At 35.6% G+C, this 60,948-nt stretch overlaps 4 protein-coding genes across 12 annotated transcripts; 2 read left to right on the top strand and 2 right to left on the bottom strand.

Annotated features, from left to right (window-relative positions):
- The first annotated feature begins 975 nt into the window (after positions 1 to 975).
- Positions 976 to 9,474, top strand: tox4a (TOX high mobility group box family member 4 a). Of its 4 annotated transcripts, none has more exons than XM_051096566.1 (10): positions 976 to 1,372; positions 1,637 to 1,785; positions 1,923 to 1,985; positions 3,345 to 3,650; positions 3,798 to 4,052; positions 4,126 to 4,464; positions 6,168 to 6,248; positions 6,338 to 7,072; positions 7,778 to 7,929; positions 8,763 to 9,474. In XM_051096566.1, the coding sequence occupies exons 2-10, from the start codon at positions 1,681 to 1,683 to the stop codon at positions 8,818 to 8,820; spliced, it is 2,094 nt and encodes a 697-aa protein (XP_050952523.1). In that variant the 5' UTR covers positions 976 to 1,372; positions 1,637 to 1,680; the 3' UTR covers positions 8,821 to 9,474. The 4 variants fall into 4 exon arrangements, with proteins under 4 accessions (XP_050952523.1, XP_050952513.1, XP_050952504.1 ...); XM_051096556.1 differs by having other exon boundaries at positions 1,632 to 1,785; XM_051096547.1 differs by having other exon boundaries at positions 977 to 1,372; positions 1,580 to 1,785.
- A 3,002-nt stretch (positions 9,475 to 12,476) lies between these two features.
- On the bottom strand, positions 12,477 to 19,103 carry si:rp71-1g18.1 (uncharacterized protein LOC559922 homolog). Its single transcript, XM_051124637.1, has 4 exons — positions 18,728 to 19,103; positions 17,356 to 17,507; positions 16,741 to 16,822; positions 12,477 to 13,755 (listed from the first exon to the last, which is right to left on the bottom strand). Exons 1-4 carry the CDS (start codon positions 18,999 to 19,001, stop codon positions 12,893 to 12,895), a joined length of 1,371 nt encoding a protein of 456 aa, XP_050980594.1. The 5' UTR covers positions 19,002 to 19,103; the 3' UTR covers positions 12,477 to 12,892.
- Positions 19,104 to 21,024: 1,921 nt separating this feature from the next.
- casq1a (calsequestrin 1a) lies at positions 21,025 to 31,580 on the bottom strand. Its single transcript, XM_051093865.1, is given in 12 exon segments — positions 21,025 to 22,075; positions 22,078 to 22,225; positions 22,299 to 22,373; positions 22,489 to 22,589; positions 22,681 to 22,735; positions 24,702 to 24,747; positions 24,828 to 24,958; positions 25,258 to 25,331; positions 25,424 to 25,535; positions 25,719 to 25,819; positions 26,365 to 26,458; positions 31,162 to 31,580. Coding segments are annotated over 12 exon segments (1,440 nt in total). The 5' UTR covers positions 31,399 to 31,580; the 3' UTR covers positions 21,025 to 21,809.
- An 11,964-nt stretch (positions 31,581 to 43,544) lies between these two features.
- LOC127182841 (cerebellin-1) lies at positions 43,545 to 54,816 on the top strand. Of its 6 annotated transcripts, none has more exons than XM_051138487.1 (7): positions 43,545 to 43,675; positions 43,952 to 44,164; positions 53,013 to 53,075; positions 53,285 to 53,347; positions 53,562 to 53,624; positions 53,727 to 53,858; positions 53,959 to 54,816. In XM_051138487.1, the coding sequence occupies exons 2-7, from the start codon at positions 43,996 to 43,998 to the stop codon at positions 54,234 to 54,236; spliced, it is 768 nt and encodes a 255-aa protein (XP_050994444.1). In that variant the 5' UTR covers positions 43,545 to 43,675; positions 43,952 to 43,995; the 3' UTR covers positions 54,237 to 54,816. The 6 variants fall into 6 exon arrangements, with proteins under 6 accessions (XP_050994444.1, XP_050994462.1, XP_050994470.1 ...); XM_051138496.1 differs by having other exon boundaries at positions 43,579 to 43,639; XM_051138505.1 differs by lacking the exon at positions 53,013 to 53,075.
- The last annotated feature ends 6,132 nt before the right edge of the window (positions 54,817 to 60,948 follow it).

Below are 60,948 nucleotides of genomic sequence, written 5' to 3'. Positions count from 1 at the left end.
TAACAAGTGAAAATTACAACATAGGGGAGACTTGAAATGACTCTTTATTAAAAACCTTTATTTAAAAATGTATCTAAAACCTTAACGGGAAAAAAAGCATAGAAAAATAATGCATAGCACAAAGGAACATGACAATTCCAAACAGTTTAAAGGAGTGTAGTAAAATTATATAGCATATTCGCTTTAAAAAGTAAAAGATACTATAATGATGCAAGTATGTCACCGTGGACCACAAAACCAGTCATAAGTAGCACTGGTATATTTGTAGCAATAGCCAACAATACATTGTAATATTCAAAATGATCGGTTTTTCTTCTATGCTGAAAATAATTAGGATAAATAAAGATGATGCTCCATTAAGATATCTTGTAAGTATCCTCATGTAAATATGTCAAAACTTCATTTTTGATTAGTAATATGCATTGCTAAGAACTTAATTTGGACATCTTCAAGGCGATTTTTTTGCACCCTCAGAATCCAGATTTTCAAATAGTTGTATCTTTGTCAAATATTGTCATATCCTAACAAAACACACAATGTAAAGCTTATTCAGCTTTCACGTGATGTATAGATCTAAAATGAAAAAAAAACTTACCCTTATGACTGATTTTGTGGTCCAGGGTCACATAGGCCATAAAACTGATTTTCCTCTAGGGGGCACATGGGACCACAGATAACCGAAATCTTATTAAAATCAATTGACCATTTTTGTCGTATTGTAAACATTAATACATTTGTGAGTATTGTCTCTTTATGTAAAAAAGAAACAACATTGCTTCAATTTTTTAAAAAATGATTAAATAAAATCCCTTCTCCTATAATCATAAACGATTGTGATTGGTGCACATTGACGGTGGCTGAGAAAAGTAACGCCTGCCATGTGACATTTTAGCAGCGGTGTAGAAAATAATTTGTTGTGCCTATTTAATTGTGATTACAAAGTGAAGAATTAAACCAGAAAACTGTTATTTAAACGTACGGTGTATTAACAGCTACAAACAACGTTTGAGCTACGTTGAATATTTTCAGAGTAAATCTATGATCGGAGTGCGATTAATCGGACTTTAGAATGTAAACAGACAAACGTAGCAGAGTACCGATCAAATCGGTCCATTTTTAGCACTTGCAGCAACTGTCTGCTAGTGCAACTATAAAGAAAACTTTGTTCATCCCATTTGAATATGTATTGAGAATACACAGTTAATAGTGTTATTTAATGAGACGTTGGATGTTACACGTAGGAAACACCAGAAAGTCTCTCTCTCGAGGCCTGGGGTATGAATGAAACCTCATGTTGGCTTTAACAGCATCACATCTGTGAACTAGCACCATTTAGCCAGTTAACGTTAGCTGCTGCCGGCTGGCTGAATTGGTAAGCCTACATCTACCACTCTTAATTAACGTTTCTTATATTTATAAACAAATCTGGTTATACTTGCGCCGCGTTGGATCGTCTGATGAGGTTTATTGGCATTATTCAATCGAGCAACACATACCATATGCTGGACAATACCGAGAACATGGTGCTGTGTTTCTAGATTCTTTTCTTTTCGTGAATAGCGTTTTTTTTCTTTCTTAGATGACTTGGCCTGTTGATTTTTTGTTATTTGTTGCTCTTGACTTGTTACAAGCTCAGCCGCTCCTTTGATATCAGGAGATCCGAGTCTTCATTTTGTCCTCATGGATTTGAATTTTTACTCGGATCTCTCTGACGGGACTGGTCAACATGTTGATTCCGAGTTCATGGATAACTCGTCTTACAATGGATATGATTCAGTGAACAAGGTAAATCTGACACCTTTGTGTAGTAAAATATATTCAGTTTAATGAAGTATATATTGTTTTGTATTGCAGTCATTTAGTGCACCTTTGATCTGTACTTGTGCATGCAATTAATACACATTTTAAACTTTGTCTATTAGTTCCCAGGTGGCAGTGATTCATACCTGACCATCAGTGGACCTGGTCATCACTGGTCATCTGAGGTAGTGCTACACAAAACTCGTTTAACTCTTCTGTGTCCTAAATTGTAGAATTCTAAGTTTATATTCTAAACTCTCGCTGTCTCTCTCTCTATATATGTGACCCTGGACCACTACACCAGTCATAATTTTTTGTTTATGCTGTACATCATCTGAAAGCTGAATGAATACGCTGTCCATTGATGTATGGTTTGTTAGGATAGGACAATATTTGGCTGAGGCATCATTATTTGAAAATCTGAAATCTGAGGGTGCAAATAATTTTTTTTTTTTTTTTTTGTTGTTGAGAAAATCACCTTTAAAGTTGTCCAGATGTTCTTAGCAATGCATATTACTAATCAAATTAAGTTTTAATATATTTACAGTAGGAAATTTACAAAATATTTTCATGAAACATGATCTTTATTTAATATCCTAATGATTTTTGGCATAAAAGAAAAATTGATAATTTTGGCCCATACAATGTATTGTTGGCTACTGCTACAAATATACCCATGATGGTTTTGTGGTCCAGGGTCCCATATAAAAATAATATTGATGAAATATATATATATTTTTGTAATTATCACTGCTGTTTTTTAATGTTTTTTTAAAGAAATATCTTGTGCTCAAGGCTGCATTTATTTGATGAAAAATATTCCTAGTTTTATTTTCCTATTTTAATACTCTTTAAAATATAGTTTGTTCATTTCATGCAAAGTTCTTCAGTTTCACACAATCCTTCAGAAATTGTTCTAATATGCTGATTTGATACTCCGTTATCATCAATGTGGGAAACTGTTGTGCTTTTTTAATATTTTTTTGGAAACTGTCATACTTTGTTTAGGATTCTTTGATAAATAAAAGGTTAAAAAGAACATCATATATTAAAAGTTTTTTTTTTTTTTCTAACAGTATAAATCTTTACAATCACTTTTAATTTTTTTTTAAATAAGTGTTATTTTATTTTTATTTTTTTAAATGACTTTAAACTTTTGAATGGTCATGCATATTGTTACAAAGGGTTTCTATTTTAAATAAATGCTGTTCTTTTTGACTTTTTATTTATCAAAGTATCCTGAAAAAAACTTGAAAAAAAAAATTAAGCAGCAAAAACTTTTCAACATTAATAATAAATCAGCATATTAGAATGATTTCTAAAGGATCATGTGAGACTGAATATTTATATATTATATTTATTGTAATAATATTTCACAATATTACTTTTTTTTGTATTTTTGATCAAATAAATGCAGCTTTTTTTTTTAAGAGACTTCTTAAAAAAAAACATTAAAAATCTTACTGGTCCCAAACCTTTGAGTGGCAGTGTATACCATTTTATACTGAATTATTTGTTTTATTTATTTATTTTTTTAATTGTAGAAAACATTCCATACACCCTGTCTGGGTGATGAAGAGTTTGAAATCCCACCGATATCCTTGGATCCAGATTCTGCGCTCACCATAGAGGATGTGGAGGCCCATTTTGGAGAGCTGGCTGAACAGGCTGAGAGCTCAAGTGCTTCTGGAGTTGGAAGTAGTCTTGCCAGTAATCCTGTGGTAGGCGGAAATGATCCCTCTTTTGCCTCTGCTTTCATCAATCCATCATCTCAGAGCATGGAGCACCTGAGTATGGGTGTGATTAACCAGTCGGGGGGAAGTACACTACTGAGCTCAGCTCTGGGTGTGGTAAGCTTTTCAGTTTTTTTATCAGTGGTCATTTATGTTCTTGCTTTTAGGGTATAAGAATGTGTGTTTGAATTGCTGGTGATCTGGAGTAAAATGTAGACTGGCACACTAGATAATGAGTTTCTTTTCCTGTCCTGTCTTTTAAAGGATCTTGGGCATTCTGTTGGCTCCCATTTCAATAGTTCTACTTCCATGACTATTGACGTTCCTATAAACGACATGAACCACAGTCTCTTGGGACACAACCAGCTCACCACCATAGACCATTCAGATCTAAGTGCTCAGTTAGGGCTCAGCCTTGGTGGTGGAGCCAGTGTGTCAAAGTCTCCTGACCAGCCACTGTCAACCACACCATCCCCTTCTGGCTCGTTGCAGGATGAAGACATGGAGGACTTCAGACAAGTGAGTCTTTCAGTTACATGTTTAGTGTCACATTTTCTCTTTTTCCATCTTGTAACCTCTGTTTGTGTTTCAGAAAACTATGCTGGTGGACTCTCCAGCAATCATATCGCACATCCCCAACTTGACTGGTTCCATCCAGCTCGCCTCTGCTCCTCCAGCTGTGGTGAGGAGGGTGGGCGGAAAGCCGGCCATGGTGCCTCTGACTACATTGGACTCGGGAGCAACACTCGGAGGCAAAAAAGGAAAAAAGAAAAAAGATCCCAATGAACCACAGAAGCCAGTGTCAGCCTATGCTCTGTTCTTCAGAGACACCCAGGCAGCAATTAAAGGCCAGAACCCTAATGCCACATTCGGAGAGGTGTCAAAGATAGTGGCGTCCATGTGGGACAGCCTTGGGGAAGAACAAAAACAGGTAGAGTATAGTTTTTCAATGGCAAGAAATGTAATCCAATATTGCATAAGTTGTGTATTTCAAATTAGTCTTACGCTGTCATCCATTGGTTGGACAAACTGATTGTCCCACCCCAAACGTGAATAATCCACTGCTGTTTTTTTTGTTTAGTGATAGTTGTTCATGAGTCCCTTGTTTGTCCTGAACAATTAAACTGCCCACTGTTCTTCAGAAAAATTCTTCAGGTCCCACAATTTTTTTGGTTTTCCAGCATTTTTCTGTATTTGAACCCTTTCCAACTATGACTGTATGCTTTTGAGATCCATCTCTTCACACTGAGGACAACTGAGGGACTCATATGCAACTATTACAGAAGATTCAAATGCTCACTGATGCTCCAGAAGAAAACACAATGCATTAAGAGCAAGGGGTGATAACTTTTTGAATTTGAAAATGAGGGTAAATTTAACTTATTTTGTGTTCTGGGAAAGATATATCTTCTGTAATCTTCTGTAGCTTCTGAAGGGCAGTACTAAATGAATAAATATGATATTTAGGCAAAATAAGAAAACTATACACATCTACATTATGTTCAAAAGTTTACACCCCTGGCTCTTAATTAATCTTTTTTTTTTTTTTTTTTTCTTCTGGAGCATCAGTGAGCGTTTGAACCTTCTGTAATAGTTGTATATGAGTCCCTCAGTTGCCCTCAGTGTGAAAAGATGAATCTAAAATCATACAGTCATTGTTGGAAAGGGTTCAAATACACAAAAATGCTGGAAAACCAAAGAATTTGTGGGACCTGAAGGATTTTTCTGAAGAACAGTGGGTAGTTTAACTGTTCAGGACAAACAAGGGACTCATGAACAACTATCACTAAACAAAAAAAAACAGCAGTGGATTATTCATGTTACAACACAGTATTAAGAATCAAGGGATGTAAACTTTTGAACAGGGTCATTTTTATAAATTCAGCAATTCTCTTGTGGACTATATGTAAACATCTTTTATGTGAAATATCTTATTCAAATCAGTACTAAATGAACAATAACATGCATTTTGTATGATCCCTCTCTCTCTCTCTTTTTTTTTTTTTAAATTTAATAAAAAAAAGTAAAATTAACATTTTGCAGATTCTGAACGGGGGGTGTAAACTTTTGACCTTAACTGTATATACTTAAAGGGATTGTTCACCCAAAAATGAAAATCCTGTCATATATTACTTAGTCTCATGTTGTTCCAAACCCACAAGATCTTTGTTCGTCTTCAGAACACAAATTAAGATATTTTTGATGAAATCTGAGAGCTTTCTGACCCTCATAGACAGCAATGTAACTGACACGTTCAAGGCCCAGAAGATAGTAAAGACAATTTTAAAATAGTCCATGTGACAGCAGTGTGACATCAAGGTCTTATGGGTTAGGAGGGACATAAGGGTGAATAATTAATGACAGAATTTTCATTTTTGGGTGAACTGTCCCTTTAAGTTCAATTATTGAAATGGCAGTTATGTCTAGAAAGATTGCGAAGTCATTAAAAATTCTGTGTAAACACACCGTGTGCAAGATTTTTTCCATTATTTCAGAAGTTGACAATGGAATTGCATTTTGTTTTTTTGAAAATGTATTCTTCAGACGTTTTAAAATAATTTTATCTGTAAATGTATTATTCCCATAATTAAATGTATTTTGTGTAATTTTTTTGAGTTTTTATGAATATTTCAGGTTTACAAGAGGAAGACGGAGGCAGCTAAGAAAGAGTATCTGAAAGCGTTAGCAGCCTACAGAGCAAATCAACTCTCAAAAGTAAGTGAATTGTTTTTGGTTCTTCCTCTGTGAGGAAGACTTTGATTTCCAGTCTTATTTCTTCCTTTAATTTCTTTGTTTCTCCCCAGTCATCTGCTGAGGTGGAGGATAGCGCTCCTTCAACTCCTCCCTCTGTCCCTTGCCCCGTACCCGTCACTACTGCTTCTGCTGCCCCTGTCCGTCCACGGCTGACGCCTATCCCTGAACAGAACACTATCACCAACATCTGCGCCTCCAATATCATACTCGACGTGCCTCAGGTCACCACCCGTTCCCGCACGGGCTCTCTACCCCTGGCAATCGGCCAGCCCCCGACCCCTACCCCCAGCCCAACCCCTACTGTCACAAAAATCATCATCTCCAAACAGATGCTGCAAGGAGGTTCTCAGATCCACCAGATCCCAACGTCCATGGTGACGGTGATTCCAGCCGGACTGCGAGCCGTGCAGCCGGCCGCTGCGGGACGACAGCCTCCACCACTGCAGCAGATGCAGGGCACTCCACCGCCTCCACGTCTGCAGCAGATGGTACAAACCCAAGCCCCGCCTCCTCTTCAGGCCAAGCCCCGTGGAGGGGCAGGAGGTTCCGTGGCTGTCACGGCTACACCACCTCCACCTCTTCAGATAAAGATTGTGCCCGCTTCTTTACACTCCGATCTGTCCACACCGATTATTGTTACAACAGCTACAAGTGCCAATCCTGTTATTGCGTCATCCACCATCTCAGCCTCAGCACATCCTCCCCCTGTTGAGGTGCAAGTAGAGGAGCCCAGAGAGGAGTTGGTCACTGGTACAGATGAGACCATGACAGAGGAACCCGAAGAGGTTTGTTTTTCCATAAGTAAAGGGATAGTCTACCTAAAAATGCAAATTCTGTATAGTATGCTTTTTTCAAAAGTGTTGTTAGCCAACTATGGTTGTCGATCCACCATTCTGTTTCCTGAAGCCAGAGTTCTAATTAACATTTGCATACAGTATTACAAACTTACGTGGTTCCACCACGTGTGTGTGATGTCATTAAAGGGATAGTTCACCCAAAAATGAAAGTTCTGTCATTACTCACCCTCATGTTGTTCCAAACCTGTAAGACCTTTGTTCATCTTTGAAACACAAATTGAGATATTTTTTATGAAATCTGAGAGCTTGCTGACCTTGCATAGACGGCAACACAACTGACATGTTCAAGGTCCAGAAAGGTGGTAAGCTAGTGCTAAAATAGTCCACATGACATCAGTGGTTCAACTATAATTTTATAAAGTGGCAAGAATACCAAAATGTTTCAGTTCCCACTATCTAACTCCCATTGTATGAACCAAAAATACAGTGGAAGTTAATGGAAACCAAAACATTGGTTACCAACATTGAGTAAATAATGACAGAGTTTTTATTTTTTAGGTGACTGTCTTTTTACTGTTGTACAAAGTCACTGTAATTGAACTTATATTAGTAACGCCCATACAGGAAAGTATTAAAAGATCAAACACAAAAAGCAAAGAGCTCTTCAGAGATGTTTTATTCCTTTTTTTTAAGATGGAGATGGAGGTAAGTGTCGCTCCTGAGGCCTCCTCTTCAGCTCCTCCTGCTAATCTCTGTGTCCGTGCTGGATGTACAAACCCTGCTGTGGAGAGTCGAGACTGGGATAAGGAGTATTGCAGCAATGAATGTGTGGCCACACACTGCAGGTTTGTTTTTTGTGTCTATGTTTAAAGGAGAGGTTCACTTCCAGAACAAAAATTTACAGATAATGTACTCACCCCCATGTGATTCAAGATATGCATGTCTGTCTTTCTTCAGTCGTAAAGAAAATGTTTTATTGAGGAAAACATTTCAGGATTTCTCTTAATAAAGTGGACTTCTACGGTGCCTGTAAGTTTGAACTTCCAAAATGCAGTATGCAGCTTCAGAGGGCTCTAAACAATCACAGCCGAGGAAGAAGGGTCTTATCTAGCAAAATGATAGGTTTTTTTTTTTTTTTTTTTTAAGTAGTATGATTTATATACTTTTTAACCTCAAACAGTTAGGGTATGTTGAAAAACTCCCATCTCATTTTCTCCTCCAACTTCAAAATTCCTACATCGCTACGGAAGTATCAACCCAGTGTTTACAAAGTGGAGATGCAAAGAAAGTCAGATGCCTTTTACAAAAAAAGGTAAAACAGTGATGTAGGATGATTTTAAAGTTGGAAGAGAAAATGAGATGGGAGTTTTTCAACATACCGTACTGGCTTGAACCGGAATGCACAGAGTTCACGCAGAGCTAGACAAAACGGGCATTTGAGGTTAAAAAAAAATATACAAATTGTAATTGTTTTTTTTTAAAGAAAATAACAGATCGTTTCATTAGATAGATAATTTCTTTACGAATGAAGAAAGACAAACATTTTGGATGACAAGGGGTTGAGTGCATTACCTATAAATTTTTGTTCTGGAAGCAAACTCCTTTAATTGTTTATTTGTAAGGTGATTTTTATATGGTCAGATTCTCATGCTAATGTCACTGTTTACTCTCTTAACAGGGATATTTTCATGGCCTGGTGTTCAATCAAGAGCCAGAACTCAGCCACTGTCAAATAAATGAAAATCCTCCCTTTTCTGGGTCTTAACATGCCCGGATGTGTCTTTTATAAGTGAACACAACAGAATTTTACTGGATTTACGAGTGAAGGTTTAGTGTCTGTGTTGTAAATATCTAAGGCATGAAAAAAGTGGAAAAATCACTGTTAAAAATTAAATATGTCTTTGTTACAACTGTTAGGGGCATTCATGAATATACTACAAACCCAAACGTTTTCCTCAATGAAACTGTCAGAAAAGGACCTACTTGATAATTGTACTTTATTTGGACCTTATTTTTTCCACTTGTCTGGTCCTGTGATTGATTTTTTTTTTTTTTTTTTTTTTTTTTTTTTTTAAAGTATGTTACTAGTGATTTGTGTCAAAGTGGAACAAAATCTTTGTAAGCCTTTGTATTATTTTCAAATGCAGTAGTTTTGATTATGATGAAAAAATTGAGTATTAGTGAACCTCAAGTAATGCAATCATTCTGCACTTCTGTTATATTTTTCATTGCAGTTCTCATGTTGTACTGACAGTATCTTAGATCAGTGTTCAGAAGTGCTCTCATGTCAAATGTTTTTGCCTTAGTTGTGGGGTTATACTGTTTTTTTTTTTTTTTTAGATTGTGTGACAGAAATTATTCAAGTGTTAATAAAAGGCAGCCAAAATGGACTAGGTTGATGTAGTCTTTGCTAACAGACCACTCTGAAGTGAGGTGTTTTTGTCGTCTTTGGATGACTATTCAAAATTTTGATAAAAAATAGTATCCACCGTATTCTTCTGGTTCATTAGCCGCTATAGGGAAATAATGAGAAGAATAACAATTTGCAGCAAATGGTAAAACTGTTTGCACTACAAACCAACGTGTTCATAATTAAGATAGTACATTAAATAATGTACAACACCGACATCGAGCACCAAAACGAGTTGTTTTGTACAGCTAAAAATAATTGTACATAGATGAGACCGAAAGCCAAACCCATAAAACTTACAAATGGCTTTGCCCACTCTTACGGAAAAATAAGGTGGATAAGAGCAAATCAGTATGAGCGTAATTATTAGACTATAGCATGATATAGTAGTAGTATTTGGAATCTGAAAAATGTAAATATATAAGTGCTTTCTTTTCAGTCAAGTCTCAGTCTTATAAAACGTTTTGTTCCCTTTAAACTAACATATTTTCTACTTTGATAATTTAACATTCACATATCCATAGTGCTCTTATGTCAGGTAATGCAAGTAACAATATATTTCCTTTTTTAGCGTTATTTTGGTTATTTTAAATACATTTTATTTTATAAAAAATTATGACGTGTTTATTAGCTTTTCAACAATATTTTTTTTTTACAAACACCAGTTTAGGAACCCTGATCTAGATAATCAGTTCAAGTGCAAGGTTACTTTGAATGCTGGATAAAAACATATTTGTATTTGTTTTTTCAAAGATCCCAAGTTTTTTTTTTTGTTTCACAATTCAGAAAATTGTGAATTGCTCAAACTTTTGTCATTGGAATTGTGAAAGTTTTTCTTCAGTAAACTTTCTCAATTGCTAAATTTTCAGCATGTTTACTCCTGTCTTTAGTGTCACATGATCCTTCAGAAATCATTTAATATGCTGATGTGCTGTTCAAGAAACATTTATTATTATTATTATTATTATTATTATTAATATTTAAAACAGCTGAGTATATTTTCAGTAATCTTTGATGAATAGGAAGATCCAAAGATCAGCATTTATCTAAAATAAAAAACATCATACATATTTGTAATATCATACACTATACCATTCAAAAGCATGGAGTCAGTATAATAGTAATAGGAGAATTACAGAAATTAACACTTTTATTTAGCAAGGATGCTTTAAATTGATTTCTATTTCAGATAAATGCTGTTCTTCTGAACTTTCTTTTCATCATAGAAACCTAAAATAAATTGTAGCTGTTTTCAACATAATACGTTTTCTGAGCAGCAAATCGGAATATTAGAATGATTTCTGAAGGATCGTGTGATGAGTATTGATGCTAAAACAGAAAAGCTATTTTAAACAGTAATAATATTTCAACATTTTTGTGGTTTTTTTTGCTGTACCTTGGATCAAATAAATGCAGGCTTGGTGTGCAGAAGAGACTTCTTTAAAAAAACATTAAAAATCTTACCGTTAAAAACATTTAACTGGTAGTGTATATGGTTGATCCTTAAAAAAAAAAAAAATCAGCCCAGTAAACAAAGATACAAGATTATTGTTTTTTTTTTTGTAATTTTATTGTAAAAAAAAAAAAAAAGTTTGTCAATGGTTATGAGGAATGGAAAAACAGTATAGCAAAACCATTTCCTTTGTTGGCTATAAACTCACAAACCTATGGTACTACATGATGTTTTTTTTTTTTTAACATCAAAATAAAAATGATTGACAAAGCATAGCTGTCTAAAAAAAAAAAAACCCACAAACAATAAAACAAAGAAACATTTATTAAAAAAAAAAAAAAAAAAAAAAAAAAAAAAAAAAAAATCTCTCTGGCAATTTAAGATTTAAAGAGAAATGTTTGCTTGGTCCAAACAAAGATATTGCATTAAATCTAAAAAAGTACACGTAAAAGACATAATAACGGAAAAATGCAAGCAATAGTGTTACTTAGCATCTTTTTTTAGCTTTTTTTAAAATACGCTTAAAGTGAACAAAGCGTGCTAAGAAAGTGAAGTTTTAAAAATCTTGGTAAAGTACAAATAGCTTCAAAATGATTACAAGGACACGTAAAGCCTTGTGAATCTTGCAGCATCCAATCATCTCCAGTGTTCAATCACGCATTAACCTACTTGAGTGGGTCCAGACAAGCATGTTAAAAGGATTAGATTATTAAAACAGTTATGACAGAAGATAAAGTCAGTCTTTAAAAAATAAAAAGTTTAAAAGCATCCTAGAACTATGAGTATTTACATCAAGCAAGAATCTGTCATTCTTGCACTGGACTGCATGACTGCGCCCTGTAATGCCCTGAACGTGTTACACTTTACGCTTAAAGTAGTTGTTCACTTCCAGAACAAAAATTTACAGAATGTACTCACCCCATTGTTATCCAAGATGTTCAAGTCTTTCTTTCTTATGTCGTAAAGAAATTGTTTTTTGAGGAAAACATTCTAGGAATTTTCTCTATATATTTGACTTTTATGGTGGCTGTGAATTTGAACTTCCAAAATGCAGTTTAAATGCAGCTTCAGAAATACTCTAAACACTCCCAGCCAAGGAAGAAGGGTCTTATCTAGCAAAACGAATCACAAAATCTTGTCTAGTTCTGCCATGTGAACTCTGTGTAATCCTGGCCAATACAGTTCGGGTATGCCGAAAAACTCCTATCTCATTTTCTCCTCCAACTTCAAAATCGTCCTACATTGCTGCAGACTCTGTGTTTACAAAGTGAACATGCAAAGAAGGTCAAACGGCCTTTACAAAAAAAAAGGTAAAACAGCGATGTATGACGATTTTGAAGTTGGAGGAGAAAGTGAGATGGGAGTTTTATCGACATACCCTAACTGTATTGGCCGGGATTACACAGAGATTGCACATGGCAGAACTAGACGAGATGAGCTTTTGAGATTATTTTTGCTAGATGAGACCCTTTATCCTTGGCTGGGATTGTTTAGAGTATTTCTGATCTGCATTTAAACTGCATTTTGGAAGTTCAAACTCGCAAGCACTATAGAAGTCCACTATATGGAGAAAATTCCAGAAATGTTTTCCTCAAAAAACAATTTTTTTTATGACTGAAGAAAGACATGAACACCTTAGATGACAAAAGGGTGAGTACATTATCTGTAAATTTTTGTTCTGGAAGTGAACTACTCCTTTAAGTGGCAAGAACCTAATGAAGAATAAAAAGATGTATAACATTAGCACAGATGCAGTCGGGGCAAAAGAAGAACAACAGAGGAAAACACTCCTGGCCAATGTCATCACGGAAAAAAAGCAAACTCAAACGGAGTCACCCTGATGTTCTTACTGCCTTCGTGTGCTATATTTACCAGTTGGATACAGTGGTTCTGATGTGAGGTAGAAATATGGCGTTTGGTTTACGTTACACACAACGTTTGCCAGTTATTGTAGAGTTCGAAAGCTAACCGGCGCAGCGTGAGCGAGCCTATGTTTCTCAAGGTTCTTGTGGATCCTAAAACCCTTTGAGCACAGGTTACAAATATAGGGCTTTTCACCTGTGTGAAAGCGCAGGTGAGCCTTCAGATTGTTTTTGAGGCGAAAGCCTTTCCTGCAGTGCGGGCAGACGTGAGGTCTCTCTCCAGTGTGGAAGCGCTCGTGTCTTCGCAAGCTTTTCCTCAGAGCAAATGTCTTTTTACACCTCCTGCACGAATACGGCTTTTCGCCTGTATGGAATCGCTCGTGGCGCTTCATGATCTTCTTGCGTTTGAACTTCTTGCCGCAGATCTTGCAGGCGTAAGCATGTCCGTGAGAGAGAACGCCCTGAAGGCGCCAAATGCCGTTCCCACACTCTTTAAAGCAGCACAGCCGACGCCCCGTGTGAACACGCTGATGGGTTCGCAGGTCTTTGGGTGTAGGGAAGCACTTTCTGTTGGAGCCATTTGCCCTTTGTGCACTTGGCAGCATCAGGAGGTTGACAAGTTGCACAGAGCAAGGCCTTAACAGTTTGCAATCGAATGGCGTTTGGCTAAGCTGGAAACGCACCTTCCTCGCATTCGCAGCACTATCATCTGATGCCTGGTTGAGTTCAGTGGCCTCCGCTGGGGTTTCGCTAGACTGAGGTGGTTCTACAAGAGGTGTGTTTTCAACAGACGGCAAAGAACTGACTTCCATAAGGCCAAGGTCCCACTGGCTTATACCGTCAGTGGAAAGGTCTGCACTGGGAATGCTACCTAAAACAGAGCTAAACGGATGAGACTCTGGATCTACTACAGAGTGTGAAGAGGATTCCTCAAGTCCCTGAAGACCTAAAGAAAAAAAAGGGGGTTTTATTTTTTAGGTAAATAAAACATTAATGGACATCCAAAAATGAAAATTCTGTCAATAATTACACCCTCATGTCGTGACCTTCACTCATCTTGGGAACACAAATTAAGATATTTTTGATGAAATATGAGAGATTTCTGACCCTGCATATACAGCAACGCAACTACCATGGTCCAATAAGGTAGTAAGGACATTGTTAAAATATTCCATGTGACATCAGTGGTTCAACTGTAATTTTATGAAGCTACAGGAATACTTTCTGTGCACAAAGAAAAAAATAGCGATAAATGATAAAGATAACCTGCTCCTGCGTCAGCAGCACCACACACGTTATGTACTCTTGTGAAGCTATGTCAAAAATTGACATGGAAGTAGGGGTGTGATATTTTCTGAGATTTTAATCGATAACTATAATTGGACGTTATTTTGCTGAGTGTGTTATTGTCCCAATATCTTAAGGACTACCATAGACCTCTGACTCTGACTACAGTTTTTGATATTCTTCATATTCTTTGTGGACAGCTCAAAGCAGTGATAGAAATAAATCTTTTTCAATAAGTTACAATTGATTTTTACCTTTATAAAGGCATTTTTTCTAAAAGTGTGCATCATCTTTTGAGTCATTTTCTTACATTTAATCAGTTAACTAGAATAAGAAGACATTTTGGGCTGTTACCAAACAAATTAAATCAGTATCAACAAAATTCATCTTTGCAGAAGTTGAATCTGAAGTGGCATTTAGATGTATTTACACATTGTTTAATGCAGCTCAGAGGGACATGGAATGCTTTAACCTGCAGCTACAAATGCATAAACAACTTTTCAATATTTTAAACAAAATGTTGAATACTAATCTTTGAAATGAAAAGATACTTTAAATGTGAAATTAAAACCACCAGTAGGTGGCAGCAAGGCACTGTTAATAAGCAAGTTGTTGCGACTGAACCAAATTATTTAAACAGCCGATTCATTCAGGAACGAAACACTGCCATGCGGCTTCAAACAATCCCAAATGCGGTTGTAAACGATCCCAGCCGAGGAAGAATGGTCTTATCTTATCTCTTTAAAAAATACAATTTAAATACTTTTTAATCTCAAACACTTATCTTGTCTTGCTCTCTCTGAACTCTGTGTATTCTGGCTCAAGACAGTTAGGGTATGTTGAAAAACTCTGACCGTATTTTCTCCCTCAACTTCAAAAATCATTTCAAAATCACCCTACATCGCTGCAGAAGTACCAACCCAGTCTTTGCAAAGTGAACATTCAAAGTAGATCAAACACCCTTAACAAAAAAGGTAAATATATATAGGATGACTCTGAAGTTGAGGAAGAACGTGAGATGGGAGTTTTTCAACATAACCTAACTGTCATGACCCGGAAAAAACAGAGGTCAGGAAGAGCAAGACAAGACTAGTGTTTGACGTTAAAAAGCATATACATTTTAATTATTTGTATGAAGATAAGACCCTTCTTCCTTGGCTGGGATCGATTACAACCACATCTGGGATCATTTGAAACCACATTTAAACTGCATTTTGGGAGTTCAAACTCAAGGCACCACATCAGTCCATTATATGGAGAAAAAATCCTGAAATGTTTTCCTCAAAAAACTATTTCTTCACGACTGAAGAAAAAAAAACATGAACATCTTGGATGACAAGGGGGTGAGTACATTATCTAAATTGTTGTTCTGGAAGTGAACTTCTACTCTAAACTTTTGTATAAAATCAATATCACATTTGTGACCCTGGACTACAAAACCAGTCTTAAGTCGCTGGGGTATATTTGTAGCAATAGCCAAAAACACATTGTATGGGTCAAAATTATAGATTTTTCTTTTATGCCAAAAATCATTAGGAAATTAAGTAAAGATCATGTTCCATGAAGATATTTTGTAAATTTCCTACTGTAAATATATCAAAACTTAATTTTTGATTAGTAATATGCATTGCTAAGAACTTAATTTGGACAACTTCAAAGGCGATTTTCTCAATATTTTGATTTTTTTGCACCCTCAGATTCCATATACTGAAATAGTTGTATCTCGGCCAAATATCGTTCCATCCTAACAAACAATACATTGATGGAAAGCTTATTTATTCAGCTTTCAGATGATGCATAAAGCTCAGTTTTGAAAAATTGACATTTATGACTGGTTTTGTGGTCCAGGGTCACATTTGTTCTCATGCTGATTTATGAAGGAAAAGAAACAGCACTCTTTGTGTGATATTAACTACATGAAACGATATCAGTATATACATTTTCTGCCCCCATATCTCAACAAGTGCAATCATTCTAATCTAAATGCATTTTAATAGACTGAATAATGCAGTGAAAGAACGTGCTTTAAATGCATACTAGTCTAACCAGATTTCATCACGTAACGTACGTATGCACTCTGTAGGTATGTTTTGTTTGGTTTTTGCGACATTCTTGATAATGTCAAACCGCACATTGTTAAAACAACAATTACGATATTATCGCAGACGATATATATCGCATACCCCTACACAGAAGAGAAGAAATTGTTGAACAAAGTTATTTTTGTTTTCTTTGCGCACAAAAAGTATTCTCGTAGCTTTAACCACTGATGTCGCACGGACTATTTAATGATGTCCTTACTACCTTTCTGTGCCTTGAACGTGGTAGTTGTGTTGCTGTCTATGCGGATCAGAAAGCTCTTGGATTTCATCAAAAATATCTTAATTTGTGTTCTGAAGATGAACAAAGGTCTTACGGATTTAAAACGACAAGAGGGTGAGTAATTAATGACAGAACTTTCATTTTTGGGTGAACTATCCCTTTAACTTACTGGAGCAAAGGGTTTATTTCTTGATATATTAGAAAGAAAAACTACACAAGTTCCATACATGAACTGTAGTTTAGTATAGTGGGTTAGCTTTGTACAGTGAAACATTTTTAAATATAAATGTTTATAAATCAAGTATGTCTGGTTTCTTCATACCATTTTCCTGAATTGTCTCTGGTTTCTTTAAGTCATCTGTCCATGGGGCTTCATGAATTAAGCTGTCTCCTCTGCCAATCCCCTGAAACAGTAAATAATACATATGACTTGATCAGTAAGGAAAAAGAAGAAATGACAAAACACTTTGCTTTTGCACTAGGTTTACTTTATTTACAAACTCTGAACATAATTCCCAACATTTTTGTAGAGAGAAGTTCAAAGCATTTCACAAGTATTCCACCAAAATAAAAGAATGAGCATTTTACATTTTTAATAACTTGATGGTTTGAATGTTTGAAAACAAAGAATTTAAGACAAACATTACTACTGAAAATTGTAGCATAAAATAAATCATTATGAATTATGAAATAAATGTATTTAAATTTAATCTGATTTGCATAATTAGTTAAGATTAGAATGGAAAATAATAATAAGTATTATTATTATTATTATAATAATATTTGATTTGGTTCCTAAGACACATGTGTGAATGTAATGTGGACTAATTAATTTAAATGTCAAGTTTTAAATTTTAAATGTGTAATGAATATTGTTTCACAGTTAAACATTTTATTTAAACCTAACAAGTGAAAGTTAAAAGTCAGTGCCACCTACAGTTTCTTTGAAGATGCATGGAAGGTCAACCATGCAATGCAAATCCACAGCTTCTGGAGATTCCTTGCAGAGAGTTTCAGAGGGAGAAAGCCCCTCCTCTCCTTTGGATTCCTGCAGACAAATCTTGTCTCTCTCAGAGGACACACACTGATCTGAATGGGGTTCGGGGGTGGGAAAGAACACAATATATTACAATGAGCTGTATTATTTACAGTGTAGCTGGTTTTCTTAAAACAAATTAATTCAGGTTTTAGGAGCACATTGTTCTATCAAAAATCATTTGAACTTCTGAATTTGAAAGGTGCATGTGTCTGAAAATCAGCTCAGGTTTACATGGAAATGTGAATAAAAACAACAGGTTAATGAACTTTGTTTTGCCAACAAATTTGGATTACTAAAATGTCATATGATTTATTATACATGTATTTTTGAAATTATTTATTTAACATGAGTTATTAGTCATTTTAAGAAAAGTCACATGCACAAACAACTGTATTTTTCGCATGGAAACTAAGCAATGGTCTGTGAAATTTAAACTGCTACAAAGATGGACTTTAACCTTGAAATCTCAGGCAACACATTGTTGCAACTACTTTTAAATGTATGGCAAACCATTTTAACAACTATTCCTTAAAACTAAACAGTGCTTATTTTTGTTACTTGCTATTTTTAAGCAGTCCAATAATGAATAATACATTTTCAGTTTCAATAGCTAAAATATTTCACAGTACTGCATATTCCAACAGTGGCTTTGATCTTTTCACGTAGTCTCATTCATTTACTCAAATCATTCAACGTAGAGTATAACACGAAATCTCATACAGACTTGACAAATATGCATAGACTTATGCATAGAATTTAATAAATACAGATAGGAAAAACCGCAAGAGATACGTTTGGCCTGAATAAACACACTATAACAAATCAATATGCATTTGCTCTCTTTTCATTGCTGAGTTGCACTAATATTTAGCACGTCACTATGCAGAAATATTACTGAAAATATAATTTCAGTAGTCAAGTACTAGTACTTAAGTTTTCTAGCCTAGTAAAATGTGACTAAATACCACTGGAATAGAGACTTACAGCAAAAGACGACGAAAGTACTGGTATCTAATGAACAGTTATGAAAAGAAAACTATACCAGCCACTATATACTAGTGATTATTAAATAATAATAAATAAATAAATACCAGCAACATAAAATAGACACTCGTTCATTTTAAGGAATATATACTGCAACGGCTTGCCACATACGATAGACCCTACTTCCGGTCCACTCCTGTTGAATTCAACAAATGTGGAAGTAAAACCCAAGCTAAATGCACAGCTAACGTAGTGAAGTGGCTGTTGTTTACGCAGACAAACATACCCTGATGGTGGAACAGCAGTGTCTCTCCTACTTGCACACCGACGCTGCAAACCATCTTTTCAGAGAGATTAGTCAATGCACTTTCCATATGAGCCCTGATGTCAGGGACACACACCAGATTTTCTCTGATCTGAGCTTCTCCGTCGACCGTGCAGCCATGGCAATCCGATACGCGTCCTTCGAAAACTTTCGTTATCTCCACGACGGCCACCTTCATTAACACCTCCATAACGGCCGCCACCTCGGCTTGAAACCTGGACACGGACTCGGACATTTTGCTCGCGTTCTGAACATGCACAATATTAGTTACAGAGCATAAACAACCGGATCTGTTTTGCAGTCGTTTGTGGTCATAGCCACATGGCTAAAATGGAAGTAATGGGCGTGTCTGCTGACATTCCACAATGACGTATGCACGTATTAAAATTGGTGGCGCCAAATCCGGATGTCGCTTCTGATGATACGGGAATAAAATGATCAAATTTTATCATATAATGGTGTCGATTACTTGGTCATTTATTCTAGAATATCCATTGTTTACAGTTTGTTTCTTTACAGAAATGTAGTCAAATTCCTCGTCTTGTTTGCACTACATATTCATTTTAGTAAAAAAAACCTAATAATAAAACTAATAATTACTTGTAATTGCACCTTTTTATTCTATTTCTACACTGATGTTTATAAAAACGGCAAATATATTTCCTTACATATTGTAACAAAAAAATCACTCCATCAGTTGTTAATAGGATTTTTAGATGTGGGCGTTGCACTCAAAAATGAAGGCTGATGAATGTAAGGCGGGGTTATCGAGAGGCGGGGTTTAAGCTAACTTAATGATTGGAGAAGTCCTGCATGCATGCGTTACCAGAGAAATCCCTTGCGGTGTTGCCAAGTCCACGGAATTGGCCTACATGAACGCTGTTGCCAGGGGCTAAACCCTAATAAGCGGATATTTAGCCTCTGAAATGCTAAACTTCGCCCAAAAACGTTTATTTTATCCCACTGAACGTGATTTTTACATTTGATCATTTACACAGGTGCCGATCCCACGGAAAAACACAAGATAGTCTCCGTTTATTTTAACCATTAAGAAATGTATTGCAGCTTTTACGGCTTTTTAGTAGTTCATGGTTTTGGCGTTATTTTAATGGCAGCCCAGATAGCACACGTACAAATAATGTTGACATCTGATAGGAAACATCCTATAGACATATTGCAAATGAGCAAACACTCTAAAAAATATGTCTTGCAGATGTGAATGCTGATGTCAAATAGACATTTCCGTGATGTCTGTGGGTGGATTTAGTTGTGAAAACCTGGCAACCCTGGTCTGTCGTTTTGACTTTTTCATTAAACATCACAAGGTCAAAAAATTTAGATCATAATCCCTAAAAGCTCACGTAGATCACGGAGACATTGATTTGACATCTGCATTTACATCTGCAAGACGTATTTTTGGAGTGTTCGGTCATCTGCAATACGTCTATAGCAGAGGTGGGGAACGTTGATCCTCGAAGGCCGGTGTCCCTGCAGAGTTTGGCTCCAACCCTATTCAAACACACCTGAACAAGCTAATCAAGGTCTTCGGGATACAGGTTGGTATTTTTTTTTTTCAGGGTTGGAGCTAAACTCTGCAGGGACACCGGCCCTCCAGGATCAAGGTTCCCCACCCCTAGTCATCCTATCAGATGTCAAATAGACGTCTATTAGATGTCTTTAAGATGTTTATGATTTAGAATGTATGTAATACTGACATCTTACAGACGTCTGTCAGATGTTTGTACACAGCAGATGCTTCCCAGATCAAGAGATTATTTGAAAAACATCTTGCAGATGTACTTGTGCTATCTGGGATAAGATCGATTACATTATCTTTTAGAAAATAAGGCGATTTTTCACTTATGCCACTTTATGCAGTAAAAACTGCATTCCTATAAAAGTTAAATACAAAAATTACACAGCTAGTATAAAAATTAGTTTGACCTCCTAAAGATTCATGAATGAATGACATGTTGTACCCTATTCGTGGAAAGTACCATACTTGAAACAGTAAAGTATGTCCAAATTGTCTAGCCTATGTGAGACGGGTAGACACTTGTAAAAAAGTATTATTGGCTATATGAACATCTGTATCCTTGGCATGACGTGATATGGTAAAATAAAAAAAGAAATACAGTATCATGTTGTGGATATGTAAATTCCGTATTTAAAATATTTCTAAAGAAGACAATAAGCTACTACCAGATCAAAAGTTTTAGACATATTTGTAATGTCTCAAAAACTGTGATTTACAGCACTTTATTCCAATCAGTTTTTATTTTAAGACTTAAGAGTTAAACCAAGTTGTCTTTATTAAAAAAAATAAAATATTAATGTTTCTTTTTCAGTAGAAAACATGTGATTTACTGCACTTTTAGACACTGAAGGAAGGCTGGAAAATCCCTTCTCTGTCTAACGTCACAAAAGGTCACATCCTGTCTTAACAAAGAAAGAAGGTATGACGAATGACCTTGGAGGAAAAGCCTGCTTAGCACCTTTAGGTCCTATAACAGTGGGACAAACAATCCATCCACATATTAGTACAAATAAACATTAAGACAATAACAACAAATTTTACAGATGGATGTACACTTAAAATAATCTTGCTGCTCCCTCTGACGATCTTACATATTTTGGGTTACATTTTTATGTTTGAAAGTCAGGTCCTTTGTCAAATGTATTAGTGGTGCATTTAACTGCCAATTACAGCATGTCTTTATGAATGAAATAAAAGGATGGCAACAAACTGAAAGAAATACATCTTTTGCTAATGAGATTGGTTTTAGAAGTGACGGCAACAATTAGAAGTGAATATCTAATGGTTTAAGAGAGAGAGCGTGGTCTTTGAATAAAACATTGGGTCAGTGGGAGAAAGAATGATGAGTGCATTCCTAGATATTCGTGGAAGGTCACAGATAAATGATGACATTTTTAACTTTGTGATATCCGACAAAAAATAACGAAGGAATTTTTATGACGTTGAAGATTCAGACAGTTGCAATTAAACAGACAGTTTGGATAATACATATAAGATGGTAAGAGTTTAATCGTCGTCATCGTCGTCGTCATCATCATCATCATCGTCGTCGTCATCATCATCATCGTCGTCATCGTCATCGTCGTCATCATCATCGTCGTCGTCATCGTCGTCGTCATCATCATCGTCGTCGTCATCATCATCGTCGTCATCATCATCATCATCGTCGTCGTCATCGTCATCGTCATCATCGTCGTCATCATCATCGTCGTCATCGTCATCATCATCGTCGTCGTCATCGTCGTCATCATCGTCATCGTCGTCGTCATCGCGTCGTCATCGTCGTCGTCGTCGTCGTCGTCGTCATCATCGTCATCATCTGGATCGATTTTGTTCTCTAGCACATCCTCCAGCCAATCCTCCAGCTCATCAACTGTTGGCATGTCATCATCATCATCCATATCAAACCAGATACTCTCAGCCTGCAGAAGACACAACAACTCAGTCTCGAAAGACACAACACACAGCTAATAAATCCTCCTGTGAGAAACTTACATCATCAACCTCCACTACACCAATCTGAGGTGAGGACAGGTCAATGTCGAAGGTCTTCTCCCAATAGGGGACAAGCTGCAGGTCAAAGAGACACTCTCATCACTGCTTATGTACCGCTATCTACTTTCACAACAAAGATTATATTTAGAATATTCCACATTTTTTAGCAGAATAAAAGCCATAGGGTTACCAGGGGGAAGTCATCAGGGTCGATCCAGACGATGCTCAGGTTGGGATTGTCTGTGTTGTCCTCTGCCACCTCCTTCACGATTTCAAGGAATTCGAAGCCATCTGAAAGAAACCCAAGAAAATGACTGTTGTATTTTGTTTTAAAATGATAGCAGCCTTGATTAATATAGCAGCTTAATAAAAGATCTCATACCTGGGTCTCCCTCCTCAGCAAATGCAATTATATGCTCGCCATCCAGAGCATCCTCCTGTTAGAAAATGATGGTTACAGTACATGAAAGATCTTGTGCACTACTGTTACTACTGACATGAGATTACATTTGGAACACCTTTGTGATGGCTTCGATGCTTTACAATTTATTGTATTAACTTTTTAATTTACTGTACATTCATTTCATTTTGTCTAGCAACAGTTTCTAATAGATAATCTTGTGATGATACTGCATGGTTATGTCCTGAAGGAAAAAGCAGTGCTTGCAAGGCAGCATTAGAAAAGTTTTAGGCTTTGCTGAAAGATATTTTTCCACAGACTGTGATGATGTACCTTTGCAAAAATTATCTTCATAAATCTACATTTTTAAAAATACTTTTATTTTTAAAGCTACACTTTGTAACTTGGCCCTTTAGTGGTAAAACAAAAAAGCTAAATGAGTCTTACTGAAGAGTTTAGTTTGTTGTGGTTCAACATACTGAAATACACATAGAAAATAGTTGTTTTAGTATCATTGAGATACTATAATAGTATGTATTTTATTTTTTCAATATTCATTTTAGTTAAAGTTTTAGTAATTTTGTTTTTGTGTTTTTGTAATTTTAGTAGTGTTGTTTAATGGTTTTAATTTTAGTTAACTTTATTAAAGAAGAAGTCCACTTCTCCTTTAGAACAACAATTTACAGATAATGTACTCACCCCCTTGTCATCCAAGATGTTCATGTCTTTCTTTCTTCAGTCATAAAGAAATTATGTTTTTTTGAGGAAAACATTTCAGGATTTTTCTCCATATAATAGACTGATGTAGTGCCCCAAGTTTGAACTTCCAAAATGCAGTTTAAATGCAGCTTCAAACGATCCCAAATGTGGTTGTAAACAATCCCAGCCGAGGAAGAAGGATCTTATCTAGCGAAACGATCGTACACAATAATACAATAATACAATAATACAATTTACATACTTTTTTATGTCAAACGCACTTCTTGTCTTACTCTCCCTGAACTCTGTGTATTCTAGCTCAAGACAGTTAGGGTATGTTGAAACTGTATTTTCTCCCTCAACTTAAAAATCGTCCTATATCACTGTTTGATCTTCTTTGCATGTGTTGAAGTTTAGGGAGAAAATACAGTCTTTCACCATACCCTAACTGTCTTGAGCTAGAATACACAGAGCTCAGGGAGAGTAAGACGACATGAACGTTTGAGATGTTTGAGTATTTAAATTGTATTTTTTTTTTAATGAAAATAACCAATAGTTTCGCTAGATAAGACCCTTCCTTCCTTGGCTAGGATCATTTACATTTGGGATCGTTTGAAGCTGCATTTAAACTGCATTTTGGAAGTTCAAACTTGGGGTACCATATCATTCCATTATATGGAGAAAAATCCTGAAATGTTTCTCAAAAAACAATTTCTTTATGACTAAAGAAAGAAAGACATGAACATCTTGGATGACAAGGGGGTGAGTACATTATCTGTGAATTGTTGTTCTGGAAGTGGACTTCTCCTTTAACCCTGATAACAGAAACTTTCAGTTTCACACTACCCACAGGCAAATGACCTGTGCATGAAACTTCCCGTGAAATCTGTCCCAACGGCTGTAAAATGTAAATCAGTATTACAGGTTTATCAAAGTGTATTTGAGTAAAGTCTTGGTTTGGATGGTTACACAGTTACACAGTGTAGCTTTAAAAAAGTCAGCGTACATTTACATCACCATACTTTTCATTACATACCCTTGGCATTTAAATTATAAACGTTTAAATCCAGAAGGTCTGTAATACCTGGAGAGAGCTATCCATTAGCATTCCCATTCATCTCAATGGCAGTGAAATTATCAACAAAACAAACTTTGAAAAGATTCTGTATGTGAAGTGGTTCAAGCTGAATTTATTGTAGCAAACTGTCGGAAAAAAAAGAAGAAAACAGAATGTTTCAGCAATATCAAGTGTTGCCTTGCAAGCACCGAAAAACTGTGGTTTGACTGACATAGCATCAGCTTACCCAGATCTCATACATATTGTGCGGCTGCATTTTCCTCAGTGTAGGCCTGTGGAGACATTTATCATGCATTAAATAATGTTCACTAATGATTTCAATTTAAAGCATTTTTTCAGTCAGACAACACACCTGTCATTGTCCTCAATGAATTCAACAAGTTCTTTCTCAGTGTAGGGTTTACCAGGGATGACGACGGGTTCATCCATGAAGGGCTCGTAGAAGTCAACCTCATTCAACTTCAAGTCGAGACTCTTAGCAACCTGCAAACAGGGGTTGCATAGTTTTGATCAATGGAGGAACTCTCAATTTCAGGGTTTGAATACAGTATAAATATTATAGATTATGGAGCTAAGATCATCTTTATGCACTATGGACACCCATGAAATATTATTACATTAGTGTAAAGTTTTAGAAAAGTAGCAGAAATATTAAACATTCAGAAAGTCATTTTAAGCATAAATAAAAAGATCCAGATGAGATTAGACATAAAAACTAAAAATCACCAGAAACTAGATTTCTGTAAGTAGAGAGTTGTGTAAATGATGTTTACATAAGTTACCTTTGGACTAAAGGTGGCAAAGAACTTGATGTGTGGATGAAACTCCTCTGCTGCGTCTTCATATTCATGGTAGTCTAAAAATCGCAAGACCACAGGTGAACTTCTCAAAAGGTTTACTTACTTTTATATGGGAAAACCCAACTGCACAGCCTATTTGAATACGTACGCTCAGATTTCTCACTCTTGAAGAAACCCACCAGCTTGATATCCTCCTCAACATTATGGAAACCTTTCAGCTCTCGCACATTGTCAATGATCTCAACTGGATCCTCAATGACCTGGGAAAAGAGTTGATTAGGAAGGGGGGAAATGACAAGAAGATTATTCCTGTCACTGAGGACTAAGTCGGGAGGTAAATCGAAAGTGTGGAAGAAAACAAAAACATATATGAAAGAAGTGAGGAATTATTTTAGATCAAACAGTCCATAATAAGCACCGGTATAAATTATTTTTTCACATACATCATAGATGAACTCCACCAGTGTGTCCGCAGCAAGCTCTCCATCGTACTCAATGACCTCATCCTCAAAGAAGATGTAGATACTGTCAGCCTCATCCAGACCTAAAGAGCACAAAAATGTAAATAAACCAGCGAGAACCATGTGGGAAATGTCCACCAGAGGTCATAATTGTTCTTCTGCTGATATCCTGAAGTTTAACAAATAATCTGTACCAGAGGAATAAATAAAGCATGACATAAAGCCTGAAACAGGAAAACTAATTTAGAAGTTTTCCAAAAGAAAACACACAATCAGATCCAATTACACTTGTTTAAATGTTAAAAAAACATGACCTTTGACCTATGTTATCCTTTTTTTATTGCAGACACCAACTAGAGTAGCTTATGCATAACATGAAGCTTTTTACATAAATATCAATATTTTACATTAACATTTATATGAATGTACAAATAAAAATGCTGTGACTGATCTTTTCTCTTAATTAAAAAGCATACAAATATTCTAGATAACATTCTAGTTATAAAACCGCATGCAAATTAGTTCATTAGAAGTAGTAAGGTAGTTTTACATGCAAAAGATCACATCAAATTACAGGTATGGTAATATTTGTTTTTTGAATTGTTTTTTGAATTTTTGAAGTATTTACCTAATTTCTTGGCAACAGCTTTGTCTGTCTTCTCATCGAGCAGGCCAATTCCGATGTCCTCATCGTCAAGATCCTCCAGGACTTGTGCAGCAAGCTGTGTAACAAAAAATAAAAGTTTTTCCTCTTTAATGTCCTACAGCTTCCTTAAAAAGCATGTGTGAATTAGTTATGATGTTAAAATGCATGCTAGTGGTGGCCTAACATAAACCCTGTCCACACAAAATAACTGTTAAGAGGTCAGTTCCTGTTATATATTAGACTAAAGTGACTTCTTGTTTTAGGCTCATTGGTGTTTGTGTCCTGTCAGCACAACCATTATGTATTTATTATCAACCTGAGAGCTGGTTTTGGTAGCTGAGTACAAACACACTGTGTTAGACAAGGACAGCAAATTTGTTTTCTGCCCACACAGATATTTCAGGCCATGCTGTAAGAACTGTGGTCCACAGTTTCGTCCACAGTCTTACATCCATAAAAGCCGTCATCAAGAGCGCTGCCCCTGCACTTTCTAAATCGGTGTGAAACTTGACCCGTATGATGGACAGCTGCTTCCACCAATCACAGCGCTACATGTCCCTGCTGAGCTGGAGTAACAGGGTGTTGGGGTGGTGACAGGTGCAACCAATTCCTTTACATACTTACACAAATCACTCTTTTTTGTATTTTCATCCATGCAATTCTAAATTTGTTAAAATAATTCATTAATGCATGTATACACCAGTAACTTGTTTGACTTTTGTTTCTTCCATGCAAGAAGTAACAATGTGCTGTTTTTTTCTCCATGAAGATTTTTTCTGAAGCTTCAAAAGTTCAGAAACATGTTTAATGTCACATTCACACTATATTCAAAGTCTTTTGATGTCATGCGACAACTTTGCATGAAAAACAGACTCATTATTCACTAATAATTTTCACCTCCAGTGAGCTGTTAATGCATAGAAATCTATATGTTGATACTTGTTCACATATGTCAACACATCCGCCATCTTGGAGGGGTTAACATTTCAGATGATGCTAAAGACTTCTGAATATCCATTATGTCTGATAGCTTTTGTAATGCCCCCAGTAGGTATCGGCTGCTGTGACCAAATCGAGTCAACAAATGAATCAGAATGAATCACTCAGATCTTCTGAATCATTGTAGAGATCTGACACAAAAGAATGATTCAAGAATCATAAATTGCTATTTCTGTCATTAGCACGCCACCAGGGAGGTTTTTTTAATAATGAAGTACATTTTCCGTTTGAGACTTGGAATTTGGTGCATGAATTGCACAACATTGATTATATTTTTAAAATATCACCTTCACTTCTCATTCACTGTAATTGCATGGACATTAACGACACAAAAAAATCTTTTTTTGCACCGAAAAAAATTTAATTCAGGTTTGGAGAAACATGTGAGCAAATTTTATGAAAAAATGAGAGAATTTTAGTTTTAAGGATGTATAATTAAACCGACTGTGCAAGTCATTTAATCTTACTGTATTGAAATTGTATTAATTGCATTAATTAAATTGTATTAAACTGACTTGAAAAATCAAGTTGAATCCTATAGCTTAGAAATTGTTTAAATTATTTTGATCCTGTAAAATATTGATCATATCATTTTGAGAGGAACTGCACTTAAAACATTTTTTTTAAAAGGTTTATATTCTATTTATTTGCTTAAATGCACTGTCTGAAAATTTAATACACGTTTTTCCAGTTTGTTTGTAATATTAGCATCAATATTCAAGCAATAATTCTTCTCTGTATTAACGTGCCTTATTTATTTATTTTTTATCATCTCTATCAGTTTAATCCTATGCATTAGCGCAACATAACATTTTAAAGGGAGGGGATGTATGTCTGTTAATCAAATCTTAGGCTAAACTCAGCTAAAGGCTTAAAGCCAAATAGACCACGGCTATATAAGGTGACCCACAAAAAGCCATGAGTCAACAAGAGAGGATTTTTGCAATGAATCTAGATAGAGTTTGCTTATGACAAATCAGAACTGGCAAAGAGGAAGGAGGAGCCATGGGGTAATGCACCCTACTTCTTCCTCCTTGCATCTCTCCATCTCTTTCAGTCATATCTTTTCAGTACATATTTATCAATTCATTGATGTGATAAAAGCTAATTAAATAAGCAGTTCATGCATAAACAGCAAGTTACAACAAACTTATCTAAATATGGCTTCCCATTAACTGAGAACACTATCTATAGCTATCTATAGTTTACTCAGAGGCCTAAGCAATGTTTATAAATCAACACATTATTAACCAACATTTGTTAAGGAAGTTTAACCAGAGCACCCTGTGTTGGCTGGTGTAAATGAAAGCATACAAGTGTTTCTATAAGGGCAGAAAGCAGATCGTCTGATATGGAGCATCACAACGGCCTGTACCACACAAACAGCTATGACAGCAGAGGCGTCTATAATTAGCGCTGCTGCACAGACCAACCAGGACTATTTTGGCAAGGTGGTGGTGACGTTCAAGTTCCTGGGGATCCGCTGACAGGTACAGTACTGTGCCCAACACTCTCAGCCAACACTGCAGATTTCATGCTAGAACCTCCTGCGCCCACACAGCACACATGCTGTTATAAGTTATTAACTCACGTAACATTACATCAGCACTGGACTGCTGTGTATTAGGAAGCAATATGTTGCAGAACCACATACACACAGCTATTGGGCATCTAAATAGGCAATGCATTTGTTACCGTACACATTACCCTCATATTACAGGCCTATTACGAAAAAAGTTGTGCAACTGTGTTTTAACAATATTTAATAATCCACTAATTTAAAAAGGCAACTTAAGTCCAAAAACACAATGTCCAACACAAATTCATCAGTATGCTATTAACTGACATTAAAGATTAAGACATGTGATTACCCACATTACCTAATCCCATTTAACAAACACAATATCAATATCTGTTGTCTCTTTACAGTTGCACTGTGGCCCACACACAAAGACTACTATTGAATGCAGGAGGCGAACACAGGGCTAAACAATGGTGTAACCTAATGCTAATGTTTTGTAGTGTGCGTGATTGGGATTGCTTATGGCATTGTCCACATTTACAATTGGTATGTTTATCCAAAAGGTTGATTTGAAATGAAATTGATGGGAAGTCTTTATAATTTAGTTTTGAATTCAATTTAGCTTTATTTCAGTACTTAAACTTATTTTATTTCATTTAAGGTTTTTCAAGTCACCTATATTTCTATAGCACTTCATACAATACAAATTAAGTCAAAGCAGCCATACAGAGATCAGAATCAATTATGAAAACTTAATTTTCTTAAAAACTTTTTAGAAGTTTTAGCTTTAGTTAACAATGACAACTCTGTTGTCAACAGCTGGCTAGTCTCTGTCTTCTTATGCAATCCAATACAGTGTTACTCATGATTTGGCCTCTGGCCCTGTCCTTCAGTCCCTACATACTGTACTGTTATTAAACCGAAAATATCAGTACTGATGCTTCAAAATGCTATTTTCCCGTACATCTTTTTTTTAACATTAGTTTCGTTGTTTGCATGTGGGCCTGTCGACAAACCCAAATGATACTGAGATAAATCCAGAGAATAAATTCCTTTGAAAAATGACCCATCCAGGCTTATGCTCAGGGTGCAAATATACTGTGTGGTGCATCAGCACTTTTCTGAACATAGATGCCATAGTCCAGAGTGTTCTCATGGCTGGTGTAACAGGCCCCACATTCCCCTGGCTGTGGTGGAGTACTTTTCTTTCTGATCTAGAGCAAAGCCTCTGATGTATATCATTCATTAAATTCCTCTATCAAGGTTGAGGAATCAAAAACTGCTGCTAGAAGCATCAGAGCAATTACTGTTTTTACCACCCACAAATAGACATAAACGCAAATTACACTTTTTGGTCAAATTTAAGTGCAGTGCAGCTCTGTTTACTGTCAGTGTAACTTTCCATAAACCATAAGGGCAGAACTATAACGCGCCGGAAGTAAAATACCACATGCAGTAAACAGCCGCACAGCAATTTCTGTAGAGATGAAATTGGTGGCTTCATTAATCTTTTACTGACATTGCTCTAAGACCAACATATTTGTCTATTAGCTAAATGTTTAGTTTTGCATTGTTTAAAAGTGAAATTTATATTTAGAACCTGCTTTCTATCCATCTAACCTTTTAAATATACAAAAAAAAATCTAAATTAAGACTAAATTAAAGAAGAAATGGTTCTGGCCAGTGTTATTTTAGTATTATTTATGAACTATTGTAGTGTTTGTTAATGTTTCAAAATAGCTTTTATATTTCTATTTTTAGGTGCTATTTTTAGTAATTGTGTTTTGTGCTTGTCATTAGTTTTAATAAATATATTTAGAATTTGTTTTAGTTTTACTTATTTTAGTACTTAAGTTTAAAACTATTCGAGTTTAGGTTTTTTAAAGATTTTTTTTAATGTCATTTCAGTGTTATTTTAACTATTTTTAATAGTTTTACATAATATAGCAACAATTGTTTTGATATTAATTTGCAAGAACTTATGTGCAAATATGTTCATGCTCTTAATGAAACACTCCAAAAAGTGTAAAACTTACAAAAAATACATCTATAATGAAGACTAACAGGTTAGCCAGGCTTCATCTAAATAAGTGGTATCAGCTGCAATCATATTTCAGGTGTGCATTTAAACTCGTATTTAAAGATATTCATCTAAATAATATTCCACCACCTTTCACAGATGTCTTTAGTAAAGGATGCTCATTAACATCTAAGCTTCACAACTGCCCACAGTTACACTGGTTCCAGGTCAAACCCACCTCAAGGGCCAGCTCCTCAATCTGAAACTGTTTCTGGGCGACTTTGCTGGATCCTACGTGCTCATGGTAGTACACCACCATCACGTCATATTTCTTCATCACAGACTTGTAATTCTTGGCGTCTAGCTCGTAAACGCGGTCCTTTCCATCGTACTCAGGGAAGTCCATACCTTTCTGCCCCCATGACAGCTGCCCGAAGGTCAGAAGGAGCCCAAGGAACACTAGGTTCCACTTCATGATTCAATACTTAAGAAGGGAGATAGGTAGTTCCAATGAATTTTAAACAAACTGACTAATTACTTCATAAAATTAAATTAGAAAGGACCTGTGATCCCCGCCACCCAGAACAGACAAGACCAAGTCCTGAGGCCCCCTGTTTGAAACCCCTACACACGGGTAAAAGAGACGAGTAACAGGGTCAAGAGCGTTTTAGGGGGTGGGATTAGGTGAGTGCATGAGAGAGAAAGAGAGAGAGAAACTGAGACTGATACGAGAGAGAGGGAGCTGCTAAAAAAGAATGAGACACGATTCTTCATGGAGTGAGCCAGACTAGAGATTGAAGCGAGGCAAAGTAGACTTAACCATACAGAGCTTTTTAGTATGACCTTTAGGGAAACGGAAAGTTTGTGTGTGGGACAACAAAAATGAAGTATGAATGAAAGATTATGAAGAATGGGAAGGGAAGGGATCTTAAGGCACACATGAAGACTTTTTCTCCATATTAAGTGTTACACAGCTCAGATCTTGGCTAAAAATACAAGATGTAGCGGGGAGACGGACGTGCGGAGAGGGTTGGGGGTGGGGGGTGTCTTATTTGCCGCACTTGGCTCATCCTTGGTGCTAGAATGTGGCACTAGGTCACTCCAGGACGAAGGCTGGTGCACCTCCTTGGGTTTCACAGATGTCAGTTTGCTTTTTGGGTGATCAGCTCTGGCTTGCACTTCTGTTCGACCCAGAATGGTGCATATGATACGTGCCCGACCGCATTCATGCTCAGTGTGTTTATCAGCACTGAGAATTTCTTTTTTACGGCCTACATGCCTAAACTCTTTGAGGGCACTACAGTAAGTGTATGCGCAAGATTATATGTGTGCGCATGGTAGCTAAATAGCTCAAGATTGCTTTACAAATTGAAAGACGAGAGGCAAGTTATTAATAAAAATCATGTAACATGATATTACATGTTCTCGTCCCTTCAGGCCTCTTTATTTAGTGGCCTGTGGAGTTAATGCCTATTTAGTCGTCAGCTGGCGGTTAATGATGAGGCGAAGCAGAGCATTTGAGAGAGAGATGATGTGATGAAAGGGGGGTCGTAAGTAAAAGGAGAGTGCTTGGATGTCACTGCATATCCGGTGTTGACTGTGTCAAAAGCATCAGCCCATTTAGCATAATCCTTCATTAAATGGTGATGGTGTTTGTTCTGATATGACATCAGAACACACACGAGTCAGTATGAAACCTTGTTCACAACCTATTTTGTGTTTCTGATGTGACCTATTTCTGATGATATGCAATGAGAAAAAAATTGTAGGATGGGCATTTTTATTAGTACTTTGTAGGTACATATTAATACCTATATATATTATCTCTTAACACTGTTAGAAACACTATTGTGTATTTTTCTTATGCTATTGGAGCAAAGAGGAATGCAAAAATATTTTTGTTAGTTTCCATTCACCACTATAGAGGTTTACCCAACTATGACAACTTCTACGAACCCCAGAAATGTGAAAAGGGCCTGTTATATAAAGTATAAAACATTCACAACTTTTTACTGTTGCATGGAAAATGGCTTTGAATGATAAATGTATGCTAAATGATAAGTAAACCATGTGAAAATTAAAATGGAGACATGTTATTATACATTTAAGATCTCGTTTTTGACCACCTGGGTTGAAATGGATACTGAACTAATCAATATTCATATTTTTCATTATGGCACCATCTAGTGGTAAAATGAAAATGATACAAATGAAAGAATGGAATAGAGCTCTTATTCAGCATGTCATTATACTATTTACTATTTCACGTGACGGCTCTGTCAAATGGAAAAAGGGAAATAAATATTCTCAGGGCTATTCAATAACAGCTAATGTGTCTGGGTAAGGTAGTACTTCTTTATAATTTACTACAATACTGAAGTACAAATATCTGCCATTCATTAGGCTAGTCTAAGTATGAACATCATCTATTGTTTACACTTATTGGAAAGAAAATACGTTTTACATAGTGTAAATAGAATCTAATGCTGCGTCCCAATACTTATACTACGCCCTAAAAGTATGTACTCTTTTTGTGAAGAAAACGTGCATACTTTTGAGTACTTTGGGACATACTACTTCATCATAACTGCATATAACGGAGGATCTGTTGCTTATTTATGTGCATCCTGTCACTGTTTAAACAGCCCTGTCATCATCGTGCCACAGTTAACATTATCACATTCAGGTTACACATTTTTTTTATTTATTATATCACTTAAAGAAGTCCACTTCCAGAACAACAATTCACAAATAATTGACTCACCCCCTTGTCATCGAAGATGTTCATGTCTTTCTGTCTTCAGTCGTAAAGAAATGATGGTTTTTGAGGAAAGCATTTCAGGATTTTTCTTCATATAATGGACTTCAATTGTGCCCCTGATTTTGAACTTCCAAAATGTAGTTTAAATGAAGCTTCAAAGAGCTCTAAATGATCCCAGCCGAGGAAGAAGGGTTTTATCTAGTGAAACGATCTGTCATTTTTTTCGGAAATTAAAAATTGTATACTTTTATTAATCTTTAATGTGACTCGCGAAGAACGAGTCATCTTGGGGAGTGATTCGTTCAGTCGCCCAAAAAATAAGAACTCCATTCTCTACCTGTCCATCGGTCTGGCGTATTCATTAAGCTGGCTTGAGAAAGCAGATTTACTGATCTACTATTTAAGATTATTATTCTTCTTCTGAGCCAAATTTTGGTATCTACCTCCTCCTAGAGTTTTCAAGCTAGAGCAACCAAACTTGGCCCAGACCTTCAGACTGGTCTGACTCGGTGTGCTCTGTCTTTTCTAACTGATCCAACTTACGGTTTTCGTAAACCAGACTATCAAAGCCACCAAAAATCCCATAGATTTACATTGACGGAATGTTCAAATGAGCAACACTTTTCAAACTCCCAGAATCCCTTGAGGCTCAATCAAGCTTCCCTTCTATGTACTATTTCTAATCCATTTAGACTCATTTAAGCTTCCACTCTAATATTTCTAATATTTCTAATCTATCTAAATCATGCTAGCAACATGCTAGTAACTTGCTAATCATGCTAACAACATGCTAGTAACATGCTAATCATATTAACAACATGCTAATAACTTGCTAATCATGATAGAAACATGCTAGCAACGTGCTACTAACATGCTAATCATGGTAGCAACATGCTAGTAACTTACAAATCATGCTTACTACATGCTAGCAACTTTGCTAATCATTCTAGAAACATGCTAGCAAATGTTAATCATACCAGAAACATGCTAGCAACTTGCTAATCATGCCAGAAACATGCTAGCGACATGCTAATCATTCTAGAAACATGTTAACCACTTGCTAATCATTCTAGAAACATGTTAACAACTTTGTTAATCATGCTAGAAACATGCTAGCAACATGCTAATCATGTTCGAAACATGCTAGTAACTTGCTAACCATGCTAGCAACTTGCTACTAACATGTCAATCATGCTAGCAACATGCTAATCATGCTAACATCATGTTAATAACTTGCTAATCATGATAGAAACATGCTAGCAACGTGCTAATAACATGCTAATCATGCTAACAACATGCTATTACCTTGGTAATCATGCTAGCAACATGCTAGTAACTTGCTAATCATGCTAGCAACATGCTAGTAACTTGCTAATCATGCTAACAACATGCTAATCATGTTAGAAACATGCTAACAACATGTTAGTAACATGCTAAGCGTGATAAGAACATGCTAGTAACATGCTAATCATGTTAGAAACATACTAGCAACATGCTAATCGTGCTAGCAACATGCTAGTAACTTGCTAATCATGCTAGCAACATGCTAGTAACTTGCTAATCATGCTAACAGCATGCTAATCATGTTAGAAACATGCTAACAACATGTTAGTAACATGCTAAGCGTGATAAGAACATGCTAGTAACATGCTAATCATGTTAGAAACATAGTAGCAACATGCTAATCGTGCTAACAACATGCTAGTAACTTGCTAATCATGCTAACAACATGTTAGTAACATGCTAATCATGTTAACAACATGCTAGTAACATGTTAATCATGCTGGAAACATGTTAACAAGCTAATAACATGTTAGCCATGTTAGAAACATGCTAGTAACATGCTAATCATGTGCGAAACATGCTATCAACATGCTAATAACTTGCTAATCATGCTAACAACATTCTAGTAACTTGCAAATTATGATAACAACATGCTAACAAGATTGTAATCAGCCTATAAAAATACAAGCAATAAGCTAATCATGCTAAAACATGTTAACAACATGTTAAATCATGTAAGCAATGTGTTAAATCATGCTAGCTGCTTCCATACTATTACAACTGCTTCAAACTTTCAGGCTAGGCTTTCTCAAGCCAACTTATCTAGTTGTGTTTGTCAGGAAGGTATCAAGGCACGTCCGAATTCAAATTCTGCTTCACTTCCTGTCTCCGGAGGTACCTTCTTCTGATCGAATTTTAAAGGCAGCATAGATGTATACTTCGCTGCCTTCGATTTCCCACAATCCTGTGCGTGTGCATCATATAGGCTATATAAATAAAGATATTCTGGTGAAATTAGACTTTTCGCTTTATATAATAGATGAGATCCTGACCATGATAAACTTTATAAATCGTAATAGTGTAAAAAGCATAATAAATAATATTGTTTGTAATAATAGTTTTTAATAAAAATGTTAAATGCTTCTCCGACGCACAGACCTTCGGTGGGTAATGACATCGAGGTCAGGAAACACTGGGCCCATTAGTACTCTGGTCTACAAAAAAGTCTTTAGTAATACTGGAGGTGCCTAGGACCCAAATACTAGTAAGTTCTGTAAAGACAAAGGCAGAATCTTGTTTACATGATGATATTTTTGTGGCTTTGTACATGTGCATTGCAGGTGTTTTCACAGTACCAATGAAAGGAGCCTATTAGGCTACTTAAGATTTTACGGTCATTGTCATGGTGGAACCACAATGGCAGTCAGTCTTGAGACGCCTATCCTCAACCTTCAGATGGGTGGAGTACTGGGTTCTAACTGTTTTTCTCTCAACTTGATATTAACATCCCTCCTATTACCCTATCATACCATATTACCATATTACCCTACTGTACCACAAATTAAGTGGATTTACCTCCAACAGAAATATTTCTTTATCAGACGGCAGTTAACTCAACTGAGAATAACCCAAACAACACAAAAGGTAAGTTTAAGAAAGCTACAATTAGACAATTAGATTATTTTTTTTAAACAAATAGGGAAAATGAAATGAATAAATTATATATATGTACAGTGCACAGCATAAATGAGTACACGCCCTCTGAATAAATATAAAAATGCATTTTCTTAAAGGAGAAGTTCCAGAACAAAAATGTACAGATAATTTACTCACACCCTTGTTATCCAATATGTTCATGTCTTTCTTGTTTCAGTCGTAAAGAAATTCTGTTTTTTGAGGACAACATTTCAGGAATGTTCTCCATATAGTGGATCTTCAAAGGGCTCTACATGATCCCAGCCAAGGAAGAAGGGTCTTATCTAGCGAAACAATTGGTTATTTTATATAAGAAAAAAATGACAATATATATACTTTTTAACCTCAAATGTTAATCTTGTCTAGCTCTGAGTGTACTCTGGGCACTCCGGTTCAAGACAGTTAGGGTATGTCGAAAAACTCCCATCTCATTTTCTCCTCCAACTTCAAAAATGTCGTACATCTGAGTTTTAACTTCTTTGCATGTTCACTTTGTAAACACTGGGCCGGTACTTGCAGTGATGTAGGATGATTTAAAATTAAGTGCAAGTAGCAACAGATGCTGTTTAAAAGTAAAAATAGTATATTTTAGATGCTATTTACAAATTATTAAATGGATCCTGCCTTACTGGGACAATAAGCCCTCCCTACACCTACTCTAACCCTAACCAATACTTTATTTTCAACTTTTCTATTATTTCCTTTATATTTCCTTCAGACTTGAAAAGGGATAAAAAAAGTTTGCCAAATGGTGGATTCGAACCCGACTCAATCACGTTGAAAAGACTACAGCATGCGCTTTACTAACTGCACTGGAGCTTTTACTATACTAGCGTTTTTGTAGTGTTAACTAGCCCAATCACACTTTGGTGGGCAGAGTTCATGTAAATAGCCACCGCCAATAAGCCTGCTGTTTGCACTTAGTTTAAATAGACACTTCGTAACATTTTGAATGCTTTTGGATCCGAAAAGTTTGACTTGGTATCTTGAGATCAGAGTATGGATTCACAGAAGTCTATATTTTGTAAATAATCGCCTTGGAAGAGATTAAATGAGTTTGTTGAATTTGATGTTTATCTGCTTACCCCCAGGGCATCTAAGATGTAGGTGACTTTGTTTCTTCAGTAGAACCTCTGATCTGCCAGAATGTCCAACTGTCCTGAGTGTGTTCACAACTTTTCGGCTGGAAATCAATGCACCCATGTTGTTACTAAAAGTGTGGAGGGTCTGCAGTAATAATTTTTCCCCTGATGATTTTAGAGAACCAAAAGGGGATGAAGTACTGAAATCATCAGCTGTGCCTATGGTTTTTTCACAATGAACTGAGGTCACACACCGGCTGTCGTGAACGCGTTTAGGACAGTTGGACATTGCGGTGGATCAGAGGTAAAAAATTATATAAACACTGTTCAGTTTCTTGTAAAGACTGATTGTTTCATATCTTAAGACAATGTATTGTCACGAGCCGTAGGGTTTAATTTGTTTTGTCTGTGTATGTTTTTTTGACTCTCAAAGCCATGGATCCCATTGACTGCCATTTTATGACTGGCAGACTGCAACGGTTTGAGTTAAAAATATTTGTTTGTGTTCTACTGAAGAAACAAAAACACCTTTATCTTGGATGCCCTGGGGTGTAAGCAGATAAACCATCAAAATAACATTTTTGGGTGAACTATCCCTTTAATTGTTGATCAAAAATTGCTTTAAACCTACACTAATTTTTTAACTTTGAGGAGGGTTGTACTCATTTTTGCAACACAACATTTCATCACTTTGATAAGAAAATCTTATTTTCCTGAATCATTTTGACATTCATTTTGGTAATTGATCAAGTAGGCTTGTTGGAACAGTATATCTCCAAAGAACACTAACATGTCTTCAAAGTAAAGAGTAATTGCTGAATTTGTTTTTGAAGTTTTAGAGGGGGTATACTCATTTATACTGTGCACTGTATGTAACAAAGACAGGTATGGATGATCAAACAGTCTGTTGTGGTGTTGTTGTTTTAAACTACATGAAAATTAGATATCATATATATGAAGAAACTTCACATTAACTGGTAGCCCAAAACCACCAGGGAACAAAAAAGAGAGTTTAAATTGACATCATCAGTTCCTTATCTCGTTTCGGTTGCCCAAACAATATTATAAAATACAACACCAAACCTCACTTCTTGCAAATACAGTATCTCACAAAAGTGAGTACACACCTCACATTTCAGCAATGATTTTGGTGAATCTTCTCAAGGGACAATACTATAGAAATGAAACTTGGATATATTTTAGAGTAGTCAATGTGCAGCTTGTATAGCAGTGTATATTTACTCCCCCTAAAAATAACTCAACATACAGCCATTATTGTCAAACAGCTGGCAACAAAAGTGAGTACACCCTAAGTGTCAATATTTTGTGTTAGCACCATTGTTATCTAGCACTGCCTTAATCATTCTGGGCATAGAATTCACCAGAGCTGCACAGGTTGTTGCTGGGATCCTCTTCAAATCCTTTATAATGACATCATGGAGCTGCTAGATGTTAAACACATGGTGCTTCTCCACCTTCGGCTTGAGGATGCCCCAGAGGTGCTCAATAGGGTTCAGGTCAGATCACCTTCACCTGCACCTTCCTCAGCAAAGCAATTGTCATCTTGGTGGTGTGTTTGGGGGTCATTATCATGTTGGAAAACTGCCGTTCGGCCCAGTTTCTGAAGGGAAGGCATCATGTTCTGCTTCAGAAATGTACAGTACACAATGGAATCCATGTTTCCATCAATGAACCGCAGCTCCCCAGTACCAGCAGCACTCATGCAGCCCCAGACCATGATGCTACCACCATGCTTGACTGTAGGAGATACACAATTTTCTTGGTACTCCTCACCAGGGCATCACCATGCTGGACACCATCTGAGCCAAACAAGTTTATCTTAGTCTCATCAGACCATAGGACATGGTTCCAGTAATTCATGCTCTTGGACAGGTTGTGTTCAGCTTGTAAGTCAGCTTCAGAAGAGGCTTCCTTCTCGGATGACGCCAATGCAAACCGACTTGTTGCAGTGTGCAGCATATGGTCTGAGCATTGACAAGCGGACCTTCTACTTCTTCAGCCTCTGAAGCAATGCTGGCAGCACTCACATATCTGTTTTTTTAAGCCAGGTTCTGCACCTGATGCACAGAAATAGCACTCAACTTCATTGATAGACCCTTGCGAGGCCTATTCCGAATGGAACCCGTCTTGAAAAAACCTCTGTATGACCCTGGCCACAGTACTGTAACTCAGTTTCAGGTTGTTACTGAACCTCGTATAGCCTAGGACTTTGTGATCTTTGTGGAGTGCAACAATTCAGAGAGTTCTTTGCCATGAGGTGCCTTGTTGAACATCCAGTGGTCAGTATGAGAGAATTGTACTCAAAGCACTACATTTTAACTGCTCTAATACAAGATACACAACTTTGTATGGTCCAGTCAAGCAGACAAAAACATGAACATGAATAGGACATGTGTCTTTGCATGGTTAAATGACATAGTGCTGTTAGGGTGTACTCACTTTTGTTGCCAGCTATTTTGACAATAATAGCTGTATGTTGAGTTATTTTGAGGGGACAGTAAATATACACTGCTATACAAGCTGCACACTGACTACTCTAAAATATATCCAAGTTTCATTTCTATAGTATTGTTCCTTAAGAAGATATACTAAAAATTTTGCTGAAATGTGAGGGGTGTACTCATTTTTGTGAGATACTGTAAGTGGAAAGTAAATATTGGCAGTAAAGTTGCCAACTTAAAACATGTAAAATAAGGGACAATTGTGATTCTTTATAGGAAAATGAGGGACACTCAATGTATTTGCACTACACCACATCCTGTGTGTCAATCCTTTGTCTCTGTATATATGAAAACAGAGATGAATACAATATTCCCCTCCCTCCACACACAGCTCTCATAGAACGGGAGACACATAAACAAGCCAGAATGCTTTACAATTTTTGAAATAATAATTTCTGAACATTGACTCTCAGTCTTTATTCACCAATTTCTCATGGTTTCTTATTAAAATTCATGGTTCAAATTGTTCAAATAGGCCATAGTTCAAATAGGACATTTAAGTAATTTTTATAAACGTGCCTTAGAAAAAACATTACTGGTGTGTATCTTAAAACAAAACAAAGGCACTGATATATTTAAAAATCAGTAACTGCAAGTTTCTTTCAGCTGAAACAGCTCAGACTTACATTTTAGTCTGGGACTATAGGCTTAAGCCTTGTCTGTAAAACAGGGGGTTAATGTCATAGAATAGCATAGTTTAATAATAGCGTACATTGTAACGCAGTGTCACAACGTTCCTCATCTGCGCAACTGAAATTTAGGACCGGTTAGTGTCTTCTGTTAGTTAGCAAAGCATTTAAAAACTGATCTAAACTGCTAAATTACAGATCGGTGATTGAAATAATAGCAGATTTGTCTAATCTAAAATGAAACACTTAAACTGAGATGAAAATTTTACTTCAGCCAGTTTACTTTTGCTATGATAAAATAAATGTTTAGCGACATCTTCAAAAGATTTTTGAATTTTGGCACAATGTTTTCTCTATATAGTGTTCATATGGCAACCAGATACTAACCGTAAAGTTTGTTATGCTAGGATATATGGGAATTTTTTAATCTTGTGTTACAACTAACCCTGTGTTAGATTGTGTAAACTACAGCCAATACAAGCTAACATGAATGAAAAATACTTAAATATACACACTGTATTTAAATAAAGAAATCAACAGAGACTAGTATAGATTATCAAACTGTCTGTTGTGTTGTTTTTTTTCTTAGAAATGCCTTTTAAACTGCATGTTCAGAAACTCACATTCTCACAAAATGAGATATCACATATACAAATAAACTTAACATTAACTGGTAGCCCAAAACCACCAGGAACAAAAGATGCAATTTGAATTGACATAGGAAAATCATTTCCTCAGAATACACTTTCAGTATCCCAAACAATATTATACAACACCAAGACTTCTTGCAAATAAATGGAAAGTAAATATTAGCAGTCAATATACATGTGTGGACCCACTCACACACCAGTCACGCACCTCAAAGAAATAGTTCACCCCAGAATTAAAATTTCATGACACTTTACTCACCCCATGTCTTTCTTGCTTCAGCTAAAAAGAAATTAATGTTTTTGAGGAAAACATTCCAGGATTTTTTCCATATAGTGGACCTGATGAGACAAATGAGTTGAATGTCCAAATTACAGTTTCAGTGCAGCTTCAAAGGGCTCTACACGATCCCAACTGAGAAATAAGGGTCTTATCTAGCAAAACGTACGGTAATATTTTTTTAACAATAAATGCTCGTCTTGCACTAGCTGTGGGATGTGTATCCATGACTTCACACATTATGTAGTCACGTACCGACACCGATTTAAAAAGGTAGGGTAGGGTGAAAAATTTCATTTTGTCCTCCAACTTCAAAATTGTCTGACATCGTTGTTTTACCTTTTTTTTGTAAAGGGCATTTGACTTTCTTTGCACATACGCTTTGTAAACACTGGGTTGGTACTTCCACCTACGTCACACGTGCCCTTTCCAACGTCATTACGTAATGCATGAAGTCGTGATCGCAGAGCTAGTGCAAGATGAGCATTTATGGTTAAAAAGCATATACGTTTTTTGTTTTTTTTAGAAAATGACTGCTCGCTTCGCTAGATAACACCCTTATTCCTCAGCTGGGATTGAGTAGAGCCTTTTAAAATGTTCTGTCTTAATTAAGAACACACTGGTTCTAAGTGCAAACAGTTTACAGCACTTTGTTATTCTTCTCATTATTTCCCTACAGTGGCTAATGAACTGGAAGTCTCGCACATTCACCGAAAACGGCTTACGTCCGCATTGAATAATAAAGTAGATAAATCACCAACCAAATGAACAAAGGTGGTCACAACACTTGTTAAAATGTCCGTTTAAAACTTTAGCTAGCAGTTAGATACTCTATTTTAGGCTTAAAACTCAAAGAAACAACAGACCTCTATACTTTGTCTCCCCTCTCTTTTCTCCAAACAGCATTCTCATTATACTCATGGGGTGGGAGTAAGTACAAATGTATCCAATCACAAATGAAAGAACAAACCTGCTAAGAAAAGACATGTTTTAAGCCAGTGAATCACTAACAAACTTCATGTTTGCCTTAACTCACGCAAGTACATCAACACAGTACACAGACACTGTTATGATACTATCTGAATCACCAACCTTTATAAATACATCATTACACCAGAAATAAGTGTAACTGTGCTTAATAATAATTTGAGGTCAAAGTTATAAGGATGAGGCATATATCACTCTACAGATGACTTATTTATGCCCAAAGTAGCTTAGAGAACATGTATTAGAGCAACTTTACAAGTAGTATGCAGGAAGCTTGCTGCCACAGAACCTGATTTTACCAAGTACGACATGTTCCTGGATCAACATCTTTGTTGACCCTGGAACAACATTGTGATTAACCAATCAGATTTTAAAAAACAGTTTATAGTTTTTGTGAAGTTTAGGCTTACAATCAGTGTTTGGTGCTTGTACATCATTCATCTATCATTTCCTCTGATTTTAGGGATTACTCATGGGTAAGGTTAGGTTTAGGTGTAGGGATGTGGTCAAGATTAAATTTTTGAATTAAAATGTTGTTCCAGGGTCAACAAAATATGTTGACCCAGGAACACATCTAACTAAGCAAATTCAGGACGTGCGCATGCTGCCATGGATGAAAAGTAAAAAGGAGAGGAGCTCAGCAAGTGCACATTAAACAGGCCTTTTTAAAGGGGGCATTCCCAGTCTGGATGACCTCATTTGGGGAGGTCACTAACTTATCTTTAAATATCCGTGACAATGACAGTGACGTTAGATGATGCTTTATGACCACCTGAAGAGCTTCAGTACAGACAAGAACAATCGCTGATATTGCCTTGATTGAAAAACGGTTTGATATTTCTACTTTAACTTCTCTCTTCTAATTGTAAGTATTTTAATGTTCTTTTAATATTGGTCTGATTCAACTTATTTATAATGATTAATAACAGGCCTGCATATCTATTAATGTATTTATTATGCTGTTTAGTTATTATACTTTAAGTGCACACAATTCTACATCTGACTTGTCCTAATGGATTACTGAAATTAACAAACTGAAAAAAAACCCCTCACAACATTAGTGTATAGTACAAATGTTTAGAAACGTATGCAACCTTTCAAAAAAGTTTTAAAGCTTTTATAACATCGTTTGCAATTGTAGAATAATTACAGGAATAATTTGAGCCCTTGAAAAAACAACTTAAGATGGCGGTGTTACAAATGGTACTGCTGCTCTGTGTTGGGATTTCGTTTGCGAAAGATTCATGTTCAACAAATGTGAACATTTATGCTGAGCTCGAGAAACTGAAAAACATGGATGAAAGGATAGAAAAATTAGAAGGAACACTGGACAAAGTGTTGAGTGAGAATGTAGGTAAGGTGGAACAGTGGTTGCATTTTTTTGAACATCATAGTGGTAAAACTACAATTTCTGAATTGTAAGAAATTGCAACTTATAAATTAGTTTAAAATCACTGTTTAGCAACACTTTGACATTATCATATCTTTGTGTATTCCAACAGCTTTGAAAACCACAGTACAAGATTCACAAAATAAGCTTAAATCTTTACAAAAGGGCAAGTAAAAGGCACACTTTGTTAACGTTTTAAATTACATATTTTATGTAATTATACATGTCAAACCAGTCTATTTGTTTATTCACAGCCAAAAAGGTTGCATTTTCTGTTGGACTTCTGCAATCTGGAACAGGACACACTGGACCCATTAGTACTGCGCAAACTCTGGTCTACAAAAAAAGTCTTCAGTAATATTGGAGGTGCCTATAACCCAAATACCGGTAAGTTCTGTAAAGAGAATACCATGACAATTGCAGAATCCTGTTCACATGATTTTCTGTGACTACTTTGTACATGTGCATTGCAGGTATTTTCACAGCACCAACGAAAGGAGCCTATAACTTCAGATTTTACGCTCATTCCCATGGTGGAACCACAATGGCAGTCACTCTCTTGAAGAATGGTCAAACCCAGTGCTCTGTGTTTGCTTGGAAGCCTGCCTCCAATGGCAATGGCAGCAATGGTGTTGTTCTCACACTGGAGACCGGTGATCAAATTTCTACACAACTTTGGGCAAACACCTGGGTTTATGATGATCCAGCAAGTTACACCAGTTTCAGTGGTTTTCTGCTTTTCCCCATGTGAATGTCTGAATCTTGTATAACCCATAACCTAAGGATCCTCAAATGCAAACTGTGTGTCTTTTGCTTCAAGAGAGGAACCATACATTTGTATTGTGTTTTACTTTCTTTCTTTTATAATCATTCATTCACTCATTTAGAATCATTTAGCACTTAACTGTTTTATTATTCAATTTAATCAATCAATTTAATCATTATAAAATGTATAGACTCATTTAATTGATTCATTAATTGTTTTCTTTTACTATTTTTCCATTGTTGTTTAGTTATATGACTGTGTTTCAAGGGATGTTTGTCTTCATAAATAAGAGATAAGTGGGAATGTTTATGGAAATTCAAGGTTTAGGGGATGTTGTTGTGAAGCAGTTTGGTATAAGACTATTGTTGGATTTGTATTCATCAGACGAAGTCTGAGCATTGAAACATACACAACTAGACTATTCAATAAACTCTGCTCCTTCTTTATCAGCATCACTTCGTCTCCTGCTTCTGCTCTTCTCTGGCTTTGCTCAGTCAACTTCTAGACTGACAGAAGACTGTTAATACAGGTTTGGGTACCAGACAGGACTTACTTTATTATCTGGCATGGAAGGCATGATCTAACGTGTAAGTGAACTACATCTTAGTAAATAACAGTAAATAAAAGGCTTTAAAAAAGGAGAGATCATTGCTTTTTAGTTAGGCAGATCATTTACTTTCAGTTTTTAGGAACTCATATTATTTAACAAGTGTAGCACTTTCCACATTTCTAGTATATCAAATGCTGAACATTTAATTAAATAAACCAAATACATCACTGAACTATGTTTCCTACCCCCATGTGGTCAGACAATGACAAAAAAGCAGAAAGTTGTAAAAAAATGTAAAGCTCATATTGTGACATGGTAAAATAGTAATCATACTTAACATCATATTCATGTTATTGGTGATATGAATGAAAGAATTAAAAACTGAACTAAAAACAATCTGTCCCCAATACTCACCATTAAAAAATCACTGATATTGTCACATGATAAAAAATTTGCCAGTGTTTTAATATTTGCTGATGTGGCCGAGTGGGTAAATTCCCTCTCCTGTATTTAGAATGACAGCCTATCAGAACTGGGTATTTGTTATATAACGGCTGCGATTAGGCTACCTGGGAGGCATCATTGCTAACTCCGCCCCTTGGTGCGTGCAGGTTTCCGCCTAATAGGTATGTTTTTTTAGCTAATGCAGGGAGCTCGTGCATATCAGTAGGGATGTGCCGAATTAGGCTTTTGAAGCAGTGAGGCTTTTACAACAAACTGCGTTGATGCTTCGAAGCTTTTAATACAGTTTTCTACTCAATAAAAATTCTTACACAAAATGTGTCATTCAGATGTTTTGTTAATTGGGGTGTCATTGTAAGCTTTATTTGTGAATTTTATAAGCATATATGTCATTAGCAAGGTGGCGCATGTGTGCATCGATAGAATTACCTAGATGTATTGTATTTTGCACAAAACAATGACAAAGACTTTATGTTCTTCATTTTTTACTTGCATCAAACTTCTGTCTTTTCACCTCCTAAATAGAATGTTTAATACGCCAATAAATTAGACCAACTTAATATTTCACTGCACCATTGTTGTGTCTTCTTTATAATGGAACACAAGCATGCACAAAAAAAAGAGTAATATTATTAAACTGGAAGGACAGAACTCACATTTCTATTACTCATTGGCTCAATCTGTTAGCAGACCCACTTACACTTGAGAAGTTAACTTCCTCACTCAGGAATAAAATGTCCACTTTTGAAAAAATATGGAGCCCACTTCTAAAATTCCTTGACAGTTGAATCTGATATAATATGAAAACTGCATATAACCAAATGTATAGAAAAGTAGGTGTTTTGACATGCATTTTAGGCTCTGATTGATGTTTATCACAATCATATGTAGTCTTTTGACATATACATGGTTTGTGTGTACACGTTTGTCTGTCTTTCCCTTTTGGGTAACACTTTACAATACGGGTGCATAAATATGTATTAATTCATGATTTATTAATGAACAGATAATCACAGGTTAATGTATAATTCATGAAGAACTAAACCATTTATTAATGATTACTACATCAGCAACTAATGAACATTCTATATGATTCATAGATTAAGTAATCAATAAATTGTCATTAGTTAGATGTGTCATAATGTATTAGTTCCCTAATAACTTATTTTATTAACTAATGATGTAAATTCATGTTAATAACCACAGTGGTCAAAGCTATGTACTTCAACATCCAGTTATCTGCTTTAATTAATCATTAGCTAATGATTTGCAAATGTATCATAATGTTATGACTTTACTTGTTGAGGCACAGAACTAACTAATTCTAAATCCATAGTCACAATGACATGTTACTTAACAATTAGTTAATAGTTCTGTGCCACAACAAGTAAAGTCATAACATAATGATAAATTTGCAAATCTTACACATGTTTGTTTGATGCATAGTAAGGTTATTCACCTTATTTGTTTCAGAGTGGCAACAGTTTATCTTTCCAGATAACGTAGCTCTGACATAGCAACACCCAACATAATCACTTGCATTTTATGCATCTTATGCACTTTATTCCTTTCTCATTTATGGTATTCATTTAGTAGTTGTTGATTACTCTTGTCTATCTTTTGTTAATAAAATTCATTTTATTACAACTTGTGTCTTCCTTGTGTTGATAATACAGTAAGAGGTTCTACAAGTTAGAGATCCCACCAATCTTTCTTATGTGATGTACTCATAATCACACATTAATTGACATATGATCCAAGAATCATAATCATCACATGCTGTCAAGAATCATCACATGCTGTGACATGAGTACCCATCATTAACCAACTACACCTCCCTAGGTTGGTGAAAGCAAAATTCACTACACCACATGGCAACTGACATCTGGCCCAGCTCACATTAACTGGTATAGGCCAAAACCACCAGAAAACAGGGTAACGCAGTGTCACAATGTTCCTCATCTGCGCAACTGAAATTTAAAACAGGTAAGTGTCTTCTGTTAGTTAGCGAAGCATTTAAAAACTGATCTAAACTGCTAAATAACAGATCTGTGATTAAAATTTGTCAGATTTGTCTAATTTTAAATGAACATTTAAAATTAGATGAAAAATTTACTTCAGCCAGAAATGTATAACATAAATGTTCAGCAATATCTTCAAAAGATTTTTGAATTTTGGCACAATTTTTTCTCTATATAGTGTTCATATGGTAACTAGATACTAATACCGAAAAGTTTGTTATGCTGGGATGTGTGGAAATATTTAAATTGTGTGTTACAACTAACCCTGTGTTAGATTCCCAGATAGCACACGTACGTCTGCAAAATGTCTGTTAAATATCACTTGATCTGGAAAGCATCTGCTGTGTACAAACATCTGACACACGTCTGTAATATGTCAGTTTTACATACATTCTAAATCATAAACATCTTAAAGACATCTAATAGGCGTCTATTTGACATCTGATAGGAAACGTTGTATAGACGTATTGCAGATGAGCAAACACTCCAGATGTAAATGCAGACATCAAACAGACATCGCCGTGACTATAAGGGTTGTGTAAACCACAGCCAACATAAGCTAACCATGAATGAAAAATACTTAAATATACAAAAAAGTTCAGATGCAAAAGCCTCTAAATCCATCTAACGCATTTCTTTAAAATTAGCATTTTTTTCTGGCTACTTTGTATAGGTTTCTAAGTACGTACTAGTGTTGGGTTCGAGTCCACCTTAGTCGAGTCCGAGTCGAGTGCGAGTCTTTAACCAATCGAGTCCGAGACAAGCCTGAGTCCAAAATGGGCCGTGTCGGACTCAAGTCTGAGTCCCAAAGGGCCGAGTCCAAGTCGAGTCCGTCCGAGTCCAAGGAAACACTACTGTTTGTCAGTATCTTAATATGGTTTTAACCCAGGGGTGCCCAAACTCGGTCCTGGAGGGAGGTGTCCTACAGATTTTAACTCCAGCCCCAATTAAACACACCTGAACCAGCTAATCAAGCTTATACTAGGCATATTAGAAACCCCCTGGCAGGTGTGTTGAGGCAAGTTGGAGCTAAACCAAGGACCAGGACCGAGTTTGGGCACCCCTATTTTTAACCTTTACAACTAGAAAAATGCAATGTCAGTTGAAATGTAAGAAAAGTAAACCTCTAGTGGATCTTGCCATTTTGATTTTTGATTTCACAACATCTCATAATTAGTGTCCATACTTCGCTTAGCAAACTCAAAGTCATATAACAGAAGTTATGGCTGATCTATGTAATGTGACATATTTTAGAGTGAAACAGGTTTTAGAATGTGATAAATTATAGGGCAGGACTTGACTTTATTCATTGATGTAGTAAATGTATAAATTCAAGGGTGGGGGTAAAGGAGTAGGTATCTTGGTAAATGGGACCTTAAGAGCAGAAAATGCACCTCTTTTATTTCTGGCTTTCTTATTTTTATTGTGGCTGTGTGTGGTTTGGGTTGTATATGATTTTTTTTTTTTTCTTGAATGAAAATGAGGTTGTGAGGGATAAACCTAGTCTTTACAATGGCCCTACCTATACTCTCCATAAGTCACACCTGTTTTATTTTTGAATGCATTTATAGTTACATTAATTACAAAAAATTACATTATATAAGGAATAATTGATGATGGGCCATTTAATTATTAGAAAATCATGCACACCCAAGGTGGTTTTGGACCCATAAAAACTGTTGCTGCAAAGATGTTAGAAAAATTATTTTTCTTTCAAGCTACAAACTGGCACCATGTTTAAATAATAATAATTTCAATACAGAAAAAACTAATCAACTAATGTAAGTAAAACATTCTCAAGCTCAAGGCAAGTAAACACTCTTGAACACTCTTAAAGTATTACTTACAAGCAAAAGTATTAATACATATATTAATCAAAAATACAAATGAAATAATATTTTTTAAAATAGAATCTTTTTTAAGTTTTTTTTATTTAGGTCTATAAGGCTATTACAGAAATAGACTACTACAGACATTTCATGAAGTAATAAATGTTAAAATAAAATACTGCAAAATCTTCACTGTATGCATTAAAGATAATTCTTATTACAGTTAATAAGTGATTCAGTCAAGAACAGTGAGTGATTTTCTCTTTTTCTTTTGTTGTTTGATTATTGTTTGACGTGGTCGGCAGCTGCAGGTTTACGCTGCTGTCGCTTTAAGATCTGACGCACAGATCAAATATTTTGACGCATCAGTGTTTCTCCCAGCTGTTGAGGTTTACTTAAGACAAAACCGACTTCATTTACATGAATAGTCTCCAATACGAGCATGTATGTAGCAATAACAGAACCTATTAAAGCGAAAGAGAACTCGGCATTCGCACACTTAATGAGAGGCGCGTTCTGTGAGCGCGCTTTCAGTGTGTGTGCGCACATAAACCCGTCGGCTTTCAAGTAGCTACTGGACAAGACTTTCGTGATAATGCATCGAGTCAGTGACATTTCCGTCAACTGTCTCTGGACTCGGACGGACTCGGGATATTTTCCGAGTCCGAAAGGCTCGAGTCGCCTAAAAATTGTACTCGAGACCGGACTCGAGTCCGAGTACGAGTCCGAGTACCCCAACTCTAGTACGTACTGGTACTTCTGATTGGGCAGAGGCTGGAATTTAGTGAGTTTGAAATAAAAGTATTTGATGGACGTATACTATGTGTCAGGAGCATTCACTCAGTATCATTATCTCATTTTTTGACCGAGATGGCTTTTAGCTGGTTTTACATCTGAACTCTTCATACACAATATATTTAAGCTTCATGCTTGTCTTTGTAAACATGATTGTAAAGGTGATGAGAGCTAGCAAACATTAGTAAAGGAATTCTTTTGAAAAATAAATATACAGATATTTTATTTCTTTAAAATCAGTACATTTTTATATTTTGTGAATAAATCAGGATGTGGGCTTAAATGGTGCCAATTAAGCTCATGCCAGACTTTTGACTTTATTCATGAAATATCTTAATTTTATATACTAAAATGTACATCAACTAATTATTACAAATAAGATTTTAAAAATAAGATAATAAGATAAATCTTGCATTTTAACAAATGATTTTTTCTTATAAACTTAGACACCTAATCTTACATTTTGGTGGGCTTAATGGGTACACTTACCCTATAACAAATAGCAGGTAAGTTTAAGAAAGTTAAAAAATTAGATGTACTTTTTAAACAAATAGGGAAAATGAAATAAATTATTTGTATATATGTAGAGAAATCAACAAAGACTAGTATGGATTATCAAACTGTCTGTTGTGTTGTTTTTTTCTTAGAAATACCTTTTAAACTGCATGTTCAGAAGCTCACAGTAAATAGCAGCAGTCATTATACATGTGTGGGCCCACACACACACACACACACACAACACACACACACACACACCAGTCACACACCTTAAAGGATTAGTTCACTCCAGAATTTAAGTTTCATGAGAACCCATGTCATCCAAGATGTTCATGTCTTTCTTTCTTCAGCTGAAAAGAAATTAATGTTTTTGAGGAAAACATCACAGGATATTTTTCCATAGTGGACCTTAATGGGGACAAACAAGTTGAAGGTCCAAATTGCAATTACTCCAAACAGCATTCTCATTATACTCACGGGGTGGGAATGTATCCAATCACAAATGAAAGAACAAACCTGCTAAGAAAAGACATGTTTTGAGCCAGTGAATCACTAACAAACTTCATATTTGCCTTAACTCACGCAAGTACATCAACACAGTACACAGACACTGTTATGATACTATCTGAATCACCAACCTTTATAAATACATCATTACACCAGAAATGTGTAATTGTGCTTAATAATAATTTGAGGTCAAAGTTAAAAGGATGAGGAATATATCACTCTACAGATGACTTATTTATGCTCAAAGTAGAGAAGAGAACATGTATTAGAGCAACTTTACAAGTAGTATGCAGGAAGCATGCTGCCATGGATGAAAAGTAAAGAGAAGAGGAGCTCAGCAAGTGCAGAGGAACACATTAAACAGGTCTTTTTTAAAAAAAAAAAAAAAAAAAAAGGGGGTGTTCCCAGTCTGGATGACCTCACTTGGGGAGGTCACTATGTTATTTTTAAAAATCCATGACAATGACAGTGAGATCAGATGTGCTTCATAAACACCTGAAGACCATCGTTGATATTGCCTTGATTGAAAATATTTTGATATTTGTACTTTAACTTCTGTCTTCTGTCCAGTTGTAAGTATTTTAATTATCTTATAATACAGGTCAGATTAGATTTATTTATAATGATTAATATTAGGTCTGCATGTAGTTAATAATCTATTAATGCATTTATTATGATGAAAATGTACTTTTAGTGCCCTTAATGCTACATCTGACTTGTCCTGATGGCTTACTGAAATAATAAAGTCCCTCACAACATCAGTCTAAAGTACAAATGTTTACAAACTTATGCAACCTTAAGAAAAGGTATTAATGCTTTTGTAACGTTTGCAGTTAAAGCTGAATTGTGGAATAATTACAGAAGTAATTTGTGTACCTGAAAAATAACTGATGATGGCAGTGTTACAAATGGTACTGGTGCTGCTCTGTGCTGGGAGTTCACTTGCAAAAGATTCATGTTCAACAAAACTGAACATTTATGCTGAGCTCGAGAAACTAAAAACATGGATGAAAGGATACATGGATGAAAGGATATCAAAAATTAGAAGAAAGTTGAATGAAGGTAAATCTTTGTGTGGAACAGTGGTTCACAAAATAAGCTTTTTTGTAAAACATCATTTAGATGTTTTAAATGTATAAATCATATTTTAAAAATACAATTTCATAGAACTATTTTAAAGAAATTGCACATTAGTTTAAAATTATTTTTACAATCATCATATCTTTGTGTATAAAGCTTTTGCACATACAAGATTACAAAATCATCTTTTTTAGCAACTCTGACATTTAAATGTTTTAAATATATAAACATTATCATATCTTTGTGTATTCTAACAGTAGCTTTGCAACACCATAACATTACATATCTTTGTGTATTACAACAGCTTTGAAAACCACAGTACAAGATTCACAAAATAAGCTTAAATCTTTACAAATGGAGAACGAAGGCAAGTAAAAGGCACACTCTGTTGACATTTAAATGTTTTAAATATATAAATCATATTTTATTATACTTTTACACTGGTCTACTAGTTTATTCACAGCCAAAAGTTTGCCTTCTCTGCTGGACTTTTAAAGAAATTGCAACTTACACATTAGTTTAAAATCACTGTTTAGCAACACCATAACATTATCATATCTTTGTGTATTACAACAGCTTTGAAAACCACAGTACAAGATTCACAAAATAAGCTTAAATCTTTACAAATGGAGAATGAAGGCAAGTAAAAGGCAAACTCTGCTGACATTTAAATGTTTTAAATGTATAAATCATATTTTATTTTATTATACCTTTCATACCAGTCTATTCATTTATTCATAGCCAAAAAGGTTGCCTTTTCTGCTGGATTTTTAAAGAAATTGCAACTTACACATTAGTTTAAAATTATTATTTAGCAACACTGTCATTATCATATCTTTGTGTATTCCAACAGCTTTGAAAACCACAGTACAAGATTCACAAAATAAGCTTAAATCTTTACAAATGGAGAACGAAGGCAAGTAAAAGGCACACTCTGTTGACATTTAAATGTTTTAAATATATAAATCATATTTTATTTTAGTGTACCTTTCATACCGGTCTATTTGTTTATTCACAGCCAAAAAGGTAGCCTTTTCTGCTGGACTTCTGGAATCTGGATCAGGAAACACTGGGCCCATTAATACTCAGAAAACTCTGGTCTACAAAAAAGTCTTCAGTAATATCGGAGGTGCCTATGACTCAAATACTGGTAAGTTCTGTAATATCTTGTTCTAGAATATCTTGACAAATGCAGAATCTTGTTCACATGATGATATTTTCTGTGGCTACTTTTTACATGTGCATTGCAGGTATTTTTACAGCACCAAGAAAAGGAGCGTATTACTTCAGATTTTACGGTCATTGTCATGGTGGAACCACAATGGCAGTCACTCTCTTGAAGAATGGTAAAACCCAGTGCTCTCTGCATTCTTGGAAGCCTGCCTCCAACAGTAATGCCAGCAATGGTGTTGTTCTCACACTGGAGACCGGTGATCAAATTTCTACACAACTTTGGGCGAACACCTGGGTTTATGATGATCCAGCAAGTTACACCAGTTTTGGTGGTTTTCTGCTTTTCCCCATGTGAAAGTCCGAATCTTATAACCCATAACCTAAGGATCCTCAAATGTAATCTGTGTTTTTTTTTTTTTTTTTTTTGCTTCAAGAGAGCAACCATACATTTGTGTTGTGTTTTACTTTCTTTTATAATCATTCATTAATTTATAATCATTTAGCATTTAATAATTTTATTATTCAATTTAATCATTATAATAATCATTATAACCATGTATACAGTAGTCAACATTCTGTGGATCAAAGAAGTTCATCAAAGACAAGAACGGGTATTGTTTTAGTTTTAGGACAACTTTGATGAAAAGTTTTGATCCACTTCAAATGTTGACTACTGTATACTAATTTCATTGCTTGATTGTTTTCTTACACTATTTTCTATTGTTGTTTAGTCATATTACTGTGTTTCAAAGGCTGTTTGTCTTCATGAATAAGAGATAAGAGGGAATGTATATGGAAATTCAAGGTTTATGGGATGTTGTTGTGAAGCAGTTTGGTATAACACCATTGTTGGATTTGTATTCGTCAGACGAAGTCTGAGCATTGAAACATACGCAACTAAGACTATTCAATAAACACCTTCTTTATCAGCATCACTTCGTCTCCTGCTTCTGCTCTTCTCTGGTTTTGCTCAGTCAACTTCTTGGCTGACAGAAAACCGTTAATACAGGTTTGGGTACCATACAAGACTTGCTTTTAATAGGTTTTGGGTGTTAGGCAGTTTTGCTGACTAGTTGTTTGGTTACCAGACAAAACGGATATTTTCTGACAGGATCTGGTTTCCGGGGCTGAATCTTTATTATCCGGCCTTGAGGCATGATCTAACTTGTAAGTGAACTACATCTTAGTGAATAAGAGTAAATAATAGGCACAAAGAAAGTGAGATTGTTGCTTTTAGTTAGATAGATCATTTACTTTTAGTTTTTAGGAGCTTGTATGATTTTTCTAAGAACAAGAGTAGCACTTTCCATATTTCTAGCATACCAAATACTGAACAATTAAATAAACAAAATACATCACTGAATAATGTTTTGCTTTCATTCTTACCCCATGTCATCAGACACTGACAAAGAAGCAGGAAGTTTATAATAAACAGTGAAAATCAAAAATTGAAAGCTCATAGTGTGCAGTGACGTGGTAAAATAGTAATCATACTTCACATCAAATTTATGTTATTGGTGATATGCATGAAAGAATTAAAAACAAAATTAAAAACTTAACTAAACAATCTGTCCTCACAACTAATCTAAAAAAAACAAACCCACTGATATTGTCACATGATGAAAAATTAGACAGTGTTATCGAGCCTGCATAGTGTTATGATTGCAAAACTCAAAACAAAACAAAATGAATTAAATATTTAATCTAAATATTTCATAATTGAAAAGGGTAATATAAAAATGACAGGTAGACAGATAACAGAAAGTTGGAAACAGTTTATTTTAGAAACCTGAGCAACATTCAGACTATTGGATATGTCTACTCGAAACATTTCTAATCCAGCACCAATTTTAACACAAGCTTAACCTCCATCATTTTTACATTTGATTTATAAACACCTACCTACTATTCATTCATAACTTTTTAGATGTCTGTAATATGAAATTCACCTTGGATGGTAATTGTGTGCTAAATGATAAGTAAACCATGTGAAAATTGAACTGGAGAAATATTGTCACAGTGATAACATTTAAGATCTCGTTTTTGACTACCTGGGTTAAAATGACTAGACATGACTATGGCATGACTTTAGAGTCGGGACTGGAAAGTTCGAGGTTCACAAACCGAAGTGTTTTTTGTGTAATGTCAGTTGTGTTTGCAACATGACTTGCTCAGCCGTTACAAGGCTGAGCAAGTCATGTGGCAAACACAAACCGACATTACACAAATTCTGATGTTACTCAAACAATTTCTGCCCAGACAACCAAACTAAAAAGAAGACTGAAAACATGTCTTCTCTCACTATTATCTGTTGTAAGGTCCACCTAGCTGAACCAACAAATGGTGGTTGAAGGTCTCCTGCAAGTTCGGTCTTTTTGGTGCACAAAGTAAATTCATTTAAATTAAATTCACACTCCATTTTATTATGACCTCAAATTTAAGTTAGAATGCCAATTATTATTGATCATTCATAGAATAATTTATCTAGACATCTGATTATTCTACTTAACGCTTTAATCTATTTAACTCTTTAATCTCTTACCGGTCAGGTATACAGATGTCATACTTACAAACTCATCAGTCTTGGTCATTAGACAGAAGCAACTGACGTTCTGTAATGTATTGCTTAGTCCTCATAGATCTGAGCACACTTAATTAAAGGGTTACTCCACCCCAAAATTAAAATTTTATCATTAACCACTTTCCCCCAGGTCCTTTCAAAACCGTAAAAGCTTTGTTCGTCTTCGGAAAACAATTTAAGATATTTTGGATGAAAACCGGGAGGCTTGTGCCCACATAGCAATTGACGTCTGGCCCAGCTCACATTAACTGGTATAGCCCAAAACCACCAGGAAACAACAAAAGAGTTTAAATTGACATTGGAAAATCAGTTCGATGACCCAATTTTTTATAAACGTGCCTTAGTGAAAAAAAACATTACTGATGTGCTTCTTAAAACAAAACAAAGGCACTGATATATTTTAAGATTTATTTAATAATAGCAGGGTAACGCAGTTTAGATGTCAGTTTTACATACATTCTAAATCATAAACATCTTACAGACATCTAATAGACGTCTATTTGACTTCTGATAGGAAACGTCCTATAGACGTATTGCAGATGAGCTCCACTCCAAAAAAAATTATCCAGATGTAAATGCAGACATTAAATAGATGCCGCCGTGACTATAAGGGTTGTGTAAACCACAGCCAACACAAGCTAACCATGAATGAAAAATACTTAAATATACGAAGAGTTTAGATGCAAAAGCCTCTAAATCCATCTGACGTTTTTCTTTAAAATGATCATTTCTTTCTGGCTACTTTGTATAGGTTTCTATGTACGTACTGGTACTTCTGATTGGGCTGAGGCTGGAATTTAGCGAGTTTGAAGTAAAAGTATTTGATGGACGTATACTATGTGTCAGGAGCATTCACTCAGTATCATTATCTCATTTTTGACTGAGATGGCTTTTAGCTGGTTTTACATCTGAACTCTTCATACATAATATATTTAAGCTTCATGCTTGTAAACATGATTGTAAAGGTGATGAGAGCTAGCAAACATTAGTAAAGGAATTTTTTACTTTTTTGAAAAATAAATATACAGATATTTTACTTCTTTAAAAGCAGTACATTTTTATATTTTGTGAATAAATCAGGATGTGGGCTTTAATTAAGCTCATGCCAGACTTTTGAATTTATTCATAAAATCTTAATTTTATATTCTAAAATGTTCATCAACTAATTATTACATTTTAAAATAAGATTTTAAAAATAAGATAAATCTTGCATTTTAACAAATGATTTTTCTTATAAACTTATGTCAATATCTGTGAGAAACACCTAAACTTAGATTTTGGTGGGCTTAATGGGTACACTTACCCTATAACAAATAGCAGGTAAGTTTAAGAAAGTTAAAAAATTAGATGTACTTTTTAAACAAATAGGGAAAATGAAATAAATTATTTGTATATATGTAGAGAAATCAACAAAGACTAGTATGGATTATCAAACTGTCTGTTGTGTTGTTTTTTTCTTAGAAATACCTTTTAAACTGCATGTTCAGAAGCTCACAGTAAATAGCAGCAGTCATTATACATGTGTGGGCCCACACACACACACACACACACACACACACACACACCAGTCACACACCTTAAAGGATTAGTTCACTCCAGAATTTAAGTTTCATGAGAACCCATGTCATCCAAGATGTTCATGTCTTTCTTTCTTCAGCTGAAAAGAAATTAATGCTTTTGAGGAAAACATTACAGGATATTTTTCCATATAGTGGACCTTAACGGGGACAAATGAGTTGAAGGTCCAAATTTCAGCTTCAGTGCAGCTTCAAAGGGGTCTACACGATACCAGCGGAGAAACAAAGGTCTTATCTAGTGAAACGAATGGTCATTTTCGAAAAACAAAAAATAAAAATTATATATTTTTTAACCACAAATGCTCAATTTGCACTAGCTCTGCGATGCGCATCCATGACTTCACACATTACATAGTCATATTACATAGTCCGACACAGATTTAAGAAGGCAGTGTGGGTGAAAAATTCCACCTCCTTTTGTCCTCCAACTTCAAAATTGTCGGACATCTTTATTTCGGAATTGTGCACAAGAGTTTTATTAATTCAATTCAATTCAATTCAAATTTATTTGTATAGCGCTTTTCACGATACATATCGTTGCAAAGCAGCTTTACACAAAATTGACATTTTTACAATATATGTAGTAGTAGCTTGATGTACATATGGCAGAGATGTGTGGGAAAGATCAATTAACGATGTAATCAAACAGACAAAGAACACCATAAATTAGTAGCAGAATTCGGTAGTGCTGTATGTTTTCAGGGTTGGCATCATCTGAAGTCCTCTAAGGGGTTGGCATCAACTCTTCTTAAGTGTTCTGGATCCACACTGGAGCTTGTGAATTCCTCGTTACCATGGGATGTCAATCCCATGGCAAAAACAGAGAACGAATAGGAACATAATTAGCATAGCTGCTGTTCAAACTAAGAAAAGGAAGGTTTGTTAAACCAGAGCTAAAAGATTAATAATGAACATTTGATCAGATATAGCTGCAGGAAAAGTTTATGAGATGCATTATTTGAATGCTTGGCTAAAAAGATGTGTCTTTAATCTAGATTTAAACAGAGACAGTGTGTCTGAACCCCGAACGTTATCAGGAAGGCTGTTCCAGAGTTTGGGTGCCAAATGTGAAAAAGCTCTACCTCCTTTAGTGGACTTTGCTATCCTAGGTACTACCAACAGTCCAGAGTTTTGTGACCTTAGGGAGCGTGATGGATTGTAGCGTGGTAGAAGGCTAGTTAGGTACGCAGGAGCTAAACCGTTAAGTGCCTTATAGGTAAGAAGTGCTATTTTGTAGCTGATGCGGAACCTAATAGGCAGCCAGTGCAGAGACTTTAAAATTGGGGTAATATGATCATATTTTCTTGACCTGGTAAGGACTCTAGCAGCTGCATTTTGGACTATCTGTAGCTTGTTTATTGAAGATGCAGGACAACCACCTAGTAGTGCATTACAATAGTCCAGTCTAGAGGTCATGAATGCGTGAACTAGCTTTTCTGCATCAGAAACCGGTAACATGTTTCGCAGCTTGGCAATGTTTCTAAGATGAAAGAATGCTGTTTTTGTAACATGAGAAATATGATTTTCAAAAGACAAGTTGCTGTCTAATATAACACCCAGACTTTTGACTGTAGTGGAAGTAACAGTACATCAGTCTAGTTGTAAATTGTAAGTCAAAAGATTCTGTGTATTGTTTTTAGGTCCAATAAGTAATATCTCTGTCTTATCTGAATTTAATAGCAGAAAATTGTTGGTCATCCAATCTTTTACATTTTTAACACACTCTGTTAACTTCGATAATTCCGAAGTTTCATCTGGTCTTGTTGAGATATATAGTTGAGTATCATCAGCATAACAATGGAAACTAATCCCGTGTTTTCTAATAATATTACCAAGGGGCAGCATGTATATTGAAAATAGTAGAGGACCTAGAACAGATCCTTGTGGCACTCCATACTTTACTGGTGATAACTGAGATGACTCCCCATTTAAATAAACAAAGTGGTAGCGATCAGACAGGTAGGATCTAAACCATTTTAAAGCCTGCCCTTGGATACCTGCATAATTTTGTAGTCGATCTATTAGTATGTCATGATCTATAGTGTCGAACGCAGCACTAAGATCAAGTAAAACTAGCAATGAGATGCAGCCTTGGTCTGACGCAAGAAGCAAGTCATTAGTGATTTTAACAAGTGCAGTTTCTGTGCTGTGATGGGGCCTGAAACCTGACTGAAATTCTTCATATATATCATTTTTTTGCAAGAATGAGCACAGTTGAGCAGATATAACTTTCTCTAAAATTTTAGACATAAATGGAAGATTAGAAATGGGTCTATAATTTGCCAGTTCACTAGGGTCTAGTTGTGGTTTCTTAATAAGAGGCTTAATAACCGCCAGCTTGAATGGTTTAGGGACGTGACCTAAAGATAACGATGAGTTGATAATATTGAGAAGCGGTTCTTCTGCCACAGGTAACAATTCTTTTAGTAATTTAGTGGGTACGGGATCTAATAGGCATGTTGTTGGTTTAGACACAGTGATGAGTTTATTTAACTCTTCCTGTCCTATAGCGGTAAAGTACTGCAGTTTTTCTTTGGGTGCGACGAAAGAAGTTGACATATTAGATGCAGTATAATCTACATTGGTTATTGCATTTCTGATGTTATCTATTTTATCAGTGAAGAAATTCATAAAGTCATTGCTATTAAACTGTAAAGGAATATTTAGATCAGGTGGCGTCTGGTTATTTGTTAATCTAGCCACTGTGCTAAATAAAAACCTTGGATTAGGAGTCTGCGGAAATGCTCAGCCCTAGCAGCTTTTAAAGCCTGTCTGTATCTGGACATACAGTTTTTCCATGCAATTCTAAAAACTTCCAAGTTAGTTTTTCTCCATTTGCGCTCAAGATTGCGAGTTTCTTTCTTGAGGGAATGGGTATTACTGTTGTACCATGGCGCAATACGTTTTTC

The sequence above is a fragment of the Labeo rohita genome, chromosome 2 (assembly GCF_022985175.1).
Source record: "Labeo rohita strain BAU-BD-2019 chromosome 2, IGBB_LRoh.1.0, whole genome shotgun sequence".
Taxonomy (NCBI): Eukaryota; Metazoa; Chordata; class Actinopteri; order Cypriniformes; family Cyprinidae; genus Labeo; species Labeo rohita.
This window is presented reverse-complemented; position numbering and strand designations above follow the sequence as displayed.

What these genes read in the sequence shown, in the direction of transcription:
- tox4a (XM_051096566.1), top strand. Translation starts at nt 1,681, where the DNA reads ATGGATTTGAATTTTTACTCGGATCTCTCTGACGGGACTGGTCAACAT. An exon ending in GATATGATTCAGTGAACAAG is followed by an intron (nt 1,786 to 1,922) that starts GTAAATCTGACA and finishes TTTGTCTATTAG; the next exon opens with TTCCCAGGTGGCAGTGATTC. An exon ending in TGAGCTCAGCTCTGGGTGTG is followed by an intron (nt 3,651 to 3,797) that starts GTAAGCTTTTCA and finishes TGTCTTTTAAAG; the next exon opens with GATCTTGGGCATTCTGTTGG.
- si:rp71-1g18.1 (XM_051124637.1), bottom strand. Translation starts at nt 19,001, where the DNA reads ATGTCCGAGTCCGTGTCCAGGTTTCAAGCCGAGGTGGCGGCCGTTATG. An exon ending in CATGCATCTTCAAAGAAACT is followed by an intron (nt 16,823 to 17,355) that starts GTAGGTGGCACT and finishes TTACTGTTTCAG; the next exon opens with GGGATTGGCAGAGGAGACAG. An exon ending in AGAGACAATTCAGGAAAATG is followed by an intron (nt 13,756 to 16,740) that starts GTATGAAGAAAC and finishes TTTTTTCTTTAG; the next exon opens with GTCTTCAGGGACTTGAGGAA.
- LOC127182841 (XM_051138487.1), top strand. Translation starts at nt 43,996, where the DNA reads ATGGCGGTGTTACAAATGGTACTGCTGCTCTGTGTTGGGATTTCGTTT. An exon ending in TTTACAAATGGAGAATGAAG is followed by an intron (nt 53,348 to 53,561) that starts GCAAGTAAAAGG and finishes GTATTCCAACAG; the next exon opens with CTTTGAAAACCACAGTACAA. An exon ending in TGCCTATGACTCAAATACTG is followed by an intron (nt 53,859 to 53,958) that starts GTAAGTTCTGTA and finishes TGTGCATTGCAG; the next exon opens with GTATTTTTACAGCACCAAGA.